The 71,257-nt window shown below is 38.4% G+C and overlaps 5 protein-coding genes, 1 long non-coding RNA gene and 1 pseudogene across 8 annotated transcripts in view; 6 read left to right on the forward strand and 1 right to left on the reverse strand.

Annotated features, from left to right (window-relative positions):
• The window catches only part of znf292a (zinc finger protein 292a), a 19,242-nt gene extending 10,312 nt beyond the window's left edge, over positions 1-8,930 (forward strand). The window contains exons 6-9 of one of the 2 annotated variants that reach the window (XM_043263156.1): positions 1,200-1,336; positions 2,026-2,164; positions 2,252-3,943; positions 4,166-8,930. In XM_043263156.1, the coding sequence (XP_043119091.1) occupies positions 1,200-1,336; positions 2,026-2,164; positions 2,252-3,943; positions 4,166-8,281 (6,084 nt within the window). In that variant the 3' untranslated portion in view covers positions 8,282-8,930. Of the gene's footprint in view, positions 1-1,199; positions 1,337-2,025; positions 2,165-2,251 lie in introns of both variants that reach the window. The other variant, XM_043263155.1, reaches the window with a different exon arrangement.
• A 4,772-nt stretch (positions 8,931-13,702) lies between these two features.
• Positions 13,703-26,756, forward strand: mthfd1b (methylenetetrahydrofolate dehydrogenase (NADP+ dependent) 1b). The gene is given in 33 exon segments (XM_043263609.1): positions 13,703-13,897; positions 15,564-15,648; positions 15,855-15,914; positions 16,039-16,092; positions 16,193-16,256; positions 16,259-16,328; positions 16,451-16,474; positions 16,476-16,549; positions 17,429-17,565; positions 17,802-17,913; positions 18,680-18,774; positions 18,776-18,808; positions 20,406-20,503; positions 20,824-20,997; positions 21,102-21,238; positions 21,403-21,421; positions 21,423-21,447; positions 21,527-21,601; positions 21,604-21,636; positions 22,294-22,368; positions 22,483-22,585; positions 22,764-22,840; positions 23,256-23,396; positions 23,481-23,549; positions 23,690-23,801; positions 24,175-24,314; positions 24,423-24,464; positions 24,638-24,738; positions 25,090-25,267; positions 25,370-25,477; positions 25,753-25,908; positions 26,081-26,181; positions 26,274-26,756. Coding segments are annotated over 32 exon segments (2,799 nt in total). The 5' UTR covers positions 13,703-13,859; the 3' UTR covers positions 26,171-26,181; positions 26,274-26,756.
• A 515-nt stretch (positions 26,757-27,271) lies between these two features.
• On the forward strand, positions 27,272-28,302 carry gpx2 (glutathione peroxidase 2). The gene is given in 3 exon segments (XM_043263306.1): positions 27,272-27,699; positions 27,702-27,793; positions 27,949-28,302. Coding segments are annotated over 3 exon segments (573 nt in total). The 5' UTR covers positions 27,272-27,572.
• Positions 28,303-30,152: 1,850 nt separating this feature from the next.
• Positions 30,153-39,053, forward strand: orc3 (origin recognition complex, subunit 3). Its single transcript, XM_043262225.1, has 20 exons — positions 30,153-30,287; positions 30,364-30,418; positions 30,499-30,590; positions 30,672-30,804; positions 31,376-31,480; positions 31,697-31,839; positions 32,103-32,242; positions 32,634-32,793; positions 32,881-32,994; positions 33,972-34,105; positions 34,187-34,250; positions 35,101-35,217; positions 35,508-35,587; positions 35,670-35,803; positions 36,453-36,538; positions 37,383-37,477; positions 37,585-37,726; positions 38,534-38,650; positions 38,731-38,810; positions 38,996-39,053. The coding sequence occupies exons 1-20, from the start codon at positions 30,252-30,254 to the stop codon at positions 39,051-39,053; spliced, it is 2,085 nt and encodes a 694-aa protein (XP_043118160.1). The 5' UTR covers positions 30,153-30,251.
• Positions 39,054-40,116: 1,063 nt separating this feature from the next.
• LOC122362260 (mitochondrial dimethyladenosine transferase 1-like) lies at positions 40,117-42,971 on the forward strand. Its single transcript, XM_043263639.1, has 4 exons — positions 40,117-40,170; positions 40,936-41,090; positions 41,194-41,345; positions 42,831-42,971. Exons 2-4 carry the CDS (start codon positions 40,958-40,960, stop codon positions 42,954-42,956), a joined length of 411 nt encoding a protein of 136 aa, XP_043119574.1. The 5' UTR covers positions 40,117-40,170; positions 40,936-40,957; the 3' UTR covers positions 42,957-42,971.
• Positions 42,972-43,479: 508 nt separating this feature from the next.
• Positions 43,480-47,505, forward strand: LOC122362261. 2 transcript variants are annotated; one of them, XR_006253081.1, is made up of 3 exons: positions 43,480-43,523; positions 44,538-44,657; positions 45,961-47,505. It is a non-coding gene; the product is annotated as an uncharacterized LOC122362261 (long non-coding RNA). The 2 variants fall into 2 exon arrangements; XR_006253082.1 differs by having other exon boundaries at positions 45,977-47,505.
• Positions 47,506-55,894: 8,389 nt separating this feature from the next.
• Positions 55,895-56,629, reverse strand: LOC122362259 (annotated as a pseudogene).
• Positions 56,630-71,257: the final 14,628 nt, after the last annotated feature.

A 71,257-nucleotide genomic window follows, 5' to 3' on the forward strand; every position in this document is an offset into this window, starting at 1 on the left:
ATTTTCTTAGTCATTAATCACAAGGATTAAAACCAAAGAATATTCTGATGTGCAGCAAAAGATTGTTGAACTTCACAATTTAGAAAGTGGCTGTAAGAAAAGAGCTAAAGCATTAAAATCCCAATTTCCACAATCAGGGCAATAATTAAGAAGTTCTAATCAACAAAAGATTTTGCAAAGGAAGAGCATGTGTGTCTGTACTGTCTGAATGCATGGTAGAGTTTAAGTGGTCAAAGACCACAGATGCAGGTTAGAGATTTGTTGAGCCTTGGGATCCGAAAGCTTAAAAAAACATCTCCTGCATCACCACATGTTGTTCTGGAGGGTTTGAAGAAACATCCAAACACAAACTCCAGCATATTGAGTTGTCAGGTACGGCTGGAAATGCATTGTCACTGGCTTATATGGTCAGATGGATTAAAAAAAAAAATAAACTTTTTAGTAGCAAACTCAAGATGTGTTTGGTGAACATAGAGATAAAAAGTACCCCATGTGTACACTGAAATGTACTGCTGTATCTTTAATTTTGTGGGCCTTTTTTTCCCTGTTGGAGGTCATGGACATCTTGTCTACTGATACTCACACACACACACACACACACATACACATACATATACATACATGGATTCAATTAAATACCAACATACAAGAACAATTAAAATGCCGACTGTTCATGTTAGAAATCTTATAGGCCATGGTTGGATCTTCTAAAAGGACGATGATCTACAAATAAACAGAAGTGGGTAACTGGGCACAAAACCAAGCTCTTGCTATGTGGAGCTGGGAATCTGAAGGGTCTGGAGAGATGTGGAGCGATCTGGGTGAAGGAATGTTCTCAAACTTCTTCAGGCGTTATAGGTCAGAGCAGAGAAGTTATCTTGGCAAAAGAAGGTTGCAAAAAGTATTGAACAAAAGGGTATAATAAAATAATAACATTGTGGCCAATGTGTGTTAGAGAAATTTTGGAGTCTTTTTCTGCAATGAAAAGGTTAGATTTTTGAATATTTTATTTGTAAAGTAAAAGAGCAAAAGATTAATGAAACAGAATCATTTTTTACCGCTGCCTTGCCTTTGATCATATTTACCAAGGGTATGAATAATTTTGAGCTGTATGTGTGCATTATTTGTTTATTTTTTAATGTGTGTATATATTAAATAAACTGAATTCTAACCTAAATTCTCTCCACTATGTTTGGCAGATAAAGGAGGTAGACTGCAAAGAGGCTCTGGACATGATTTGTAATTTAGAGTCTGAGGAAGAGGAAAAGGGAGCTCTCAGTCTTTGTACGGCATTCTTCAAGCGCCAGCTTCTCAGTGGTGAAGCTTATTGTGCCTGGTAAGCCCCTTTTTTTAGTCACTAAGTTAGCACTGCACTGACAATGCAAAAGTAATTGTAAGATTGTGATCTCTCCGCCAACGATTACCATACCTTTTCTTAATGATCCCTAATATAATTGATAGTAAGGTGGCAAAATCTAAATGTATTAAACATATTCTTAGAAATAAAAGCCATTAATATCAGTACAGGAGTAATTTAGCCTATTTTGTTTAAATGAAGGATTGCAGAAAATGAGTTCACCCTGGATTTAATTCAAGAAAGTATAATATTCTAGTACTCCATAAATACACTGCTCCCTTCTTGGCACTGAGTGTGCAAGTTCATGACAAATTATCGTGTCTGTCCACTTTAACTCCTGGAGAACAACCACTTTAAATTCCCATAATTGCAAAACATTTTGTCTTACCACCAAGAGTTCTCCTAAATAGTTTTTAAATAATAAAGAGTTTTCTCTTAAAACCTACTCTCAAAACTGGTGTAGTGTGCAGACCAGAGATGTCTGTGATGAGAAGTCATAGTGTGTGTGACCCATAATGCAATGTGCAAAATATGCATATACATATGCGTTTGCAAAATGCTGCCACTTAACTGTTGCTAAATAAAGCTAGAATAACAGTGTGCAGATATTTTATGTATCATTAAACCATTTTGAATGAATTATGATTATCATTTTATACATCTTACAGGGAGCTGACGCTGTTTTGGAGTAAACTTCTTATACGGCTCGAATCAAAACAGGCCTTTTTGGAGCAATGCAGACTGTTAGCACGCCTCTCTGGGAGTGTGTACCATATTCTGCTCCTCATCAAAGTCATTCAGGCTGAGGTTAGAAAAGTTTTTGTTTTAATGTCAATGTGATTTTGAAATCAAGGCAAAGGCAATCAGGTGACGGTGACATTTATGTTTCCTCAGGTTGAGAAAGGTGGACTTTCAGTGTGCATCGAAATGTGCATTCAAGCACTAAAAATGGGAGACAATGATAATGAGGGCTGCAATATCTCTATCTGCAAAACAATCTCTTGTTTGCTGCCTTTAGACTTGGAAGTAAAACAGGCTTGTCAACTCACCGAGTTCCTGATAAAGCCATCTTTGGATTCTTATTACGCTGTTGAGACTCTCTTCAATGAGCCTGACCAAAAGCTTGAGCAGGATGATCCACCGATTCTAAATTCACTACGCTGTGACCTGTTGTTGGCCTTAAAGACTAAGTGGCCTTTCGATCCAGAGTTCTGGGACTGGAAAACCCTAAAACGTCAATGCCTTGCTTTGATGGGTCAGGAGGCAGCAGCTATATTGTCCACTGACAAATTTACTGACAGTGAAGACAATGAAGTCCATGACCTTGACGAGAAATATTTCAGACATCTGCATTTTACCCATAGTCCTACATATGAACTTGGTGAGGTTGAAGAAGAACGAAAAAAGAAAAAGGAAACGAAGAAGATAAAGGAGAGGGGATTTGTTTCTGCTCGATTCCGCAATTGGCAAGCCTATATGCAGTATTGTGTTTTGTGTGATAAAGAGTTCCTTGGACACAGGATTGTGAAGCATGCATTGAAGCATGTCCAAGATGGAATTTTCCGTTGTCCGATATGTGCTGAGACTTTTGAAACTAGAGCAATTCTAGAGCCTCATGTGGCATCACATGTGAAACAGTCATGTAAGGAGCGCCTTGCTGCTATGGGTGTGAGCAAGAAGCGTCCTATTTCTGACACCAAGTTAACACCAACTAGCAGTACTTCGAGCAGAGCAGATGAGCACTACAGCAAAGAAGAGCACTACGGCAAAATGATGGTGAAAGTTAGCCAAGGGACAGTTTGCAATAATTTGTATGCTTCGGACGGTAGTCCCATCACAAATGTGAAAAGTAAAATTAAGTCGTCCTCCGCAAAACAGGGCAACCCTATTCGTGATGTTAACAACACTGAACTTTGTTCGTGCCCTGTTACAAGTTGTCAGAAAGTTTTTAAGTACTTTAGGAATTTGGTTGCACATGTTAAGGCCCACAAAAATGAGCAGGAAGCAACAAATTTCCTGGAAATACAGAGCCAGAAGGCTTTGTGCCAATATTGTCACCGCCAGTTTGTTAATGTGACCCATCTTAATGATCACTTGCAGATGCATTGTGGTGAGAAGCCATATTTTTGCATTCAGCTTGGATGTAACTGCAGCTTTTCCTCTCATGCTGAGCTTCTGGTACACAGAAAAGAACATGCTGAATTTAAGGCACAGTGTGCATATCCGAACTGTGAGAGAATATTCAACGAGACGTACTTGCTGTATGATCATGAAGCGCAGCACTACATGTCGTTCGCCTGCAAAAGTCGGAATTGTGACAAGGTTTTCTACACCCTGTCTGAGCTACATTTGCATCAGAAAGGACACATAAAGCAGGACCGCTCTGCTGTTGATGTGGGCTCACCTTCTCAACTGGAATTACCAGCTTCGACTTGTCCTGCCTTAGAGTTGCCTCCAAGCCAAATTCAAGAGGTTTCTCAAGAGTCTACCCCAGCAGAAATAAAAAACATAGTTGAAAACTTAAACAACGCTCATGACTCCACAGAACAGCCTAAGCACCTTGTACCAGGAACAGCTCAGTTGACAGTAAGTACAAATGATTCCCAAATGAATTCTACTCAGCCTGATGGAGCGAAGACATCTCCTTGTCTTGGGATAACAAAGCAATCGCATCTTGAATCATGCTTTGTAAAACTGCAGCCTATTCCCATCAAATGTAATGATCCAATGTATTTAACTGCTCTAAAGGAAGCTGACAGTGAAACTCAAACACTCTTGAAAGACAAAAAATTGTTTTCTTACCCACAGAGTCGGCTTGAGCCTTCAACACTGAAGTCATCTCCCTCTGTGAAAAAAGCCAACAGAGAAGAAGATTTGACTCATGTGTGTCCATTCGAAACCTGCACACGGAAATACAGCACCTCAAAAAGTTTATCGAGACATGTCAAAAATGTTCATTCGGAGGCCTTCGAGGAGTGGAAGCTGTCGAAGAAGTATAAACGGATTGCAGAAATTGCTGCAAAAAAATCTTCTGAGCATACCACTGCTAGTTCTCTGATACCAAAATGGACAAGCCGATCCAAACAAACAGAACATACTGCATTGATGGACTCAGTGATTCAAAGTCCTTCTTCTGCTTTTTCCAGTCACGATAGTATGCAGTCTTCAAGTGCCAAGTTTTGTTCTCAGCTTGAAAACACTCAAAGTGCAACATCGCCAAACCAGGCAGGTCTGATGCAGTTACCAATAACTCAGACATGGGAAGCACCCTCAATGGAAAATTTGGATTCAGGTTTTTCTGCTCATGATCCTTACCGCAGTGCGATTTTATCTGACAACCAACACACAAACCCATCATACCATTCTGACACAGTCTTAAATTACGCATCTCCTTCAACTTACAATGACATCGTCCCGCTTTCTGTGAATTCCCACACACCCTCCAGTGTAATGAACGAAGCCTCAAAATACGTGTCCAGCTCTCTTAGAGTACTGCATGCACTTAACAGCGATCAGACTTGTGACTTGTCACAGGTTGAGCCTAGCGTTAATCCTGGATTCAGTCAAATGGAACAAAACCATCTCAATGATATTTCCATCAGCACTGGTTTGGTGCAAACAGAATCTTTGTCAGAACACAATGTCAGCCTATTTTTTTCAACTTTGCCTTCCGAGGAAAGTCCTGTTTCAGTGCAGCCACTGGCAAATTCAAGCAAAGACATCAGCACTGATAGTACCGACGCATTATTCTCATCAGATATCAAATGTATGTCAAATCTTTTAAACCCTCAATTTAAAGAATCGGGAGAAGATTTCTTTGGTGCTGACCCCCTGACTGATGAGAAAAGTCCAGAAGACTTTTGTAATCATGAACTGTCACAGGAAGGAACAGAAGGAATCACTTCAGATGACCAGAGCATTTCAGGTTTAGGAGAAACTGGGAAATCCAAAAAAATTAAATCATCTAAGAGAACAAAATGGCCTGCTATAATACAGGATGGGAAGGTCATTTGCTGCAGGTGCTATAGAGAGTTTTCAAGCACAAAGTCACTAGGAGGTCATTTATCGAAACGTTCTCAGTGCAAACCTGTAGATGAAATTGATCTCACTGCTGATTTACCGGTGTCATTTCTTGATTTTCTGAATGATCCTGACATTTCGACAGTGCAAATGCCTCTCCCTACGAATGACATACATGAGCACAATCACAAATCCTGCATCTATGCACCCTCAGAAGCAAATATCTTTAATGGGGACACTTTAACAGGCGTGCACAGCACTGACAGCCCCCAGAACACTAATATGCCCTCTCAAGAACCCTCTGAAATGACTAACCTAGACTACAGTTTCTTCCATCCACCTGTAACAAACACAACCACACAAATCAAAACTGAAGCTGAAATCGCCCCTGCAAATACTGGTGAAGATGGCAAAATCACAGAAATTGAAAGGGCACTACAGCGTCTTGATTTAGTCGACATGCTTAGTCAGGACAAAAGTGCATCTGCAAGCACTAACCTGCATGATCTGAGCTCCGAAGCCGTCACCAGAAATGATAAGTGTCCCACAATTAAAGATCCTGCACAAAACGAGCAGAAATTTGTTTTAAAGCCCTTTAGGTGTAAAGAAGGCTGTGTTTATGGAGCAATGACAAAAGAAGCTTTATTTAAACACCTTAGCCGTGTACATGATTACAGTGAGGAAAGGATAAATGAAATGAAGAAAAACCCTGACAAATTTGCACCTTACAACTGTCATCTGTGTTCTAAAACATTTACCAGAACCACAGGCCTTAAAATTCACTACAAAAATGTCCACCATTTTTCAAAAGAGGAAATGTCTGGCTTGAAAATCGGCCTTGGTTTTAGGAAGATCAGAAAATCTACAGAAAATCTGTCAGAAACTGCACACACCAGTCTCGTCAGCAGCCAGGGAAAAGACTCAGAACTGCCTCAGTCTCAAATTACTACAAATCTGACAGTTACCTCTGTTGATTCCAATGTTAAACGAAAAGCCAGCGTCAATGCCAAAAGAAAAAGTAAATGCCCCACTAAAAGCTCTGTTTCTGTTGCCAGCACTGACACCTCCAGGACTGTGGAAGAACCACAAAAAAGTGTAGTAAATCTTGAAGTGGTTTCAGCTACAAATATAAAACGAGAAGGCCCCTCCCTGAGTGAAGAGAGTCGTTTTAATGAATTAAATGTGCCAGGTGTATTTGCAGCGCAAGAGCTTAGTGGTGCAAGTCCGTATCTCTTTGATGCACTTAATGCTCCAGACAAAACAGAATATGCAACTCCACAATCTAACAGAGAAATTGAGACAAATATTGAGACAAATTCAAATGTGATGGTTGATCTTAAAGAGAAAGCTAAAATTCCAGTAGACAATATGAATTTTGGTGATTCAAGTGATGCTCAAATTATGTACCGTCCATACCGATGTGTGCATGAAGGATGTGTGGCTGCCTTTTCAATCCAACAAAATCTTATTCTCCATTATAGGGCTATGCATCAATCAGAATGTGATGACAAAACCCGTGCTAAAGAAACTGACGGAGTTGTCCAAGTGCAGGAATACAGATGCCAAGTCAAACAATGCTCGAAAGTAGTGCCGAAAGTTACCAGTTTGTTGAAACACTATCTTTTACTCCACAGATGCACGTTGGAAAAGGCAAGTGCGTTGTTATCCGGTGTTGAGGTGGGCACGTTTCAATGTGACCAGTCAAAATGTTCTGCTCACTTCACGTGTCATTTGAAGTACATTGATCATATCAAAAATGATCACAAAGCAATAAAGGTTTCAGCAGATGGGGACTTCGAGAGCGTGGACCTCACGTTCAGATGTCAGTTTGAAGGTTGTGACCGGGTATATACAACCAAGTCAAACCTACTTCGACACCTCATGAAGAAACATGATGCCACTTTTGAAACCATGAAAGAGAAACAAGAAAATGGGATTAGGGATGATGTTCAGGCAAAAAAGTTAAGTGCGGGTTCCAACAATGGGAAAGAGAATATTGCAAATAACAACATAAAAATGAAGAAGAAGATTTTGAAAAAGAAAGAGGACAAGGCCCAGAACCATTGGGTGACGGTAGAAAAGCCTGCTCTTAAATCCACCGATGAAGCATCTGCTCTGTGCAATGAAAGGCTTCCTTTACAGTACCCGTGCATGATTGAGAGTTGTGATTCAGTGATGAGTGCTGAGCACAGTATAATAAAACATTACACCACTCATGGTTTCACAGAACGGTACATTGAGGATCGGAGAAGCCAGTTCATATTTTGCAAGAAAAGCAATGAGATGCCCAGAGCAGATAATACATCAAAACATGTTGAGGTTGTGGAAACGGTCTTGGATGGGGATCAAACAGAGAATTCAAAGGTCAGTTTTCAAGATGTAGGCCCAGAGCCCGCAACGGAGGTTACAGTTAATGAAGGTTTCGCTTCCACAACCATGCCAGTAATCAAACGGAAAAGGGGTCGTCCACGAAAGTCCGAATGTAGAAACAAAATCAGTGTCGAGAGAAAACAAAGTCTTCGGAACTGCTCTGCTGAGCACGTCAAATGTTTGCTGAAAGTCTCAGGATCCATATTGAACTCGTCAAACTCTCAAGGGAACCATGTAGAAAATGAAGTTGCACTAAAACTTTATAGCCCTTCAGAGTTTGAGACATCCGTCCTGAAGTTCAGCGAAGACTCTCTATCCAATCCATCAAAACGTCAGCGAACACTTCAACCAATCATGCCAGAGAGAGATCAAGTCCAGTGCATTGTTAATTTCAGAAATCCACTAAAGATCGAGACTGTGAAGAATGTTAAAATTGTTATGTATGAAAACCTATCCACTTCTTCTGAACTTCTGCTAAGGCAACTTCAAGATATGCAGCCTATGGTTATCCTGACAAAGGGGCTGCACAGTTGATGGTTATATATATATTAATCAAGGCCTTGTTCTCAGGACCACATACTGTGTCACATGCTGCTGACAGGTACATCCAGTTACACTCTTGCATTTATAGTAGTTCCAACACCTTGTTTGTTAATGGATTTTGTTTAGTGCTTTAAAAAAAAGAAGAGAAGAAAAAACAAATTTTGTACAATATTTAACATTTTGATGTACCATTATTATGGTTGTGTTAAAATACCATTTTGTATTTCTCTGATAAAAAAAAAATTAGATGAAAACATTTTTAAAAATGTACAATTTTATGTAGGATGAAAAAGTTATGATATATCCCTGTGGGATTGTATTCTTTTTTTTTTTTTCTTTTTTTCTTTTTGCTGTTGTTGTTGTTTTTGAAAGTATTTATTTTTTAACTTAACGTTAGCGTGTCAATGTACTCGTCTTCCACCTAACATTCAATTTAAGTAAACTGAATGCTCAGTGTAAATTGTGGCATCCACATGACTGCTTGGTGTCGGATTGTGGTGTTTGCAATTCTGAGGTTCCTTTCACCAGAATTAACAAATGAGGTGAAATATTTCAGTGTGAACATTCAATATAGCACAGAAATGAAGGACAAAGTACAGACTAAGAAGGGGGGAAATAAAAATGTTAAAAGAATTTACAAGTGCGCAGGTTTTTTGTGTATCATTTTACGATGTATGTGCCCTAAAGGTGAACTTGAAGCATCAAACAAGACCCGAATAAACTTTTACTGGCAAACCACCTGAGAACAAAATGATATATATATATATATATATATATATATATATATATATATATATATATATATATATATATATATATATATATTCAGTTGCTTTGAAGTGAACTTTGTTACTTCAGCATAAGCTAACCCAATTCTTTCCAAAAAAATTATGGCGAAAATCGACTCTTCTTTTTCGCTACTCACTTGAAAGCTAAAAGATCTTGTCAATGCCTTTGTTTTCGTTAAAGATGTTTATTTTAAATCATTTAATGTATGAAACTCGATTTTGGTTTTAAGTTCTTGTAATTCTCAAATTAATTACCTGACCCTTTTAAAAAAAAAAAAAAATTTTTAATAGGCCCATTCTTAAAATAAAATAAAAATTCTGCCCTATAGCCTTTACATCAATACTTGCCAATGCAAGGAAAAGGTTGTATGGGCTAGTGAATGGTCCTATGACAGTATTCAGCAGTGTGACTGCAATATTCCAAAACTATATTCAAGTAAAAATACAAATACTTATAAAGTGCTTCTAATTTTACTGTTGTTTGTTGTAGACCCATTTACAACAGACTGGGCTATCTGACCAATCAGAGCAGAGTATGCTTGAATGAATCGTTTGAGAATCACTGTTAAATTGGGTGATATTATGCAATGGATGTAAACTTCACAAAACAATGGGTCTCATTCACTAAGAGTACGTTTTTCATAATTATACTAAATACTCTTAATTCACAACACATGTGTACGCACATGACCTTGATCTTAAACGCATTGTTAATGAATCTGGGGTCTTCTAACGGAGCACTTGCATGCACAATGTTAGTAATTTGCATATTACATGCCCAAACCAGCTTCATTAAGGTCTTTGGCCCTTGTCCAAGAGAAAGACAATTGTGGCATCGAAACAAAAGACAAAGCAAAAAAACTTAAATGATAATGAACTAATATACGACTTCTAATTATATAATATTGTTAGTAATGTAATATTATATATTATTTTGTATATTTAAATAAGTGGAGCTCTAATTTTACTGCATTATAAATTTTTTCACCCACCCTGGGTTCTTTATACATGCTTTTAAGGCCCTGGCCTTGCATGATTATTACGCATATATGGTATACGCTTTTCTTGAATTTATTTTTGTACATTTAGAATAAATTTTATTACGAAAGTCTTTGATGAATCGAAAATTTCACACAAAAATGTGTACGTGTTTACTGAATGAGACCCAATATTAGGAGCCTTAAAATAGCGTATTAGGGGCACTTAAAAATAACCATCAAAGGGCATTGTCCGAGTAGCTATAAGCCTTTGCAAGCAGTACTGATATAGTAGTGGTCCTCAGCTGTCATGTCTGCTTCACCTGAGGTCCCTCCATCCCTCCTCCTTACCCGTCTCTGCTCAACCTCCCTCCTGGAAGCTTGGATGTGTTGCACTGTTCCTGCGTTCCATCGGCTCATCCCTATGCTATGGTGAGAACCTCAAAGGGTTGAGGGGTGTAGGAGACCAAACAAGCGTTTCTCTGCACCATCATGTAAAGACTCTACACAAAGGATCGTGGGGGGGCCTGAAGTGGCCGTCAGTTGTAACCTTCGAAATCCTTCATTCCAAAGGAAGTGGGTCGTTTGAGCACTTCTGTTTTGTACAACTACTTTGTGGTTCCAAAAGAGGACACAACTAGAAATTGGTGGTTAAGACTATTCCAGAACAGTTCTATCCAAATATTCAGATGTGTTCAGCACATTTTATAGAGAACATTGAAGCCTGTCAATGCTGGCTGCTAGTGCACATAGCTATGAAAGTGGGGCAATTCCAACTTTGTAAGGACCGTCTGGTGCTTCTGATTCGTAAGTTAGTTGTCTAGTGGTGCGGTGCTAGTTGTTTGTCGTTTCTCTGGTCACAAATGCAGACATGGTGTTATGCAACGCATAAAAACAAGTCATTATATTCAATAATTGTCCCCATTGGATGCAATTACTCATTTGTAATGGCTTTATTGTTTTTGTGTCATAGTGCTGGGACACGGCATCACATTGGTAATAGTAAGGAATGTATTTCTGTCACATGTTTGAAGTATTTGGCCACTCGCAATGCACTGGATTGCTGGCCAATCAGAGCTCACTTTGCTTCTCAGTACCCTGAGCTTTGTACAAATCCATGCTTTTCAGGAAGGCAGGGCTTAAAGGAACAGGAAAATGATGTGTTTTTGGAAGCTTAAGCCTCATAGATTACATTACACCAAATACACAGAATAATGCTCTTAGCAAATTCAAATGGCCCCTTGACCAATAAATTGTGCTACCAATAAATACATGATCGCAAAATTACCTACATCTAAAAAATGACTGTTATACTTTGTTTTAAAATTGTTAATGTTAACAATATCAACATTCCTATAATCAACCCTTTGTTGTCTTGTGTATTTATACTCCTGTGTTTCCTTTGTTCAGCTGTCAATCAGTACCTACTATAAATGCTTCAGTGTTTCCTGGTTTATGGTTATGTTTTTTTGTTCGTCTACTTACCTACTATGTAGCAGGGGAAAAGCAGTAGGCAATCAAATAATTATGTCTGAAACCTCAGTATTCATAAAACGGTATTCGAGAAATTCCCGGATGTCCTGCTGATTCTGCCCAGATTCTTGAGCGCTCATCCGATGGACATTTTCTATCCCAGGAGACCATCGAACGTGACGAGGATGTTTACAAATGTGAGTATTATAAATAAAAAAATAATGGTTACATGTGTTAAAATTGCATTTGTTGAGCTACTGTATAGTTAACTGTTGATTTTGCTGTAAAACATGTTTTGTTGTGGACGGTGTCGTCTCAAGCCTTTATGGACCTTTAAGCAGAATTTCAGTTGAGGGCCCCTCGGTGCCGCTAATATGACTGGTTATTGTAAAAGCTTATGTATGGTCATGTGTCATGTCATATTAAGTTGTATACTTACTGTGATGTAGACTGAAAAGTAGGCAAATAAACCAAAAGACAATGCATTTGCAGAAGATAAATATTAATGTTGTAATTTTATTACAAATAAGCAGCTAGAGAGCATCTGCTAATTGAGGCATAATGATATTGGAATATAATAGCACAGAAAAAGTGCGTTTCCCAAAAGCAACTATTGTCGCAACTATATCAACTATTGTTCTGTTGCCACCAATAGAGTGCAATGAAAATAACGAGAACCCCCACAGTTAGCTACTTCAACCTGGAAGTGTAGTGTTGATCAGATGAATCACAGGTGACTGAATCTTCTCTGGATGCTACAGGACAAAGCTTTTTTTGTGTGAAGGAGGTGATGTTTGTGGATAAAAGAAAACCTAAAACTAAAAATCTTAATAATAAAATTATTTTGGTACTTCTAATCCAGAAATCAAATGACAGTGTGCTGTTGACGTTACACTTTTATTTTGTGTTTGTTCATCTGAAATGTCCTCAGACTGCTGTGAGCGGTGAGGATGGAGAAGTCAACAACATCATCCTGGAAATGGTCCAGCGTCATGAATGAGACGCCCCATCACTGCCTCATCTGGACCAGATGCTGCTGTGGTCTCTTCATCCTCAGAGCCCAGAGTCAGCAAAAACATCCAGAGTCTGCTCATAAAACATCAGTCAGTGAAACCAAACTTTCAGAAGCTTTGCGAATTTCATGAAGTCAGACTCTGTGTGAAGGTGGACACCGTGGTCAGCTGCTTCATCAGAATTGACTCAGCTGTGTGGAGATGCAGTAGATGTGTGTTCACCGCCTGCAAATACATGATTATCAGAACAAATCATGCATGCGAATAAAGCTTTGTTTCATGTATTGTCGATGTGCGTTAATTTAGAACGGCAGGGTTACTTTTATTTACAGTTTACTCATGTTTTTAGTTTCATTAACATATGCATTAACCCATTCATGAAAATTGAGATGTGCTCAACTTGTTTGCATTTTGCTTGTTTTGCTAAAAATATAGAATTAATTATTGTTCGTAAGCGTTAGGCTACCAATACTTTCTGAGGTAATCTTAATTTCTAAGTAGTAATATTTACATTTTTCAAGCCGAACTCTTTTTTTTCGGCAGCTGATCGACGTATTATTACAAAAATTTCAAACATGGAGGAAAACATACTTTTGGATTTATTAATGCTATGAGGTGTTTGTGTTTTAGATTTTATTTATTTATTTTGAAAGAAGAATAGGCATGTATAGAACATGATAAACAGGGTTTTTTTTTTTTTTTTCTCCCAAGTCAGTATTTCTGTTTTGACCTCCTCTACAAAATATTGGATTATTAAGTAAATATACATTCATGCCATTTCATATTTTGGTTTTCTTGTTCATGTATGTTTTTATTTAAATAAAGAATGTGTTTCGGGATGAATGATATAGGCACATTTCTGCATTTATGGGGATTTATTACATTCCAAAGTTTGTAATTTCATATTTAACAGACAGATAGATAGATAGATAGATAGATAGATAGATAGATAGATAGATAGATAGATAGATAGATAGATAGATAGATAGATAGATAGATAGATAGATAGATAGATAACTCTTATAGAGTGAAAGTTGTATTTCTAACATTTCTCGCTTTACTATAGCCTTCTGTTGTATTCCTCGTCTTAAGGCGCCTCGGATGTTGATTGGTGCAGCCAGAAACACGTCATTGACGTATTACGCACTTGACGGTGTTCAGAAACGCGGGGGCGGATTCAGTTCGTAACGTCAGACGGACACAGGGCTCGAGAAAGAAGTGGAAGAAGACTTCAACACGTGCTCTCTGTTAACCGTGCAAACTGCAGAACACAAAACCTCACCTCACTTTAAATCCGCAGCGCTTTTCAAATCTCACGATGCCAGCCCAAGTCATCTGCGGGAAAACGATCTCAGCGTAAGCTACTTTCTAAGTTTGTTTTATTTTTATTCATGTCGCGGTGATGAAGCTTTGCATTTTTTTTATTTACGTGTTTCACGTTCGCTTGTATCTGTTTAAAGCTGAGTGCGTTTTTATGCCCCAGCATTAGTGATTGTTACAAGGGTTTTTGGGCGCATTGAACTCTGAACTTTGAGACATTAACTGGGGATTTTCATTGATCTCGTTTATCGATGTTAAAGTTTAAAAGACTATTATGCAACCCGTGCATTTTTTTGCATAGACTTATTCAAGGAGACCAAACATCACATGATCTCCAACTGACCCTTATTACAAGACCCTTAGTGCAAAAGCCATTTAGTTAGCCTTTCAGTGCACTGATGAATGCTTTTATACAGTATCTAACATGTTTCTTATTTATCCTGTGACTATTTTTGTTTATTCCAACTCTTATTTTTGTGCATTTCCAATTAAAGTTAGCTAGTGTAAAAGCAAAAAAAAAACATGAAATGGCTTTGTCTGTGGTTTGAAATCCTATTCAAATGACATTTCTGAAACTCTGTTTTAGGTTGACCGCTCTGAAATGATTTTCTCATGGCATTTAAAATGCGAACGTTTTTAAAACGTGCTTAAATGTCTTGTGCATTATGTTGTGCATTTGTCAAGTGCATATCTACAGTGTATTGAGGTCCTAGGCCATTGAGTAAAAGTAGTACTTTAAAATGTAGCTGGAAGCCCGTGTAAGGACCTGAGGACTAGTGTGATATGCTGAGATTTTTTGGTTCTAGTCAGAATCCTGGCAGCTAATGATCTTCTTGAGAAGGCCGGTGAGGAGACCATTACAATAATTCACCTTGCTGGTGATAGAGGCATGAACAAGTCTGGACTACAAACAAAACATTGCATCTTGCAATGTTTTTCAGGTGATAGTGTGCTGATTTAGTTACTGCTTTGACATGACTACTAAAACTAAGGTCCGTCTCCAGAATCGCACCAAGATTCTTGACTTTTTAGTTGTTTGACCTCTAGAGTCAAAGTACGCATTCACCTTGAGAACTTCATCTTTGTTTCCAAATCCAAATTTCTGGCACATCCAACGGGTAATGTCTCCGCGTTAGCATTGGCAGAGGGAGTCAATGGGGCTGTAGTCATGTGGAGATAAGGCTAGGTGGAGATAATGCTCCTGCTGTTCCTCCTTGCACAAAGGAGTGGATGCGGGTCTTGCTTTTGGGATGTTTCTATTCTACTTCCCAGCTCTCCTAGTTTCACAGCTCTTCTCCCAATATCTCACCATGCTCTCGAGACACACTGAACCTCCTCGTGAAACATAGATGTGCCATCCTGGAGGAACTGGGCTACCTGTGCCTGATTGGGTTGTGGGTACTACCTCATGGGCAAAAAGGAAAGAAAGACCTGATCAAAACACTAATGTCAATAAAAGCGCAGGAAGGATAACCAATTCCAACTTGCGCTTCCTAACAGGAAAGATTGGTATCCCTGAAATTCAACACCAGTTATCAGCAGCTGTACTATGTAGTTGTCTGTTCTGACACACATCTATTATTTATTAATCTAAAATGTGTGATGTAGATTTGAGAGAAAGCTGTATTAGTAGATGTAGAAAGTAGATGTGTTTTCTTACACCATGACTTGCACAGCTTATTCCGAATCCTTGTTTCTCCAGTCAGGTAAGAGGGAGACTGAAGGAAGAGGTGGAAGGCATGAGAGCGACTCTTCCCAATTTCAGACCGGGCCTTGTGGTGTTACAGGTCAGTGGTCACTTGTCTGTGAATGACAGTTAATCATTTGTGAAGTACTGATGAATATTGATGGTAATCGTTTGTGCATCGCTTTATTGCGTTTAAGAACGTGTTCAAAAGCATAAACTGGAATAGAGGAAAGACATTTTCATACATTTTTTTTTTCCAATGAAATTTTTTTTAAACGTTGCTTGAATGTTTGTGTTTTGTTGTAGGTGGGAGATAGAGAGGACTCAAACTTGTACATCAGCATGAAGCTGAAGGCAGCTGCTGAGGTAAAACCACGTTCAGCACAGTGATTCAGACATTTTAAATGCAATTTGTCTTAAAGGAACATAGCGAAATAAAAAAATTCTCCGTGTGAGCCTTTTAATGACTATCACCGTCTTGTTTTTTTAGATCGGGATCAGTGCTGTGCATATGAAGCTTCCAAGGACTGCAACTGAAAATGATGTAGGATAGCTGGAGCCATTAACTGTTAATCCACGATTTATGTCTGCTGTTAACGGCTGTTTTAGATTTAGCTATTTGTAATCAACTTCGTGTTCTGAAGGTTATGAGCAGCGTCATGAAAGTCAACGAGGACTCCAAGATTCACGGGCTCATAGTCCAGCTGCCCTCGACTCCGCCCACGCTATTAATACAGAAAGGATCGTCAACAGTGTGGCTCCAGAGAAAGATGTGGATGGGTACAGGAAAAATAACTCTCTCTTGAACAACACGATTGAACGTAGACTTAACGCTTTTTCAACAGATTAATAACGCAAACTGTTTAAATTGTTAAAGAAAGTCTTTTCTTCGCTTGCTTCAGATTGACGAGTATAAATGCGGGAAACTGGCACGCGCGATCTTGGAGACTGTTTTATCCCTTGTACTCCCAACGGATGTATGGAGCTCATCAAACAAACAGGTGAGACAAACACCAAGACTTCAGACGGGTAGGGTTGTCAACTGATTTAAAAAAAAAGCTAATTTATTATGTATGCTAAATAATTAATTTGCTGAGACGTGTGATATGTGCATAAAGAGAGAAGTTACTATACGGTTTTCGCTTTAAGTTTGCTACTTATTAATAGTTAGTAAATGGCTGGGGTATGGGGTAGAATCAAGGGATCAAAAATATGCTTATGCAGAAAAGTAGTAATAGACGATATGCTTGTAATGTGCATGGTAATAAGCAACTAGTTAACAGTGAGAATTACTCTCTAATGTAAAGTCCTTTGTTCTATTATCATTCCAAACTCGTTTTTTTTTTTTTCCTTCTGCACAAAAGGACTGTTACTTTCGCACACACTATCAAACTCGTTCTCATACACTGGAACACTCTAACTGTGCTTCTCGTCTGGTTTGTGACCGCATTAAGACTGGATTAAGAATGTTCAAAGTTAACTTTTAGAAGACACCGTAAACTACACTGGTGGTTTGTTTGTTTTTTACTCCTTACGAGGGTTCAAGAGTATCCCTACTGACATACAGCTCCCTGTCCTTTGAAGAGATACTATCACTTTGAATGATCATCTCTATTACAAAGTCTAAATGTAACAACCAGTCAAATAGATCAAACGTTAGCCATCATTACTACTTTATGATAGGCCATGCAAGACCTACTTTGATAAGACTGACTGTTCCCGTTGCTTTGGGTTTGCATGAGATATGAGGTGATCAATGACTTTAGTTAGTTAAAGAGTCCCTTATTGTGTTTTTGGAGCTTAAAACCGTTTATATTTCAAAAGATTCCATTTCAGATGGCGATTTATTCATAATTTCATTTCTACAATGTCTTGTTTAGGTGTATCGCTGGCAGGAAAAAGGGCCGTGGTGATTGGCCGCAGTAAGATTGTTGGCGCACCAATGCACGACCTTCTGCTTTGGAATCATGCGACTGTGCTCACCTGTCATTCAAAGACGGCGGACTTAGCTTCTGAGGTACAGAGATTACAAGAATTGTTAATACATTTTTTTTTTTTTTTTTTAAACTTGAAGTGAAAGTTCTATTAATTAGTCAAAAATCAAGCAAATCCATTGATCGCATAAATGGGCAGATTTCAATATGTAAACACATTGTTTACATTTTAGAAGACTAGATACAAAAATGATTAAAACGAATTGTCAGATAGTTGTTGTTTGTGACATTATTATTTGTACTGTACTTTGTGTTGTAGGTGGGACAGGCAGACATATTGGTGACTGGGATTGGTAAACCAGAGATGGTTCGTGGAGAGTGGCTGAAGGACGGTGCCGTTGTCATTGACTGTGGTATTAACCCCATCACAGGTATGTAGATTGTAACGCATGCACTTTTTAAATGCAGTTTTTCAGTAGGAGTATACCATGTTTTAACTTGATTTACAAATATATGATTTTTTTCAGTTAAATGTTTCCTGCTTTTCCTTTTAATTGGTATCAGTCGAATTAGTGATACCAGATTTCAGGAAAATTAAGGAAGGAATGTTAACATTCATTTTCTTAAAAATATGATAATGCATCGTTTTATTAGTACTGAATAATGCATGTGGAGAATGAATACAGGCTTTCTGCATGATATACACAATGATATGAAAGATTAAATTAATGCACGTGTGCTACATTGCTTTCTATTTTAATTTTGTTATAAATGAACATATGATTGTGCGATTACATGCAGTTCACATTTGTACAATACCTTTCACATAAAGGGCCTGAAAGTTGATTTCAGTACTTAAGAGGGAATTGCTCAAAAACAGAGATCCTTTAAATATCTTGATATGTTGTCATTAACTCTCTGGATGATCAACAACTGCTTTATCATTTTGTGATAAGTTTGAGTAATTCATCAGTCCCGAGCGGTTAATCTGGTCACTGTTATTTAGAGAAATCCTTTAGGTTTTTTTGTGGTTTCCCAACATGGTGTTCATATTTTGAAACCTTAAAAACAGATGTTTTATGGATGTGAAGTATTATAAGTCATAAAGATTTCAGAATTGGAACAGTAACTCGGGTGAACCTGTAAAATCCATGGTTCGGAAACATGGTCATTCAGTCACTTAAATTTTTATCTCAGACAGCAGCAGGCCAAGTGGGAAGAGGATCGTTGGAGACGTTCACTTTGACTCTGCTAAAGATAAGGCTGCTTTTATTACACCTGTACCTGGAGTGAGTCGGTCCAATGACTGTAGCCATGCTCATGCAGGTACATTATTCCTGTTTCTAATGGACACTGTTTTTTTGGTTTACTTTTTATACTTGACTAACTTTTTCACTTGAATTAATATTTTACTCTGTATCTGGTATGTCTTGGCCAGAGCACATTTTTATATTTAGTAACTAAATTCTGATGAAGGTTTCTCAACATCTGCATTAGGAAAAATGCCTTGATTGACGTACATTTATTATGAAAATATATAATTTATAGATTGTGTAGAACATCTGTGAATGGTGCCATTGCAATGTTCACATCCCTTCAGTACTAATACATTCCCATATGGATACAGCATGGTTTCCTGTCATGATGGGCCTTGGCAAAGGAAAACAGTTCCTTGAATCCAGTATGGACAGTAACAAAAATTGTATTTGCCCAGAGTTATTTATGATTATGCTTAATTTTGCCTCTATAAACCACTACAAAATATTTGAAAGTGAAAGTGCAGATTTATGACATTTAACATTTAGGAGTTACAGCCATTTTATGCAAAGCATCTCCATTTTCAAGGGCACAATAGTATTTGGACAGTTGATTAAGAGGTTAATTGACCAGGCGCTGTCTATTTCCTCAGTATTTCAAAACAAATTAAGCAGATAAAAGAATTGGAGTTATGAGAGAGCTGCATTTGAAACCATTTTGATTGTTGCTACCACTATGAAGTCCAAGGAGAAGTGAAGGAGGACCTCATTAAGCTTGAAAAAACAACATAAATCTATAAGAGAGATAGCAAAAACCTTAGTCGTGGCCAGGTCAATGGTTGGCTCAATTTTTCAACAGCATCAAGGGCCTGGAAGACGACTAAAGTGGATGATCACACAATCCTTTCCTTGGTAAAGAAAAACCCCTTTCATAATATCAACAGAAATCAAGAATACTCTAGAGGAGGTAGGCGCATCGTCAAAAATCTACAATCAAGAAATGCTTTGAATGTAAGTACAGAGGGTTTACAACAAGGTGCAAAGAACTGGTAACATTGAAGAAAAGGAACATTTTACCAGAAAACATAAAAAAAAAGCTTTCCATGTTTTGGAATCCAAAGCCCATTTAAGCACAAGACTGACGGCAGAAAGACCCACAAACAAGAAGCAGCTCAAAGTGAAGACCTCAGCCGCACTGAAGACCTGGCAAAGCATCTCCGTGGAGGGAACTCAAAATTTGATGTGCAACTGTGCTTATATTTACAAGTTGGTAGCAGTCATTGCCTCACGGATGAAGATTCAGACCTCTAACCTGAAGGTCTCTAACCACAAGTCACTTAACTTTCTGAACTGTAGCTTTGTCAAAATACTTTGGAGCCCCTGAAAAAGGAGGCAGATTGCTTAACTCCTAAATGGTCAATGGTCAAAATAAATCTCAATCCCATTGTGGTGTATAAAGGCAAAAGCACAAAAACCCAGTGTACAGAATACTCCCAGGGAATTTATTTGTCTATCTTTGTTGCCACAGTTTTGGAAGTGCCTTTTTCTGTTCTACAGAAGGGGGTTTCCCAATACTTCTGTCCATATAGTGAATGTACAAGTCAAGAGTTTTTGGCTCAAGAACTGCTTTTAAACTCACTCTTTATACTTTTCTTTTAATTTCTCAGAACACAGTTCTGAGTGCCAAGCATTTCCTCCAAGCACAAGAACCTGGGAAGTGGAACATAAATTACACCGCACTCGACCTGCAACAGCCTGTTCCAAGGTTTGATGCATTTTTAGCTATGCAAAAGAAAAACAAACCGTATTTGTAGTAAATGTGATGACATCTAATGATAGTTTACAGTCACAATGCACTGTCAAGCTAAAAAAAAAAAGTGTTCTAAAACAATATAATAGCTCCTCAAACAAATCATTTGGATGTCCTCAGCAGTGTTAATCACATTAACGGTATTCACCACCTTTCAAGATTTATTTTTTTTGGCATGGATCATTTTCAGTTATGAACAATTCCTTGAATTAAACGGCTGTTTGAATAATCAAATTTTTGTTCTTGCCATTGTTTGTTCATTTTTCATTATGCAGTGATGTCACCATCTCTCGCTCCTGTGTACCTAAACCCATTGAATGCCTTGCTAAGGAAATCGGTCTTTTCTCGGATGAGGTTGAGCTCTACGGCAGGACCAAAGCCAAAGTCCAACTGAAAACAATTGATCGACTGCAGACTCAACCTGACGGCAAATATGTGGTCGTTACCGGGTATCTTTTTTAAACTTCATTGAGAGAGAAAAAAATGATACGTTTAATTTAAATCGAAATTGAAATGAGCGCCTTGTAAGCTATTGATACTTTGTTTAATGTAGAATCACTCCGACTCCTCTGGGTGAAGGAAAGAGTACAACTACAATAGGCTTGGTTCAAGCACTTGGGGCTCATCTGAAGCTTAATGCGTTTGCATGTGTGCGCCAACCATCACAAGGTCCAACATTTGGCATCAAAGGTAAGTAATGATGATAAGACGATAGTAATACCATATTTTACCAAACAATATTACGTAACAGGTTTGTTTACTAAACTTGCACAAAGGAAGTAAAAAATCTTATCAGTTTTCATAGGAGTGAGAGCAACTCACGGAAAATGTAACCTTAAGTTTTCTATCTATAGGTGGTGCTGCTGGTGGGGCTACTGCAAGTTATTCCCATGGAAGAGGTATTCCTTTGCATCAGATTCTTGTGATTTGATAAAGCTGTATAAAAGCATGCATTTAGCGATCGTCTTCTCTTTTAAGTTCAATCTTCATCTTACTGGTGACATTCATGCCATCACAGCAGCCAATAACCTGGTGGCTGCTGCAATTGATGTCGTCGTATGTTCCACGAAGCCACCCAGTCTGATAAGGTATTGTCTTGTCTTCATTCATTTATTGGATCCCCGATATCACATTCTGATGCGATCATGGATGAATTTTTGGTCAAACGTGATTAAGGCTGTCAGCTAATTCGCTATATGTAACACGTAATAGCATTAGACAAAACATTAATCATTAATAAAAGAGTTTGTTTGCAAAAAAACTTAATTTTTATATATTATATATATATATATATATATATATATATATATATATATATATATATTTTTTTTTTTTTTTATTATTATTATTATTATTATTATTATTATTTATTTTATTTTTGTATTTTTTTTTTTTTTTTTTTTTTCTACAAATCACTTTTTTGGTGCCTTCCAAGTAATATCAATCAAACTACAAGTAGGGTTGCTTTAAGTATAATAACTTAAATACAGGTAATTTACAACATTAAGTTTTATTCCCGTTTTAAGTGTTATCATCTAACACAGTTTTGCAAAACACTAACACTGGCAAAATTCATTGTTTCTTTGACCTTTACGCTGCAACCCGAGTGTTATCATAGCTTAATACTGAGAAAATGAGCAATTTAAATGTGCCTCTGCACCAGTTTAAATTATATTATCTGCATCACAATTTAAGAATTGCTTAGTCCCTATCAACAACTAAATGTCATTCTATCACTGCATTAGGCTCTATTTAATCGGTTGGTACCCTTGACTGGAGGTCAGAGGAAGTTTTGCCCAGTTCAGATCAACAGACTTGAAGTAAGAATAATGTTTATTTGCTTCTTTTTGTAATTTTATAGCCTCCTCTCTAAGATTTGCATTAGTTTAGCTCTTTCATTGTCATGCTTTCTATACTTTTTATTGTATTGATAGAAACTAGGTATAAAGAAAACTGACCCCAGCACGTTAACAGAAGAGGAAATCACACGCTTCGCCAGGCTGGACATTGACCCGGAGTCCATAACTTGGCAGCGAGGTATGATAGAATGCATTTGTTCTTATGCTATAGAGACAATTGATCTGAAATCAAAAATCTTTAACACTTGAACATTTGTTTAGATTGCTATTCGTTTTAATGTTGGTGAAAATGATACATTTTTATAGCATATGCACATCTGGATGAAATGTAAATCGTAAAATTTAATTTTTTTAAGTGCTGGACACAAATGATCGCTTTCTGAGAAAAATCACCGTTGGCCAATCTCCAACTGAGAAGGGCTTCACCAGAACTGTGAGCATCGCACACATTACCACATATTACCAAATGCTTTAGATTCAAGACTTGCTTTATTTTATAAAGCCTGTAAAACTGAGTAACACTTATAATTGTAGTAGCTTCTAATAATTCACGTAATAAGTCTTGTGGCTTGTCCACCAGCAGAAGAAATGTTTTGTGATCTTGTTCAAAGAACATTAACTTTTTAATAGCTCAGGAGTTACCTTTTATTTCTATCCCATGTGGGCCATGGATAATGTCTTGTCTTTCTGCAGTATTAGTCTGTTATGACTGAATAAAAAACAGAACTTGAGAGTCGAAACAGACAAAACATGCATGTTTAATCAGTTGTAATGACAAGGGAACCAAAGCATTTGATCTCATTCTGTTGGCAGGCAATACCCAGTAATTTTTTTTTTTTTTTCCCCAGGCCCAGTTTGACATCACTGTAGCCAGTGAGATTATGGCAGTTTTAGCTCTCACCACCAGCCTGGCTGACATGAACGAGAGGCTTGCAAAAATGGTGGTGGCCACCAGTCGCAGCGGTCAGCCTGTCACCACCGAGGATTTGGTGTGCTGCTGTCATGCGTCTCATTTTTATCTCGAAGTGTGTAGAAGTTCGTCCCGTGTTGATTCTGTAATGTCTGTGTCTTAGGGAGTGTGTGGAGCTCTGACGGTACTCATGCGAGATGCCATCAAGCCAAACCTCATGCAGACGCTAGAGGTGAGAAGAATTGTGTTGGGTTGCGTACCCCGTATTCGTTCCCAACTGCTCTAGTTGCTTAAATCGGTTCCCCTGCTGTTTTCTTGTCGCGTCTTTCTCTGGTGCTTCAGATGAGTGTCGTAAGTTTTTGTATGTTTTAGGGAAACCCTGTGTTTGTTCATGCTGGACCTTTTGCAAACATTGCGCATGGAAACTCTTCAATCTTGGCAGATAAAATTGCACTGAAACTGGTTGGACCTCACGGATTTGTGGGTAAGTACAAAGCCACCTTTTTTGTTATTTGCTTAAGCCCCAGTATGATTCGCAAATTTTGGGGCTTACAAAAAAAGATGCATATGAATACACACGTGACTTTAAAATTAGTATACTGTATACAGCAGTATACACATGCTTGAGTCTTTTCGGATGCACCAAAGCAAATCTTTCAAATCCATTAGTCCTGATGTTGGAACTCAGAAATTGACTGAGGTATCTCACAGCGCAGTGCTGCTCACTTTTGTTAGAGACGGGATGGTAAATTGCTTATTGGCTGATATTATTTCCAAAATTGTGCAAGAATTGTATTGTTTGGTTGTCTTGGATCTTATCAGTGTCAATTCCTAAAGGGTTTGTTGTTTTCTGCCAGTCACTGAAGCTGGTTTTGGAGCAGATATTGGAATGGAGAAGTTTTTCGATATCAAGTGTCGGTACTCTGGTCTCAAGCCTCATGTTGTGGTCTTGGTTGCCACCGTTCGGGCACTCAAGATGCATGGAGGCGGCCCAACGGTGAGTCTGAGAATACAGCATCTACATTGTCATGTAGATTTTCTCCCATTTAAACTTATATAAATTTGTTCATGGACTTAATAAATATGCGTTGCATCTTTTCTGTAGGTCACGGCAGGCACGCCTCTGCCAAAAGAATATATCGAAGAGGTACTGTTATATATCATTTATATGTCTTTTGTTTAACCGAAAAAAAAACCTGTTCTCATTTCTGCTTACTTCATATCAAATAGAAAAACTATTGAAACGTACATGCACCTTCGCTCTGGAAACATTCCCAAAACTTAATGTGGTACTGATAAAGTTGGTTTGACCTCCTGCAGAATCTGGCACTGCTGGAAGCTGGCTGTAGTAACATGAGGAAGCAAGTGGAGAACGCTCAGCTTTTTGGGGTTCCGGTAGTTGTGGCTGTCAATGCTTTCAAGTAAGACCGCACCTGCTGATTGCATCTGCATCCGTTAAGTTAACACTTAAGTTGTTGTTTTTATGTGTTTTGTTCAAACTCTTATAAATGCTTCAAGGAGAGCTGAAAAGAGCAAATTCCCCATTCTACATCGGGACAGACCGACTAATGAAATAATAACAAAATAATGTAAATATTTCCTCAGCAAATATGTGATTGGAGGTCATACTCAGAATCTTACGATGGTAAAATTTGTACTCCAATTTGACTGTGTGACTAGATTCGTTTACGTGAGTAAAGTGCCTGGGAGAAGATATTGAGACCTTGTTGATCAAACTGCTGTATGACTCGAGTGCCATCTCTTGAATGCAGGACCGACACGAAGGCTGAGCTGGATCTGATCTGTAAACTAGCCAAAGAGGCGGGAGCGTACGATGCTGTGCATTGTTCTCACTGGGCTGACGGGGGCGCCGGCGCTGCAGATCTGGCTAGAGCAGTGCAGAAAGCAGCAGACCTACCCAACAGCTTCAAATTTCTCTATGACGTTGAGGTAAAAAAAAAATGTACATGTTACTTCCGATATTAGAGGGTTTGCTCTGCAGTCATATTTTACAGTTACCTGTTCTTCGGTTGTCCGTTACCTATATTGCAGTTACCTATTGTAGACAAGATCAGAATCATCGCTCAGAAGGTCTATGGTGCAGATGACGTTGAACTTCTTCCAGAGGCCCAACACAAGGTGGACCTGTACAGCAAACAGGTATGAATAGTGCATTGATCGTCACCTGTTTGGAAACCGTGCTGCTGTGACCGGGCCACTTTCACAGATTCATTTCCACAATTATGAACTTGATGTTTCTCCCCAGCAAATGTGAAAACGATCCATTATACTTGAAAACAAACAAGAAGTTGGCTAGCTGCACATTGGATCCAACACGGATTGAAAAAGTGTAGCAAAACATATCTGTGGATAATACATATCTTTAAACGTGAGGTTGCAATTGCATTTAGAAAGCTTTTATTGTCTCCCTCGAGGGTTTTGCGAGTCTGCCCATATGTATGGCGAAAACTCATCTGTCTCTGTCACATGATGCTGAAAAGAAAGGTGTGCCTGCTGGATTTGTTCTTCCAATTCGTGACATCCGCAAGTGCGAGTGTAGGGCAGGCTTTCTCTACCCACTGGTTGGCACAGTAAGTGGCGTAATATTCACATTTTTACATAGTAAAATTTTACATGATTGTTCAAATAAATCGTATTCATTAATTCCAGAACAAATTCACAATTATGTAGGAAGAGTAGTCATATATATATATATATATATATATATATATATATATAAGTTCATTTTATTTGTTTCTGCAGATGCCGACTATTCCTGGCCTTCCTACTCGGCCGTGTTTCTATGACATTTGTCTGGACACTGAGAGTGGAGAGGTTCATGGGCTTTTTTAAGCTTTTTGGGGGTATGCATTCATCTGTTATTTAAATGTAATGCATTGTGCTGTAAAATTGTTCACCTTTATTAATATAGCTGTAATTATTTTTCTTTTTTTAGTTTGTGGCAGTCTACGTAGGTTTCCTTCCACTGGATTAAAGAGCTCAGCATTCCTCTCAGACATTTCTGTGGTGTCATAACTTCTCATATATTCTGATATATCTATAACATTTGTCTGTTTTCCTAATAAAAAATCTAAAGGAATATTTGTATTAAACTACACTACAACACTGAGCCAAAAAAAATGTATTGTCTATTACACGATCTGGTCCAAATATTTTTGTAAGTAGTTAAGGGTTTTTTGTTTTTCTATTTCTTGTCATTTCTAAACTAATTTTGTAGATTTAATAACGGTGCTTTTTTCTATTAATAACTGTACGTTTTGGGGTTTTTTTTCTGTTTGTTTTTGCTTAAGTGCCAAACGGGAGTAAAAACTATTGACTGACAAATCTAACTAACATTTGTGAGATACATATTTTTGATTACGTATGAACTCGCTTACTTGATGAATACAAAATTCAAATAAACTGTAACAAAGCCTCATATACAGTCTCTCTAGTTTTTAATTGTTTGGTGTGGGTTTTTTTAACCTAGTAAATAATTTTTTTATTTTATTTTTATGATTTTTACCTTTTAAACAGACCAGTTTTTTTAAATAAAAATATAGCTTTTTTTGAAGTATCCAAATGCTTTTTGGTTGCAAAATAGGTGTTCTGTTTGGGTTTTGGCTTTGTCTTTAAAGTTTTGTTTCTCCAACAACAGTTGCTAGCCTGTTCGTATGCAGGCTATGAATGCATTTCTGCAATAAAATCATGAAATGGAAGCTGTGCATGTATGCATATTTGCACCACACTTGCACAAAGAAATGAATGGTACTAACAAAAAATAAGCATTTAAGGGACACAATACGTTGCATGAAAGATCTTCGACATGCTGTGCAATATAGTCACTCTAAAGATGATTAACCTGTGCAGCCATCCATTTTTTATAGCATTCAAGGTAATGGAGACAGACTTTATTAATAAAGCATGGCCCAGAAACTGATACACTTGGTAAAATTTCCACAGAACTTCATGGAGTGTTATTTAATCTGTAGCAGGCTGTGAATTGATTTCCATTTAAATATGAACGTATTGTTAACGTAGCTATGTTTGAGTAGTTCAAGAAAAATCTACATTGGTTCATTGCATTGTCTTTAATTCCAACTTCTGAGACGGGTGTCTTCTCAAAGGTTGATGTATCGCGTATCTAAGACACACGATATGCGTTATACACGTGATCACGTGACCTGTGCCGTCAACAATAAAGTAGGAAGAGACACTGCTGATGTCATTGTGAGGAGGAGAGCGATAGAGAAAGATGGCGTTTATAGCCAAGACTTTTTATGATCTGCGTGCGACTAAGCTGGAAGGGGAAACGGTAGATTTCAATATCTTCAGAGGAAGAGTGGTGTTAATTGAAAATGTGGCGTCACTTTGAGGGACGACCACCGGGACTATAACCAGCTTAATGAGCTCCAGAGCAGGTACCCTCACCGGCTTGTGGTCCTGGCCTTTCCCTGCAACCAGTTTGGATACCAGGTTTGTATGACCAGTGTGTTTCCATGACGTTTAGTTGCACTTTATTTAGTTTGGTGTCACGTAAATGCTAAATATATCTGTAAAGTTGCAATTTTGTACATCGTTTGGATTGACGTACTAACTATTGCATTTTTGTCCTCTTTCTCATTTTCCAGGAGAACTGTTCTGATGCTGAAATTCTTAATTCCTTGAAATATGTGCGTCCAGGTGAAGGGTACAAGCCTGCATTCACCATATTTCAGAAGTGCGTTGTTAATGGGAGTGATACGCATCCCGTCTTTTCTTACTTGAAAGACAAGCTTCCGTACCCAGACGATGACCCTATGTCATTCATGCAGGACCCCAAATATCTTGTCTGGAATCCCATCAGTCGGAATGATATTTCATGGAATTTTGAAAAATTTCTAATTGGACCGGAGGGTGAGCCCTTCAAGAGATACAGCAAAACGTTTCAGACTATCGATATCGAACCGGACATTCAACGACTCCTAAAGCTGACTAAGAACTAATCGAACTTAAGTGAATCGTGTTTCACGTTCGGGCACGCGTGTTGACTCATTGTGACGATACTGGCAGTGACGGTAACGTTCATGTTAGCACACGTTGTGGCATCATCTTAGTTTCTTTTATATTACTTAATGAGAGTGAGGCGCCAAAATGTGACAGGGTTTCACTTGAGATTGTAAATATGAAAGGATTACAGACGGTGCCATTAACAAAACCTCTACAATGGAATGACCTTAATAAAATATTGATTAACACGTTGATTCTGGCTTAGTCTTTGCACTGGGGCATTGTGAAATCCCATGCTTCACTTCTTTTACTAAATGCCTACTCTGTTTTATTAATATGACGTTGCAGTAGAGGTATACTGTAGATTATCTTTAACAAGGTGACAGTTTTCGTGCAATCCACCATACTGCTTGATATTGACGTATCAGTGTTTAGAGTATGCTGGCTCAACATTGAAATTTTGATTAAAGTTCACGGCACTCATGAGTGAAGAAAAGGACACTGAGCTAACATCAGCTTGTCGTCGTCGATGACTACAAGTTCATGGAAGTATATCTATGCGGAATGGGTTTTTTTGTTGTAATATGTTGGGGATTGGTTTAGGGATACTTTAAAATACTAATAGGAAGCAATGAGAGGAACGAATATGTGCAAAAGTACTGAAGTGTTTATGAAATGTTCATTACGATCGAATAGCTTCATTGTAGAATAAAGTATTAATAACAAATAAATAAGAAAATGCCAAATGATAATGGTTAGCTAGCAGTAACCCACATGGTAATGACATCCCTGGTAATGACTCATCATTGACTTATTTAAATAAAGCAACGCGCAACATAACATCGGCGTTTTCCAGTCCACCCTGGAGCGAAGAGGCAAAAGAAAGCCTTTAAATCCCGACAAAACATCAAACACACAAGCACGGGATGATTAAACGACAGCATTACATATTACTACAATACATACAAAATGAACCGAGGTTTAGATATTGAGGTTTTGTTGAAAATAATAAAGTAAGAGGTCAGAGTTTGCTTTGGTTGGGCTCTTGACCCTTGGCTTTCCTGCATTAGTTTTTCTCTTGTGGCATTATCTGAGTCTTGGGTGATATTACTTATTACTTATTGGTGATCGATTGTGATTAACTGACTCCACCCAGAGTTCAAACCAGGCTGTTTGGGGTCACAACCGACTTCAGAACTAGAAGAACAAAGAAATTCATACGGGTTTGAAACTACTCGAGGGTAAATGATGACAGAATTGGGCGAACCATTCCTTTAAGGCTTTATTTAAATTAAGATTTTACTTTAATTTGATAGTTTTTTTTTTAGTGTTTGTTGGTGTTTTTTAAATGTATTTATTAATTTATTTCTTACTTTTTATTTATTTTTACAACTTTCCATTTGTTTGCTAGCTTGTGTGCTCTTGTTTGTACTTTTGTCATTTTTCATACACTTTTATGTAGCTTGAGAAAAATGTATATTCTATAAATAGTACTGTAATGTGTATTTAATGCTGTACTACTCAATATAAATTTTCTAATTAATTTATCGAAAGTATCATCTGCATGCAGGACATTCGGTTGAAACTATTACATAACTTTATAATAACCGGCTATGATAGTATCCTATACAGACAACGGTCTTGGAGGACTATATCAATGTATTATTAAACCATAATTATATGATGCATTTCATGGATTTCAAACCAAATATATTTAATTTTTTAACACTTTATTTCGATAGCCATTAGACATTCTGCTAAGTAACTAAACAATAATTAAGGAGAGAATATGAACAATGCGCGGGCTTTCACTCACACTTCCGCCCGGCAGGTGGCGCTAAAGCGCCTGAAAGTTGTGCCACAAAATATTGCGAAGAAGGAAATAGCGGCAGAATAAACGCGTGGAAGTTTGTTCGCTGTTGATGTTTGTTTTTGAAGGACAGAAATGAGCGACGTTCCTCTAACTTCATCCGTGTCCAAGGTAACGTTGAGCAGACGTTCGTTAATCCTTACGTGGTTGATGATATATATACACATATATCCGTGCTGTTTTTCAGGGATGTTTTGTTTTTAAGTCAACCTCTAAAAAAAGAAAGCGACATGTAGGAGTCGGTGAGTATTTATAGTCATTATTACTTTACGAATCCTCATCTCCATTGTCGAGCGTCTTCGTGTTGTTTCTTGGCGTGTAGGTGGATATTTGTCGGATGGTGGTGACGACGACGGCAGCGATCGCTTTAAGGTCTGTCAGAAATTATGGGAAACCGTTCAAACGAACACTGAGGTACGTCCGCTCTGCCGCCGCTGTATCCATTTCATTGTTACCAATACGTCTTTGTCCCTTGTTAAATATATTTATTCGCAGGTAATACAAGACCAGTTGAATAAAAAGGTACTTGACAGTCTCGCGGAGTTCATTAAAAAGCATGGCCTCGGCCGTTCGCCTGATGACTGGAGACAGAGATCCAGTGAAATCCCCACAGCTGCTCTGATGCTAGGTATTTCTTGACTCTTTGCTCTGTTTTAATTTACTGATTTATTTCCTATAATGCAGCACATAGCTCGGAGAGTTGAACGTTTAGAAAAATCACTACCGTGTTGGCTGTTTGAAAGTCAACAGTTAGAGTTAATACGCACACAGCATTATGATGAAAATGAAAAAAAAAAAAAGTGTTATTGTACTATGACAGGTATAATAACTGTCCAATTTAAAAAAATGAAACTATGTTTTTGTGCATTTCCTTTTAAGTATTTTACGTAAACAGATGAAACGGATTAAAGTGCAAAAGAACGATCAAGAACAATGTGGTAACACTTTATGACGGGCTACATTTGTTACGTTAGTTGTGTTAACATTAGTTAAATACAACTGAGCTTTGTTAGATCCGTTGGATAATACAGTTTCATGATGCATTATATTTTATTGGCCCGTTCTTAATGAAATGCTAGGTGTTATCTCGAATCAGCCTCTCTAGTGGTAGGCACACGTCGGTATTGTTACAAACGGCACAGCCCCGATATTAGCTCAATTTATTATTGACCTCTGTAAAACCTTTTATCGTCATCTAGGAGTAAATGTGCCTGATCATGCCATGACGTTTCGAAGTCTGTGTAATCTCCTTCAGGATTCTGTCACGCCGTTTGTGGTGTCCGTTCATGCCAAAGAATGTGCAGGTGCGTATTTCTGTGCATTTAAATCTTTCGGATTATATGCATATGTATCTGTGCAGAGTTTGCTCTTGTATAAAGCTCAATGGATGATTTAACGGTTTTATCCTCTGTCCGTCTCTGCAAAACCTTACTATGACTTACGTGTAGCCTCTTCTGCATTCGCATGTTTTCATCAAAATGTGACGTAATCGTATTTTACGGTATAATGCTTTTTGACAGCTGTGAAGCTCTTGATTCAGAAGGTTCTAGAGCAGCTGACGGGAAGAGGAGTGTCAGTGGATGATGAACAGGAAGATGATACGGTTTTGATTCAGAAGACACAGTGTACAATTAGCGCTCTGTGTCAGTGGTACAAGACCAAGGTAGGAAAACCTAAACTGCGCCTACCTACGATAGAAAGACGTGTTTATAGTTTGCTCCGTAGTAATGGGATCTCCAAATGATGCTCTTTGATCGTTTCTTTTGCACGTCGTGTAATTGACGTTGACGTAGAATAAAATGCTCATTTCAGATTTATAAGCTAAGAATGTTTGATTAGTTCTAGCAGAAATCTGAAAGAGATCCTAGGCTGTTATTTACTTTGCGTCAAGCTACTTTAATAATCCGAATAACTGGTCTTTTGCAGAAATGCATCCAGGCTTCTCCACAAAGGAAAGAAAACTCGACTAACGGTGACTTTCCTCAGAGTTTGCCTGTCGTTGTGATCTTCAAAGACTTTGAGGCTTTAAACTCACAAGTTTTACAGGATTTTATCCTTATTTGCAGGTGGGATTTGTGTAGTAAATTTGCGCAATGGTAGCATGAAAAGTGTGTTTCCAATAAGAGCCCTGTGAAGCCGTTTTAGCTGATGGATGACCCAAGTCTTTCCTTTTCTTTAGACTATTACATTTAAGCCAGTGTAGACCTATACAGCACGGCACGTCACGTCAATGTTGGTTGAAATGTTGATTGTCAAGGCGACGGCAAATACCTGAAGCATCATTTGAACAGAATCCATTGACTGAGATTACCTCAATTTTAAGATAACTTTCTTTTGCATGCCTTGAAAGCAATGGTATTTCCTGTTTTGCTTTTGCTAGTAATGTTGCATGCCTGAAATTCATCGGATATAATCATGATGTGAAAATCTTTTTTTTTTGTTTCGTCTTACTAACAGTCGATACACTCAGGAGCTTCCATTCGTCTTTATTTTCGGCATTGCCACTTCTCCCAGCGCTATCCAGCACAGGCTTCCCCACTCGGTGTCGTCACTGCTCTGCATTGAGGTCTTTCATTCTCTTTCATGTACTCAGCATTTAGCCTCTGTTTTCGACAAGGTAAGTAAGTATTGTGTTTAGCAATGCACGCTAATGTCAACAGTTTTATTCTGCGTGTTCTTCTGACGTCATCGTTCTTTTTTCTAGCTCGTTCTGAACTCTCAGTTCCCATTCAAGCTCAGCAGCAGGGTGATACAGGTTCTGGTCGGCATCTTCCTCTACCATGACTTCTCTGTTCAGAATTTTGTTAAGGGCTTACAGGTGAGCTGACAGTCTTGTTTAGTTCTTTTCATCATGGCATATGCAATGTTTCTTTGTTGCTTTGGAATTATGTCTGCAGCTGACGATTATTTTGATCATTGATTAGTTGGCTGTATATAGATATAGCAATATATCACACAACATAATCGTGCATCTGATCAATAAAGCCGTTTTTTTGATTAGCGATACATCTCCATTAGCTGTAGAACACTGACAAGCTAGGCTGGCTTTACTAACCAGATGCACACCAATATATCATGTGATATTGCCCAGCAGTTTTTTTTTTCTTCCGTGTTTTATTTGAAGGACATTGGGCAAATGTCAATTGCATGCTATGAAAACGGTTTAAAAAAATGGCTTAAAGTGTTTAACGCCCCCTGTGACAATAAAAAGAAAACAAATACTTTAGGATTGAAATCTATACAATTTATTTTATTGTTATTTACTAGGCAAATAAACCTAAAATAGGCTAGTATTTATTTGGGTAACAAAACTGGCCTCCTGTGATTTTCGTAACCGCTTGCGTTCTTGCTGGCATTGTTTAGGTAATTTTTCACTGGTGTCTGATTTGGTATCTGGGGGAAAAAAAAACCCCACTGTGCTTGACTCTTTTTGTTCCAGATCAGCAAAAATCATAGCTTTAGAAATAACTTACTGTTACTAAAGAGCTTACGCGTAATGGAGGACTAACCACTAAGCTGAAAAATTAGTTTGGTGTGTTCTGTTAGTTTAGTCTCAAAGCCATACATTTGTTTTAATAAATGTGTTAAGCACTGTATATAGTGAAACATAGTTGAAATATATTAAATATATTTACTAACAGGATGGAACTTTCTGCAACGGTTGAAATGCTTGCGTGAATTTGTGACACTTACAGATGAAGTTCTACAACTTTTTCCGCTGATTTTCATGATATGGCACCTCTTTAAAGAATGCATATTTTGCCAGCGCTCTAATGGAACCCTTTTTTCTACCAGTTCTCCATGTTGGAGCACTTTAATAGCCAGCCTCTCAGTGCGCTTTGCTGCCAAAAACAAGAGGCCTTGCTTTCTGCCAAGACATTGAGCGAACGAAACGTTGAGCGAATCCGCCATCTACCATCATTCATGAGGTATGCACATCAATGCTGGCTCCAGTAAAGGGATAATAGCAGTTCTGTAACCGCAAACCTAAGTAAGCGATGTCTTTGTAGGTATGTGGAGACTCAGGAGCCCCAGGAACAAGTGCGGCTCCTTACCAACGATGAACATGTCAAGGTATTATTATTATTATTATTATTATTATTATTATTATTATTATATTTCATAGTAGTCAATGTGATTGACTGAAATCACTAATCTATTTATTGATTTTACAGAGTCTTTAGACATACCCCTATCCTATTCTATTGTAAGTCAGTTTATCTTATTGATGCGATTTTTAATGTAACGATATTGAACCACAAGCTAGGCGTATGTTTTAAAATAAGGTGAAAAGATGTATAGATCTTTAATTTGTTAGTGTTGCACACCGGTATATACTGAGAGAGAGACTCGCATTGCATGCAGGAAAATGTATATTGTTGATATTAATTTTACATTCTCTTGTTTGAATTTAATTGTGGCCATAAATTAGGAATTTGTTCGTTCATATAGGAGTAACTGTACTGTTTAAAAGCATTACTAATCTTGTTTTTTTTTGTTTTTTTATGTATCCCATTTTCAGTGTGCACATTTATGACTCCATATATAACAAATGATATGAAGTGAACCCAGTGATAAATCAATAGAGTAGGTCACACATGGCAAAATTTTTTTTTTTTTTTTTTTTTTTTATACATGTTCTGTGCAATGCCATTTACATTCGTTTTTAAAAAGGTTTCTGAAATAATTTTCAATTTTTTTTTTGTAGAAGTGTTGAAGTCTGTATAAGTGTTTATTGCTGTTGTTATTTAGTTTGTATTTATATTGTTTGTTTGGGTTTTTTTTTTGTTGACAAAATTGTTAATTATTGGAAATTATATTGAAATTATATTAATCAAATAGTTTGAATGATGCAATTGAATGAATATAGCCGTTGCTGTTAACGTGGCATCACATTTTTTTTGTGATTTTTCTCTCTTTTCAGGAAGTATGTCAAACATTACTGAAAAAGCTCCATAAATACCACAAGAATTACTATCCCATTCTACAGTGTCTGCACTCTTTGACCTCGTCACTGCCTAAGTTTCCTCTAGGAAAGCATGTTAGTACACCTTTTAATAACCCTTTTTTACGCTGTCCTTGTCACATGCATTTATAAAACTAATAACTGTAAATTATATGCAACTTACCATAAACTTAAGAAAGCTGACAAACGTTTAACTTTATACAAAGATGCATATTCATTTAAAATGAGTTGGATTACGCCTCTTTGCCTTTGTGTGAACACGTGTTGGTTTTAATCACTGATACAGAATAGTTTTTACTGTATTTAGTTAAATAATAGTCAGTGTTTAATGCTCAGCACTTATGAAACGGTTACTGCGTTTACAGATACGAGAACTGCATGTTTCTTGCATTGAAAAGAATTTGTGGGAGACCGAGGAATATGAGTCAGCCTTGCAGCTTCTGAGGTAAGTTGGGCTACTGTCCGGTCCGAAAACAAGAAATAGATTTGAGTGTCACTCTTCACTCTTAGCTTGTATTTCTTTCCAGGATTCTAGCAAAAGATGAGCTTGTTGCAGCTCTACGGAAGTGTGCTGAAATTCTCAAATCTGCAAGTTCCAAGAAAATGCTAAATGTTCTGCGACAACTGGAAGGTTTCATTGGCAGATTGGAAACACGGGAGGGTAAGACAGACTCAGTGTGTAGTTTTTTTGTTTTTTAGATGGGATATATTAGATCACTGTGTTTAATGGCGCTTTTCCATTGCACGGTATGGCACGGCACAGTTTCCATTGCAGTTTAGTGTTTGTCTTTGTGAAATATTTACATGGTTTAAAGTCATATCATTGATTCAAAAAACATGTTTTGTTCAGGCAACTGTATTTTTGTGCATCGTGGTGTTTCCATCCAACGGTTTATTGCTAGAATGCTGTTTAAGAAACCAAAGTAGATTTTTTTTCGTTTGTGCACTGTATTATTAGCATGTACTCAACTATAGTATATATGTGGCAATGTTAATCAGCTCAGCTTTTTCTTTCCGTTTGATGAACATTAAAAATGTAACATGAATTCTGATTAACTCTCTGTTTTAAGCAGTGAAAAAACTATGTGCAGTGCATGCTTATAATAATCAGGAAGCATTAATTGACTTTTTTATCACTATACTATTGAGATATAAATCTTTCATAAAATGATAGTGTTATAATAAATTAGTTTTTGCCTCAAGGTTGGTGGGCATGGTCGTGTATTTGCTAATGTTTTATATTTTCTCAATCTGTATTTAATAATTCAAAAAGTCACGACTAGATGTAATGCATTGCTTTGTCTTATCAGATGTCTCTTCAGAAGATTCCTCCGGAAATGGCATCATCTCAGGAAAAATGGAATATCAGAGAACGGATCTCTTTCAGCTTCAAAAGGCATATTATTTATTGTACTTATTTCTTTTTTCTATTTTGAGAGTGTAGGGAGGCCGAGTCGGTGAAATCGTTTGTGGTGGAGCTAAAGAGCTTTCGGTGTGTTTTGGAATTGATGGTCTTTTAAGCAGCACCGCGAACGGTGTAGTTTTTCACCACAAATTCCTTAAAGATGAAATTCAGTGACGTGTCTTGTTTTATAATAATCCGTTTTCAGAAGTAGTGTTAGTGTATTGCTGTCTTTTACAATCCAAAGATGCTGTTATTTCTTTTATTTTGTCATTGCCTAGTTCAGAAGTTTAATATTTAATAATCATTAATACAATTGCTTTTTGCAGTGTAATTTAGCATGTTAGCAGTCCAACTGCGCACAATGAGCAACAAAAATGAACGCCGCTGATTGGCCACTGCAGTCATAAGCTCAACGGAATCTCGTGTGATTGGTTTGAACACTAAATAAAATATGAAGGAACACGTAAGCCTTAGTATTAATTGGTTGGCATTACCAAACCAAAAATAATCTTAATCGTCTTGCTGCTGTAAGTGGCACCAGCCTCTCTGACTCTGGACGATGCGTAATACTTTTGTCAATCAACACAACTCTAATGCTAATTAAACTGGATGTGGCACAAAGCATCACTGACAGTAAATAGATGTCTCGTTACTTCTGATCTACTTTATATGATTGCATTACGTTCAGTAACGGGACAACAGGATTTTCAATTACCTCAACAATTCAGTGCTATATGTATGGACTACAGAACGTTTTTTGGTGTTGTGAATACCAGTACCATACTATAGGGCTATAAATGATGGAAAAATAACATTGCTGGATTTCTGTGTGCAGACTCTGCTTGAAAAAGAGTCCCGAAGAACAAAGAGAATGAATCCGTTCGAAGTGCTTCGAAGTGAGGTGATAGACTTCATTGACAGCCTTGTGAGGTGAGTTAATAATGCATTTTATTTGTAATGCGTAACAGTTTTAAAAAGGTTGGTTTTCATTATGAGCAAGTTGAGCTTAAGTACTTGCTTCTTCTTGATCTCTCCAGAGAATACTTGACTCCAGCAGAACTCCAGCCGCTCAATGAAGTGTGCTACTACAGTTCCTCTGGGGTCCTGAGACAGCGACTCAATGTCACCCCTCGAACATCCATTCAGGCTGCTCTCAGTCATCCTTTTTATTACTTACAGGTAACTGACCACTCATTTTGACTAATCTGGGATTTGGTTGAGGTATTTATATAAAATTGAAAGATGCACAGTATATACAATTCTTCGCTTTTTAATGAGCCGATATGTGACATTGCAGAGCTTCCCAAACTCAAGCAATAAAGCTGTTTTTGTGAACGGCTCCTTTTATGGATTTGATTTTTAGCCGAGTAGACATTAGTGAAATGATTCGGACCGATTCGGTCTAAAGGGTTTCTCTTTGTAGAAATCGGTTGTGACCGTTTGCCAGCTACGGTTGCCCCAATGGAAAGCATATTTGCTGTCGGAATATTTACTGCTTCCCATTAGCTATGTAATGGACGAAAATAGCCCATGTGTGAACAAGCTGTAGTTTATTTTGTAACTGAAGGGTTCGAGACACCACAGATACTAGAGAGCATTCGACTTGGAAGAATAATTCATGAGAAGTGCAGAATGCTGTCATCAAGTTTCTGATCGGTACTTAATGTAGAGAGAGACAAAGATTTAAACGCATATCTTCTAAATATGAATTATGTCATTGTTTAGGGGCACATTGACTTATAGATAACCTTAAGCCATACATACAGTTTTTAACCTACATCATTTACAGTATGGGAAAGTTTACCCAAAAATAATAATCATTTACTCACCCTTGTTTTTTTCAAACTTGCATGATTGACTTTCTACTGTGGAACATGAAAGATCTTTTGAGGAAAACTTCCTTCTTTTTTTTTTTTTAGTGTCCATCATTCCTCATACACAGTATAGCAGTCTCTTAGTTTTATTACTGTTCTGTTTTTGCCGCAGAATGAAAACCTGAAAACGGACGCCGGCGCGATCTCCAGTGCTGCACCAGACCTCTGCATTGTATACAAGCTTCATCTGGAGTGCGGAAGACTCATAAATCTGTATGACTGGCTTGAGGTATAAACACGCTAACACAAAATCACATATAAAGGTGGATTCTCTTTCCCAACAGTGTGTATCGAACCTGTCATTTCCAGGCATTTGTAACCGTGATGTCATCCGCTGAGGACCAAGATACTAATTCTGAGGAGGGAGGCCAATTTGACAGCCTTAAGCAGTATCCTTTTTGCTTATTCTGTTTTAGTTATGAAAAATAGTTTATTTAATTAACATTTAAAATATGGTTCGTGCATTTATAGAATCATTATAGTGACTGCGGTTTGTTAATTGTATACAGTAACCAGGCTTTACAGATGTTAGAATTATGGTTTTCTAGACATGTGTTGTTCTTAACGTTGACAGCGCTCGTTTCATTCAGGCTGTGTCGGAGATGGAATTTCTTGGTTTCGTTAAATCGTGAAACAGAAGACCGACCATGTGTCAAGACTGACTTGGGGAGGTTGTTAAAGAAATGCAAAGCAAAACGCTGAAGTAATGTATAATGTATTTTGCATCAATTATGTATCAACTGTATTGTATGTACGTGTTACTATTAACTTTTTTAACATTTAATGCCATTTTGGTTATGTGGAATAAAAATGATGAGCTGTTTTAATGTCTCCGTCTCATAATTCACATACGTCTTTTAATTTACTAGATCTGGGTAATTTTTAATCAAACCTCAACTGTATGAGTTAAAATATTTGAAAGCAATAGATAAGACATATATTCTTTGACAATTCAGAGAAATAAATCCACACACGGTTGGTAGAAATGGCACTTTTAAGTTTTGTCAAACACTGCAGAAATGCAGGGAGTGTTAATAGGCTCCCGGACTTTAGTGCAATTTATTTGTTTTTATTCTCCAATATTATATTTTAATACTAAAATAAAAGCTCCAGCACTTAACAGGTGCAATTAAACCCTAGGACCCCAGAAAGCCGTATTTTTAATGGATACAATGCAATTTTGATTTGTATAAGATCGATATGTTCTCTGTTTGGAATAATCAAGTCACCTTTAAAATTGTGCTGAAAGTAATTATAATTTTCTGTTAATCATTTAAGTCAATAATAAAAAAGGGAATTTCTTAAGGTTATGTCATGGCCTGCCAAGAGCTTACAAATGTCTCAAAAATACATAACTAATAATAAGCAGACAGAAAAAAATTGTTCAATCAGAGTCCAGATTTGTGGACTGATTTCTGACTGATGATGGGATAATATGAAGGACATGCTGTTAGATGACCAGATATTGGAAATATACACCAGGGACATTTAGCTAAGTATTAAAAATAGAATTGAAACCTCGCCTGATCTGTGAATCAAATCAAATAATAATAATTTTATTGTTTCTATACTATTGTAATTCCAAATTATTATAATGTGTGTGGTTCAAGCGACGCATTTTCAAGGGCACCAAACGTCCCCGCCCCTTATGAACGCGATTGGTTAGTTTGTTCATTGCCAGCACTGCATTGGAGGAAATAATCACAGCGTCGGTGTAACCGCCTCCGCCGTAGGAAGGCATCTGCGCTGGTGAGGAAAACGTGTTTCCTGTTTGTGTCGTCCTTTAGCCTAAAACAGTTTTGTTCTTATTGAACATAGCTGTCGTTTAAATTTGCGCTCGAGTAAGAAGTTAAGTCATAAAAACTCATTTCTAGGCGAATTAAATATGTTAACAAGACAGAAGAAAGCATTCTCGTTTGCTAGCATGTCGCTGTCTGCACTGCTCACGGAATTATTTGAACATGTACAGACTTTGTTATAAATCTCTCCACCGAGGGAAGTTTGTCTTAACTTAAACACAATTATATTGTTATTAACTGCTTTATCTAAGTGCTCAAGGGCGGTTGTTGTTACAACTTATATACATTTACGTTGCTCAATTATATACTGTATCTTACAATTAAATCACAATCATTTTATGAATGGGAAAAGTCCTTCACACGCCATACGTTTTACCTTTAACGCTTAAATGTCAGTTATTCTAGGAAAATAACAGTTTGTTTCTGCAGTTCAGAAGGTTAACCACAAGGTGTTACCCTAATATCAATATGTGGTGGTGTTTGACTAATATAATATAACATAATAATAATAATAATAATAATGTGAATGGCATGTGTTATTGCACTCTCTCTGCTCAAATCTTTTATAACTGGGAATATTTTTTTTCTCATGCACTAAAAGTGTATCTTTGCAGCGAGGCGTTCGGGGTTGTTCTGAAAATCTGAGCTCTATTTTAATTCATTTAAAGATTTAAAAAGACAAGTCGTGCAATTGAAGCATATTTTTGTTTTTCAGTTGTGATTTTAGCTGAAGGGAGATGGCAGCCACGCAGAAACTGGCCTGTTTTCGGTTACCTCCTCTGCCTACCTTAAGGGAGATCATCAAACTGTTTAATCTGAAAGCAGAGAAACAGCTTTCTCAGAACTTCCTCCTAGACATGAGACTCACAGGTCGGTCCAGCTGTCGTTTACATGGGTTTCAACGAAGTAGCGCCCTGTGTGTGTTTGTGTAATGTGCGTGCAAAAATGTGAACAAAATCATTGTGGATTGCAGATAAGATTGTCCGGCAGGCGGGAAACCTGAAGAATGCGCACGTGTGTGAGGTGGGACCCGGACCTGGGGGCCTCACCAGGTCTATTCTGAAAGCTGGAGCAGCAGACTTATTAGTGGTGGAGAAGGACACGCGCTTTATTCCAGGATTACAGGTTCACAAATAAATCAGTCTGTTCTATAGAGCAATACGTTTTTTTTAAATATTTGACTATTCTGAGAGGTGTTCATTCCACTTACTGTACTATCATTTTTAAATATTTAAATATTTTAAAATATTGGCATTGGCAGTGGCAAAGGGGAAACGCTGTATAAAAGAAGTTTCACTTATATTCCATTCCCAGTTACTTTAAAATGACACCCAGGATGCATCATGGGTGAAAAACATGACAAAGACACACTTTGTATAAGTGTTTTTAAACAATATTTAAAAGCCTTGTTATTTTTAACTGTACAGTTGTGCAAAAATTCACATTTCATTCATAGAAATGACAAAAAAAAGAAAAAAAAAAACCCTTTGAGATAGCATTATTACATTAAATTAGCATTGTATCCAGTAGATGGCAACAGAGTATCACTTAATAGCTCAGTTGCATTTCTAGTCCCTAGTTTTAAGCTAATGATTTTGAATTTATTATAAAATAATGATTATAACACATTTTAGCACTGTGCTCTAGAATAGTAATATAGAAAGCTCCTGATAAATCAATAAAATACCTTGATAAATCAATAACTAACTGCACAATCTCTTATTTACGTCATGTTTTTTTCTCTCTAGAAACTTATGGAAAAACTATTAAGGTAGTTCAGAGAGGATTCTTCCGATTAACCTACAGAAAACGCCTCTGACTGACCATTGAAAAAGTGGTCTAAAAGCCATAGAAATACTTTCTCATTGGATCTAAATCTCGTAGATGACCTATTTTGATCTGTAAATGTTTAGGTTTTTTTTTACCAAAAAGTGAGGAGTTTGCATCTGTGGACACCTGTTTGTGTGGATACAGCTGCTTTACCTAAAAGCATACATTTTTAGCTACTAGTGCCTGATATCCAAGAAACACTATAGGACACGTTTGAAATAATTAAGTTTTTTTTTATGGTTTAAAAAAAAAGATTTTATGTTCACCAAAGCTGCGTTTGTTCATTAAAGATGCAGTAATATTGTGAAATATTGCTGTGAAATATAACCAAAAGTTGTTTAAATATATTTTAACATTTTAAAATATTTTAAGTTATTTTAAAATAACTTTTAAAATTCCATTACCTCAAAATCAAGCTGCTTTTTCAGCATCTCATCCTAATGGACTGAGAAAGATTTGCCAGTTCTTGCTGTGAGAGGTTACTTCACTCCGTCACCAAGGCACTTGCAAGTTATATTGTTGTAAGTTTGCGCAAACACACAAGGAATTTATGTTTTTAAGGAGCTCTTAGTACATGTATGCGTAGAGTACATATAACCATGAGAACAAAAATAACATCTAAATAAGGAAAAAACAATAAATTATGATCATTTGGTATGAATCTGGAACAGAACAATTATGTATGTGTACGTGTGCGTTTCTGTTTCTAATTTTATATTGTATAATTAGGCTGAGTAAGCATGTATATGGAAGTATGTGGGTCTTCTTCTGTTTGTTCAGCTCTTGTCTGAGGCTGCTCCTGGAAGAATGAGGATAGCACATGGAGATATTCTCACATACGGACTGGAAAGTGGGTTCCCAGCCCACCTATCAAAGACATGGGAAGATGGTAAACATTATAAGTGATCTCAAACACAGTTCGATAAATAACTAGCACTTTGCTATGGAGCGATATGTTTTATTTCACCCTGCGATCAAATACGAGCAAAACACAAATGGCAAATGCCTTTGCTGCTTATCCTTTTTGTCTTTGTAAAGTAAAGACTTATTTTTCTGACACGACCTGGCCTGGCCAAGCATTGCACAACCCCCCAGACCTCTGTTTAAAACCTATTACAGCCACTGTCATATTTACACACAAACAAGCTAAAGACACCTTGCCTTAATATCTGCCATCCAGTATTCAGCCTTTTCTGGGTGATCTAAGGCCACCTTAGGAAAGGTCAGCTGCCTGCTGGTGCATCATTTGCGCATACTCTATTGTTACGTGAGCGGTTGAAGAACGCGAAAGGTTCTTTATGAATGTTGTGTTTGTGTTTCAGTACCCCCAACCTGCACATCATTGGGAATCTGCCCTTTAGTGTGTCGACTCTCTCTCATTATAAAGTGGCTGGAGCAGATATCGAACAGAACTGGGTGCTTTACGTTTGACGGACAAGGCTTACGCTGACCTTCCAAAAAGAGGTGGCTGAAGTAAGTTGAACAATATCCCTGGTATATTTCATTTGCAATAATTTGTTTTAAAGTTGTTATGGGCAGTGAAAGGTTCGTAGTTTGGTTGCAAGGTCAAAAAAACTTTTACCTTAAAACACTTACAGATCATTAAGCGTTCTTTGCATGTGGTATGAATGCATGTAGAATAAATATAATATGCATGTACTGCATTCATCATGTTGTAATTGACATGTGACCTAACAGTGACAGATTCATTGCCATTTCCGTGGCCTGATAAGATAATAAAGTGTTAAATGGATGTGCACTTTAGATTATTGCCAGAAGTAGCCTAGTAGGTCATCCAGTTACTTTTTTCTCTTTTCATGAATACTGCTCTTTGGGCTTTTGGGCTGTTTTGTTTGTTTGCTTGTTTGTTTTTGCCTTTTATAGTTAGGAAGTATGTATATTTTGATAAAACAACAGGCTGGAACATGTTAGCAACAAGCTATAACCTTATACACTTGTGGTAATGTAATAAAAATGCTAGCATTGTCTAGACAATCCCTAGCTGAGTGAATACCACAACAAAGCCTATTCATTGTTTAGAAGTTTCTTTTGGTCCTTTATAAAGGCCTGCAAACCAGAGTTAACAGACGTCAATTTCAAATATGAATTTCGTCAAATATTTGATGTTGCACACTATGCAAGAAAATATGTTTTATATGAACAGCAACTGTAATAAGATCTTACAATTAAATTTACAGGAAATATGTTATTAGATTAAGTGAGTGAGTATAGGTTTTCAGATTTCATTGTGCTTTTTCAGTTGTTATTTGTCTTTCAGCCTTAACTGTAGATAAACAAGCTATGTTCGGTTTATTTTTAGCATTTTTAGACGTTTTGGCACAATGTAGCAAATACAAAATATTGTGTGATGGTAGGTAACAAGTTAGAACTTTTCACGTTCCTTTTACATCTAGAACAACATTAAACGTAAGTATTTGAGTGCATTATTTTAAAATTTAAAGAGATTGTCCTCTCTTTAATTGCTAGAGGTTAACAGCCAGCACAGGAAGCCGTCAACGCAGCCGCCTGTCTGTCATGGCTCAGTATCTCTGCACTGTCAAAAACTGTTTCACCATCCCAGGATGTGCCTTTGTTCCAAAACCTAAAGTAAGTCCCTTCTGCTGCCATTTATGTTTCTGTGTCTCTCTGTGTTTGACTGCTCATGTGGAAGGATGTGGGTGTTAGCTCATTAGAAGAGCACAGAGTCAATGTTGTCTTAGATATGGAATCAGAGATGGCGACGCTTACTGTGTAATGATGCCCACAGGGCATTTGGTGCGCCATTCTTTTGTACAGTAAAGGAAATAAGAGCCTTAGTCTCGCTGTTTTACTCCACTGGATTTTTGAGTTTTGGGGAATGCCAAGGGTTTGTAGATAAGAGGTCCTATAAAAGAAAGTACCTTGCGCACAAAGTTCCCTTGTCTGTAAATATTTTATCCAGCCAGAGTGCTTTGGAATGAAGAAGAGAAGAAAGGAAAGTGGGACGAATTGCTCATTCTCTTGGATTAAATGGCACGGATGATTATTTCATTGCATACCAAGGCTTTTACACAACTGATGAAAGAAGTATGCTGCTTCATGAGGTTTCTCACAAGAACTTACTGAAACATCTCGAGATATAAATTGTACAAGAGTGATGATGCACTGTAGACACACTCCTGAGAAAAAGCTTAATTGTACTCTTTGAAAAACATAGGCTAACACTTCTAAGATATCTGAGGGCTGAGTGCTGATAGGATGTTTCTCCATCCACCGAATTCCTTCCATTTTTAAGAAAATCTTTTTCTTTTTTTTTTCAAACACTGTGGTATTGGAGGACAAATCAATTTTCTTTGGTTGACTGAAATTCAATGAGGGAATTCACCTTTAGACCTATTTGTATGCTATTTAGTTATCGCTCGTGTTTGTCTTCAGGTGTCTGATGTCAGGAAGACGTTAATCTTGTGGAAAGGCAAAATAATAATCAGTGTTAAATGAAAAATAACCGCTTATCTTTGAGTAGGACTTAACATGCAGTTAGCGTTTTAGTGACTAATGAAGTGGCTCGCGGCTCTTCTTTGTGTTGCTCTGCTCTCGGTTTGTGCTGTGGTGGTTTTGAATGACATCAAATTGTGTGACTTGTTCAGATCTAAAAAGGTCTTAATTTTTATATATAATAATAACAAATAATAATAAAATTGAATTGGCCAAACAGACTGAAGAAAAAGTCACATGCCGTATCTTTTGCCATTGGGCCAGTGATCAACCACCATGTGCACGACTATCTCGTAAATTAAAAAAATGTCGAAATCTAGTTTACACTGGCCATAGGGACAGATAAATGTATGTGTTCTCCTCATGCTTGCATTAAAGAAGTGATTCTTTTTGATTTTAGTTAAAGCATTTATTACTGCAAATTTGCCTTTGCCAGTTTATTTGCTTCACAGATCTGTGGTGGTGTGGATGCCATCTGTGTTGAAGAGGCTTACCCTAGAGAGGACTGCTCACGTCTTTTGAAATCAGCATTAGTTTGTGTGTGTGTGTGTGTGTGTATTGGCTGTGGAGTCTGCATACTACCTTAAATGTCAACCTGGTATCAAAAGGATGTAGTTTTTCCGGGATTAACAATAAGAATGGTCTAGGTTTTAGGCAAGTTCATGGATCAGCATCTTGCCCTTTTGCATTTGATTCAGCAGTGTCTCAGCAAATCTTAAATTTGTTCATGTACAGCCATATTTATGCCTTGCAAATTCTACTGATTTGTCAGATTGATAACGATCAGTAAGCGGCTAACTTACAAAATGTTCATTGTAAATATGGTCGTTTTATATAACGTTTTATATATAAAAATTGACTGTTTGTAATTCCAGTTAGAGGTGTCTGTAGCATAAAGCCAGTTCATCTGGCTAGGCGGGAAAGTTAGATTAGTTTGCACCAATCAAATTAGGGACTGATGAAATCACTCTTGGTCACACTAGGTTCTCTTGATGCACATGAAATATCATTTAAACTAAAATAATTGGAATAAAAATAATCAACACTAAAAGCATTTTTAGTGTCTTTTTGTCTGTCTATCTATTTGTTTAATTATACCTTAGTTTATTATATTTTAGCAATTAATATTATGCTCAGTTTAATTTTAAGTATAGAGTCATGTGGAAAAGTTAGGACTGAATTCCATGGTTTCCATATCAGGACATAATAAAAACATTTTCGCAGTTCTAAAAATTTTGAAAAATAAAACTTCACATGAACAACAACATATCACACGTTGCACCATTTCATTATTTATTTAACAAAAAAAGGCCAAAATGGAAAAGCCATGTGTGACAAAGTTCACCCAGTGGTAACATAGGACTTAAGAGTAAACAGCAGTTAAGCTATTATTAATCTAACAGCTTTGATTAATCATCAGCAAGTAAGTTTTAGCAGTTTGCTGGTCTGGACCGTTCAGGTGTGTGTTAACACAATGACAAGGAGGTAAGACACCAGCAATGACCTTAGAGAAGCAATTGTTGCTGCTATTAATCTGAGAAGACTAATATGGCCAGTCCATCATTTTACAGTGAGGTAGATTATCCACAAGTGGAAGACATTCAAAACACCAGCCTTGCCAGGAGTGTACATCCCAGCAGATTCACCTCAAGATCAGACTGTAACGCTCAGAGAAATGGCAGACAACCCAAGAACTTCATCCCAACAGGCCTCAGTTAACATTGATAAAGTTCAAGACAAGTACACTGCAGCGTGGTTTAGGTTTGCAAAGTTGCATTTGACATGTTACAAAGAAGAGTGGGTTCAAGTTATTGCTGCTAAAAGTGGAACTACAGGTAATTAATCCATAGGGTGTTCTAACTTTGTCATTTATAGCTTTTCCATTTTTTATTTATTTTGTTAAATAAATGATGACACGGTGTGATATGTCATCTGATGTAGTTTACCTGAGGTTCTATTTTTCAAATTTTAAGAACTGACAAGAACCAGATAATTTTTTATTATATCCTGATAATATTATCCTGACAAAACCATGGAATTCAATAGGGTGTCCTAACTATGTACATGGGTCAAAGACGAAAAAAGGGTTTAAGCAAAAATACAATAAGTATAATACTGTTAAGTTAAATTTCAGTTGTTTTTCCCCAACAAAAGAAAAAGTTTTCTGTTTAATTGCAAAGAATAAATGATACATTTTCCTGATTTACAAAAAGCATCCGCCAAAATGTCATTCAGTGTTTTCACAGTTCACAGTTTTGTCAGACATATTTACAACAAAAATCAATTTATGACATATTAAAAGGCTAATTACTTTCACCTCGAATACTAATTGTAATTTTACATTCTCAGAATTTGCCACTATCATACACATTAGGTACACCTTACGAGTACCAGGTTGGACCCCTTTTACCTTCAGAACTGCCTTAATCCTTTTGAACAAGGCACTGGAAACATTCCTCAGAACATTTTGGTCCATATCGACATGATAACATCACGCAGTTGCTGCAGATTTGTCGGCTGCACATCCATGATGCGAATCTCCCCTTCCACCACATCCCAAAGATCTACTGGATTGAGATCTGGTGACTGTGGAGGCCATTTGAGTACAGTGAACTCATTGTCATGTTCAAGAAACAAGTCTGAGATGATTTGCGCTTTATGACATGGCGCGTTGATGGGTACACTGTGGTCATAAATGGATGGCGTTAACACGATGCTCAGTTGGTACTATTGGGCCCAAAGTGTGCCAAGAACATCATTGCTCTTGGCACACCACACCATTACACCACCACCAGCCTGAACCGTTGATACAAGGCAACGTTTTTCCAATCTTCTGTTGTCTAATTTTGGTGAGCCTGTGCGAATTGTACCCTCAGTTTCCTGTTCTTAGCTGACAGGAGTGGCACCCGGTCTTCTGCTGAGGTGGTAGCCAATCCGCCTCAAGGTTTGGCGTGTTGTGCATTCAGAGATGCTCTTCTGCATACCTCGGTTGTAACGAGTGGTTATTTGAGTTACTGTTGCCTTTCTGTCAGCTTGAACCAGCCTGGCCATTCTCCTCTGACCTCTGGCATCAACAAGACATTTGCGCCCACAGAACTGCCGCTCACTGGATATTTTCTCTTTTCGGACCGTTCTCTGTAAACCCTAGAGATGGTGCGTGAAAATCCCAGTAAATCAGCAGTTTCTGAAATACTCAGACCAGCACGTCTGGCACCAACAACCATGCCACGTTCAAAGTCACTTAAATCACCTTTCTTTCCCATTCTGATTTACGGTTTGAACTGCAGAAGATCGTCTTGACCATGTTTACATGCCTGAATGTATTGAGTTGCTGCCATGTGATTGGCTGATTATAAATTTGTGTTAACGAGCAGTTGGACAGGTGTACCTAATAATAAAGTGCAGGTAAAGGTGACCATTTGTCAGCAAGAATGTTTTACTAATTAAAACATAAAATATAATATCGCTCCCTCATTCTTCTATATATTTTAATATGTACAAGACAGAATAAGCTTATTGTTTGAATTTTTACATAAATACTGTTACACTGAATGACAATGTTGGTTTCAAACCAATTCCAACATTTTATTCTTCAAAAACGTATCTAAAACCTTAACCTAGTAGAGACTTTACTTACATTTAATGTGCTTTATGGACATAAAATTATTTAAATTAAATAAAAAAAGGAGTGTATTTATTTATATATATATATATATATATATATATATATATATATATATATATATATATATATATATATATATATATATATATATATATGAAAATAAAGCTTATTTTGCATGTGATTTACCATATGACAGCATTTGTTTTAAAGTTAATTTGTAACCATGTGAGTCTAATTGGGTTGGTCTGGTTTTGTAACCAATCATGTAACTCTAAGTTTGTTTCATCTAACTTCATGGTACAGGACCTGTAGTCATACTTAAATTTTTTAAATAAAATGCTTTTTTTTTTTTTTTGAGTGTAGTTTTACCTGTATCTACGTCATCCAAAACACAGTACCAGTAAAACTATATGAAATAAGTCTGTGTGAATTGGTCCAGAGATCACAGCACACGAACACTGTGCAAAGTTAATAGGATTTATCGAAGGTTTAGAGAGAAGATGCGTCTGGGAGTAAGTTGCCACACATGCTGTATAATACACAGCCTCCTGTTATGCTCTTGTCAAATTAACTGGATTAGAGAACTGAATATTGTGCAGCTGGTAATTAGCAGTAGCTCATTCACTGTATTTAGAGAAGAGTCCTGAATTGCTCTGCACTACATTCACACTATGGCTTGAATTATTAGATTTGCCACGTTTCATTTCCCTGCAGAACCCCTCTGTAAGGTCAGAGAGAATTAGCCGCAGCATTTCAGAACAGGATGGAGTTGTTCTATTTATAATCAGAGCATTAGCTGATATTGGCATGCCACTAGGGCTGTTTTTTTTTTTTTTTTTTTTTTTAATGTGGCTTTTTTATGTCTGGCAGTCTTGTGTGGACGCTGCGAGGCACCTTGTTCTGTCACATTGAGTGACTATGGTTGTCCTTGAAGGCTTGTGTCCACGGTGATTGGTTGTGCATTGCATGTCCTCAGGCCCTCGCTGCACTCGCTGGTCTCCTCTGTCACGGATCTCACTTGACACCCCCACCAGGTGCATCACAAGGCTTTAACCCCAGCACTTGCCCACGCAGTGACTGCTACAGTAAATGTTAAATTATGACACGTTTAAACTAAAGTTCTGATTTCTAGCATGCATGTCTTATTCAGCTGCAATACTTGAGTCATCGCCCACACCGTGTCTGCTGTTAGACAGGACAATTGCATTCCTTGGAATGACTGAATGAATAATTATAATGTCTTGATCATCAGATGCAAAAGTGGTTCAGTAGCGAAGCCCCCCCCCCCACGCGTTTCACGAGCTGCCGTCCCTTGAGCTGATGCGTGTACGGAGGCAGACATGGAGCCAGCTGCTACTGCAGTGTCCTTCCCACACACAGAGGATAGAAAGTGTGAGTATGAGGGAGACAGCTTGAGGATGAGCTCACGACAGAGATTGATCTGTAGAGAGAGTGAAGCGTACCTCAAGCAGATGTTTGTCTGGATATTAAGAGTAATGGAGGCAATGGCACCTCCGTCCCTCTGCGATCTCTGAGGAGACGATCCTACACAGCTACACATGTGGGTGGATGACATCCGAGCAAGAAAACGTGGAAAAGGCATAAAGAAATAGTTTTGAATCCTTTGAGGATTTGTAGTATATGATAACTGCAGTTGTGTTTTTAACTACATTTTTTTTTTTTTTTTTTTTTTTTGTAATTCAGTTAATTGGTCGAAAGGTGTAGGAGCTTTGCTAAAACCATTATCCCATTTCAGTTCTTTTATAACAAGTTTATCCTATCAAATATTCCCATTACTTAAATTTGATCACAGATATATTTCAGCTATCATTTTTGAATGTTTCAGCAAATGGTTGTGGGTCACACACAATGTTATTAAAAATATCCAGATATATTCCAGTAGAGACTTGCTGTTCTGCAACAGCAGTATTCTGGCATTATTTTCTCATTTCTTAAAATAAAGAGAAAAAAAACCTGAAAAGCTATTTTGAAATGATATCCTGGACATAAAAAGGTGTAATTTCAACTACATAGCAAGGCCAGTCGCTTTTTTTATGTCCATTTTAAGGATCATTAAACTCTTTTTCTCCATTGACTGTAGCACCATGGGACCATCACCGAAAAATGAAACCTCATAGAGTGAATAATGGGGTCAAATTTGGTATAAGTAGTGCTCCATTTTAATAAATGGGGTCAAATGAGGTATCAGGAGTAAAAGAAGGTTATTTCAATGTCGCAGAAAGCCCACAGCCAATATATTTGGATTACATATCTAAAAATATCCCATTTTAATATGAATGCTTTGTATTTTGACCAAAGCTGTTCAGTTTTCAATGAAGATATTTAAGAGATCTGGCAAATGTTTTTTAAATCAACTGTAAGATTTGATTATTAACTGCTGTTATGCAGTCTATTACAACAGCATTATTTTATGTTGGGCTCCTCCCACATATTTACTTATAATAATTATTCTCCTCTGTGTGTGATGCTTAAATGCACAAAGTATTTAAATTTAATGACAAAATACAGTAAAACCGTCACGAAAAGAAGCGTAGTATTTACTTTTAAACACAAAATTTCGCTCTGAAATCGCTAGTAAATTTCACAAATTCCGAGTAACACAAGTTAATTGACTGAAATAGTATTTTTCTAAAACATACTCCAGTAATCTTTTATTTACACATTTAAAAGCAAAAGAAAAATAGTTTTCGTGCAGGCTGTTTTATCTTGGCATTCTATACTGCCTGTCTCAGCAGTTCACAATGCACCAAACAAGAGCAGTATCATCATTTCATTGTGCTCACGGTACTGAGTGTGTGTACAGACCCAGAAGTGTTTCCAGAAGGGCAAGGTCAACTACAGTGTCTGACAATCATCTTCCATGCTGCTCATATTACAAAAATAACACACTGCCTCTAAAAGCAAATCATAATAATAATAATAGTAATGCTTGCAGTGAGGGGTGCTAGTACTAACTGATCGATGGTCGCTGGTGTTACTGAAATGCTTTACCTTGCATGAAGACATGTAATGCGTTATTTTGCCTTTGTGTGATGTAATGCAGTAGCTGGGGGTTCTTCTCATCACTATGTACAACATGTATTAAACCATATTAAGATGACCTAAAAAATTCACCTACAGGACCAAGCCTGCAGTGTTTAATGGTCTGTGGCACTATGATCAGTGCATACATCAAATCATAATGGATAGTAAATCATTTAAGCATTTTATATAAAACAGCCACATCTGCTACTAGTAGTAATAGTGTAATTCATATGTACTACTATGGTGTATGCAAATGTGCTTTGTCATTTAAATGCATCATCCTTGAATGAAGAAATTGGGTAAACACCTCTTATAATGACCTCTTTCAGTGGTCTTCTAGGACACGAATGAATGAAAGATTTTATTTTTCCATTTTTAATGTTAACTAAAAATACAGTAAATGGAACTGTAGCTGTGTTTTCAATTCAGATTTTTGCCATTTGTTCCTCAAATGAACAATACAGCACAAATGAATTAAAATAAGACTTAAGTTGTTTTTAAGAACATACTGCTTACACCAATTTTTATTAATAAAAATATAACTACTTGCACAAGCACACTGAGAGAACAGTACAGAAATATTTGAACATTATCCTCTGCAAAATTAAGAAGGTGCAGAAGCATCCACCAAAATATCAGCTGCATTTATCCAGTGAGAAATAATTAAATTGGCCACTGAACAAAAATGAGGGCCTGTTTGTTTCGTCTGGGTCATATGAAACTTTTTTTTCTTTCTATAGCGTGCTAATAAACAAGCTGCACCATAACAATATATCAATAGTTTGCTTTTATAATTACAAAACCTCTTCTGGCAATACTATCTACAGGTAATCATCTTCGTATCAGTGCATCTTTTACCACGTTGAGCTAACAAAAAAAATAAATTGCTTTCAATTGAGGTTACACAATTAAAGGTGTAAATGTTTGTCTTCTTATAAAGAAGATTCGCTGTGAACATGCTTGGGTGTCGAACAGTGATCTCTGTAAATTAATAACGATATATATGCAATCTTTGCAGAGCTTTGATGAATATGAAATCCCAAAGCGCAATTTAGAGTCATCTCTGCCCTTTCAAGCCTACCCTAGAACTGCCTGTGATCCTAGAATCATTGTGCTTTGGAATTCAAGAATAGTTTACGTTTTAGTTGACAATGTTCGATTTATAACATTTATAAATCATCTCTCAGTACAGATGACAGTCTTTCGAAAACTTTAAATCATCTTGCATTTGGCAAACAGAACAGTACACCTGTACATACATTTGCAAAGTAGTCATGAGTTTGGCACATTCACAATTGTAACATTTCAGTGCATCGTTACTTTTGGAGGGTAGGAGGAGTGCTTATTGCATTCGGTAATGGTGCACGGGCAGTCGTTAATGTCCAGAGTTGGCATGGTCTGCTGAGGAGTGCGTAATCTGCCCTAGAGGGGCAGCGCAAAACCCGGCTGTGCCCACGCAGCATGCCCGCCGCCGCCTGCAGGGGGCGAGCTGGGCCCAGCCATCTGCTCGCTTGTGGGAATCTGCTTGAGAGGAAGAATGCGCTGTGCTATCCATCACTGCCAAAGCTCTTTTTTGCCAGAGCAGAACAACACTGAAATTGCATTCCTCCCTTCAGCAGCACAGAAACGCATGGCTGCATCCAAGCACAACACACACTTAGTCGACTCTTGGCACAAGTTATATATGCAGGGGAGGGGGCATGCTTATGAGGGGGTGTTTGTGTGTACATGCATTGGCAAATTTGCACATGACATGCAGCTGTTCTGGCTGTCAGAGGCAACATCAATAAGCGCTCCGGGATGAAGAGTACTGAGGGAGGTAGAAAATGAAGTTTCTTCTACTTTAATAAATAGTAAAACCTTTATGGCCAGTATTTGTGACATGTTGTCTGTTTAACAGAAACAGAAAGTCCATGTTTCCTAAGACATTTAGGAAACATGTTACGTAACATGCTGTAGCCAGTAATTCTACTCTGAAATGTGCGTTTTGGGCCGATTCCCGGACGAAATTGCAGTACCCCATTACATACTGCACCTTTAATTCATTTAAAATTGCATCATTGCAATGCATTTAAAGGGACTTGAAAAAAAAGTATCCATTTTGCCATCATTTATTGGTTTGAAACTTGTGTGAACTCAAAAGAAAATGTTTTAAAGAATGTTGGTAACCAAGTTCAAACGCATACCATCTTGGAACAACTTGAGGGTGAGTAAATGATGACAAAGTGTTAACCATCCTGTGGGTGAAGCACCATAAATAACACTTTAAATGTTTAACTTTCCCTTTTTCTCACAATCGACAGAGTGCCACAGATGGATGGCCATGAATAACCTGAAATATTCCTTTAAGATGACATAAGAAGCCCACTGTAGGTGACAATCTGTCAGCAGACACACTGCTTGATGCATTTCTAGATGAATGTGGCTGCTTATTCAAATTGGGAAAAAAGGAAAGTCATTTGGCAAAGAACTACTTCCTGTGAGAGTGGACCCAAACAGATTGCAGCCTTATCAGGTGCCACATGCCTCCATAAAAACGCTGCCAGTTACTGAAACTCAATCTCGTCTTTGTTGATGTTATGTCTGTTTAACACGTACATTGTCTGCTGATCGTATTCTCAAGCTCGGAGGTGGTCAGCAGGGTATGGACCCTCCCATCTGAGAGCAGAGGCTGGGTCTCTAGACACCGATCCTCTGCTGTTAGCTGGAGTGATTTATGACAGTCTCCAGCTTGTCGCAGACAGGACCACCCTCCTCTGAGTGTGCAGAGAGACACGACCCTAGACAATACACGTATTTGGGTGTAGAATCCCGTTTCCATGGCAGTGAGTGTAGCAGCACGAGTAAAAAGCACACATGCAGCATGATGAGTGTGTGCACGAAAGAGCAAAATGTTTGGGGCAAGATGCGAAAAGTGTTGAACAGCAGAACGTTACACCATCCATTTGACGTAAGAAGGGGCAGTGTCCTCTCAGCCTCGATATGGATTTCCCATACATGCCTGACCCAGCGACCCCTGTACACTCTCTCCTCCTACTTCTCCAAACAGTTTCAGCGGTTTATGTACTACAGCTCTTTAGGCACAGGCTATATGGCTACAATTCAGTCTACATCAGGCATTCCACTGCATTATGCACAGGCTCCAGAAAGCATGCTTAGGCAGAATATCAATCATCCTATCAGCTACCAAAATAAGACAAGAGATTTCATTAACACAACCATTACTCAAACAGAAAGCAAAGCAAAGAATCTCCCAAACAAGGGCTCTCCCATACTGTTGCCTCTTAGAGACATATTGCCATCTTACTTAAACAGAGGTTACCAAACGATTGTTAGCAGCTAAACGATTGCTTCTGAGTTCAGATCTTTGGGAAGGGGGGTAGGATTTAAAGTAGCAGAAACATTCCCTCGTTGCTAATCCGGTCCCAGAGGAACACTTTAATACGATTTACTAGGATGCTGGATATGTGCATTTATATATCGCCTTGCTCAGTCTTGCTGCCACTCGCTCCTCAGTATTCACGATCCATCTGTTCAGACGCCGCTTTAGGGAATACTTCCACCGCTTTGTGCTTGCTGATCTTAAAAGAGAAGAGACGACAAACGATAAGGGAAATGCTTCAAAGTTGCAGTCCCTCTCGCCCTTTCGTGTTGTAATCACGAGAGCCTAGAGGTCGAGTGGCAGTGCATTGCACTGTCTCGGTCCCCTATACATAGTCCTGCAGGCTGTAGCCAGTCTTGTTGTCCAGCGGGGAGAGAGAGCAGTACTGGTGCTGGAGCTGGTCCTGTTGCTGTTGCTGCTGGAGCAATTGCTGCTGCTGCTGCAAGAGGAGTTTGTCCGGAGGCAGAAGTATCAAATCCTGGGGGCCGTGTCTCTTCCCCGAGCAGGACAGACAGAAAATGGATCCGCCCACGAAAAGGAAACCAGACGAGACGAAGGCTACGTAGACGGCGCCGCCCGGCTCGAACTTGTTGCTTTCTGGCACATTTGCGTCCAGGAAACTGACAATAACCTCGTTTGTGTACCAGGAGGCAGGAACAAGGCAGAGAAAGCCAGAGGCCAGAAAGCAAGTGCCGGCGGCCATGGCAGCGTGACGCTAGCGCGCCGTCCCGCCCCAGCGAGTGCACTTTAAACCCAGAGAGGCCAAACACAATCCCAGCGCTGCCAGCACGCAGGAGAGCACCATAGTGGTGCGTGCCGTCTGGAGGTACGCGGGCAGAGCCAGCACGGAGTACTTCAGCGTACAGCTGAACATGCCAGTGCTGTACCAGGTGCAGTCCATCCACAGCCCCTGCATCTGCGAGATGGCAGTGATGATGTTAGAGCCAACGTCCGCGCTAACCTTCCAGTTGGGCAGCAACGTGGCCACCGTGGCACCTAGGATGCCTAGCAATGCCAGCACGGCGCGAAGATCTGCGTGCCCGCGGACGCCATCCTGCCGCGTTCCTGAACTCGCCAACATTCACACGAGCTTGCCTCGTCCCCTCTCCTTCGGCTGCAACTGCGACGGCAGAGACTCTCAGCACCGCCGCCTGCCTGAGGAAATAAGTGAGAGAATTAAACGAGTGTCCTCCTCCTCCCAGCGCGCTGGGAACAAAGAGAAGTGTGCACACAGGATGATGAGGAAGCAGGTTCCTAACTGTGCTTTTACTGCTGCCTTGCCTCCTACCCACAGCTCTGCTGGAGAACTGAGTTCTTAGCGCACGCATTGTTGCCATGTCTGATATCTGGAGTCAGATTCCGTTTTCCGTACGGCCAGGTAAAGGAAATAAAGTATCGTTTCAGACGCACGAGCGCACAACTTGTCAGCACGTTTTCTTCCCCTAGTTTTTACCAGTGACAGAAATCTTTAGGTTATGACTCATAGTGGAGGCTGAACGGTTTGTTTGTAATACGGAGCGGAATGCAGAAATCCTGTCCTTACCTCGGCTGGTGCAGAGCGAGCTATGACGCGTCAGGTTTCCGAGCACACACACACACACACACACGTACGTACACACGCTGCTAAATACATAAACGCAGTATAAACGCCCGTAGTTGTGTCGTTGGCGATCCGTTCATGTTATCCGTGTCTTCAGCTGCAGCAGCGGTATATTAGAGGACATCGGTGATGGAGCGACGATGCTGTTTTCAAAGCTGCACGAATGATGCTCTACGTCACGCAGCAGCGATCTCTCAACTTCACGCGCATGAAAGTCTGTGTTGTTTGCTCCGTATGCTTTCACAGCGATTCAAGACCCGTCTATGATCTAATGTCCTTGCTTAGTTATTTGATTCGATTTAACGTCGATTTAGAATGATTTCATTTAATCCTTTATTTAATTCGTTTTGAAAGGTTTTTAATGCAGTTTTATCTGATTTAAGCTGCATTATATGACATGTTTTGATTTGAAGTATGTTAATGTAACGAATAAATCATATTCTTATTGAACATCTTTGTTTGCCAGTCAAAAAGAAAGAAGAAATTATCCCTAAAAAGATTTGAAATATTATGAAATGGTTGCATTTATTAGAGGAGCAATACTTCTGTCATTTTGTTTATCAAATGTATTATATTAAAAATAATAATAATAATAAAAATAAATTATATATATATATATATATATATATATATATATATATATATATATATATATATATATATATATATAGTATATATATATATATATATATATATATATATATATATATATAAAATTTAAGCAAAGAAAAATTGGACTGTCCTATGGTGTGAAAAAAAAACTTAACACAGAAATAACATGAAAAAAAAAATCATACTTAGTTTATCTTCATTGTTGTTGTTTTTTTTGATAGGGTATTATTATTCATACATCAACTACCCATATGTGTGTTTGTGTGTGTGTGTGTGTGTGTATGTTTGTGTTAAGGCACATGCTATGTGAGTAGTGGCCTCATCGGGGGGTCTAAGGCATGGCCCTTTCACCTGCTATTGAGGAGTTTCACTAAAGTGGCAATGCACCACTATCGCCCTAATCATAATATGACTAGCCACTGAGCAGGAACATTCACTCTGCAGGAGGATGAACTCACAGCTGCTGCCCCTATAAACCCCTACACCCCCCACCCCTGCCGTCCTCCATCCGTCCTCTCCTCGCTGCAGGGTGGGAGTGGCTATATGGCATTGGTTTAGAAATGACAAAGAGGGCAAAGAAGGACGAAACTGAATCTATCTGTATGTCAGTCTGTCTGTAAAAAACGAAAAAATATCAAAATCAGAGCTGTAAGTCAAAATCAATACTTTTACGCAGGCGGAGCTACGTGTAGCCTTGTACTCTTATATCTCATAGTGAGATCTTAATTTGAATGCATTTGGGACTTTAGTGGGGTTTAAACATGTTGTCCTCACCTTATGCATTTTAAGTGCTGCTGCTGGGATTGCGCTTTAGCAAAAATGTATAAACAATGTGTAAGGGTTTGCCTATAGGGGATGTGTGTGTGTGAAGACTCAGAAAGCAATTATATGCATGGTGTCTTGATTTTATCACCTCTAGCTATCATGTGCAAAGGCTTGAGATGGACATCGAAATTGTCATTTCTTGAGAAACGGGATGGGGGTGTGTTTTTTCCTGTTCCTGTTTTTTTTTATTGTTTAGGATGAGATCCATTTGTTATTCACAGTTGCTGATGGAGACATTTCATTACCCTGCTGTAGCTGTTTGCCTGTAATGCAGATGTCAAAATGGTCTTACTGCAACTGCTACAGAAATGGCTGTTTAAATTCATGATAATAAATGGAAATTACTCTCTGCTGTGCAAGAGGGAAGTGCATGGGTTTCCACACTACCTTGATTTATTGCCTCTGTGCTTTTTCTTGTGACTTTACTGTTCAATAAAATAGGAATACCTTGCATCTGTCAAGTTTCTAAACATAGGGCCAATGTTCATTTGGCCCTCTTATTTTCATCTCGCCTTGCGTCTTCAGGGAAGACTGTTTAGTAAAATAGGAATACCTTGCATTTGCCAGACATTGGGAGTCTGTATTGTCCCATATAGTAGGCTGGAGAGAGTCTCAATGAGAATCAATTCATATCAAAGCACATCAGTAGTTCCTTTGGTTCCCATCAATGCCTTGGGCTGTTCATAAAGCGTAGGACGAGCCATTCCTACAGTAAAAACAAGCCTCACTGGCTAAAGCCCTGTCAGCCCGGGCTGGTTAGATTCTCTTTTTCAGCTTCCTCATCTGAGGTGAAGTAAGAGCGGTTGTCTTTTGAAAGTGCTGTCATGATTAATGTATCCATACTCATTGTGGGACTATTTTCTCCTTTCCTTCACTGTATGCATTTCCAGCCGTGTACTCCGTTCTTTCACTGGCAGTTATGTAAAGGAAATAATGGTTACTCAGATAGCCCCGAGGGACTGCCACCTCGATTTGATCATTCTCCATTAGAAACGACAAATTAAAATTCACACCCTTTGTATTAAGGGAGCACTTGCACTCAGGTGTAAATGAGAAAGGGACCATATACAGTACAGCAGGGAACGAATGTAGTGTGTGTAGTGGTGCTGTATAGAGTTTTACTTGTAACGTGTGGAGGTTATTAATGACGGTTTTTGCAATATATGTATGTGTGTATATAGACCATTTGTGTACTGCCTTATTACCTTATTATTGAAATAACTTAAGGAAAGTGAGGGTATAATGTGTATATAACTCTATGCAGTTGCTTCTAAATCCTGAGCTGTAAAAATTGCTTAGTGTTTCTTTGTGACGAATCTACCTGGTCAAGATTTCAGACACCTTCGCAGAGGGAAAGGATGAGTGTCTCATTCTGAAAGCTGGGTAAATGACAGGTGGCCAAATTGATTTCTTGAATGTTGGTTCTCCTTCTGCATAGCTGAGGCGGATGAGTTGATGCTTTCTGAAAGCTCGCCACATCTTTCCTTCTCTGTCATCTCCAGTGTAGTGCTGTTTTGTAGCCCTAAACACCAGAAGGGCTCTTCAAAGCCTTGTATCCTGCTCGTAATTTATTTAAAATGAGTGGAAGAATCTAGACAAAGTCTAGAAAGCCAAGAGTCTCTGCATGACTGCGACACAACCAGCTGGGTTTACATCGCAGTAAGGCATGCTGCTGAAATGCAGGACAAACCATTGGGCATTTTTCTTCATCACCTCCAGATCGGGTTATCTTTATCACACGACTCCATTCCGGGGCATACCACCATCACATTTCTAGAATTTAATGCTGCGTATTACTACTATATTTCCCTAGATGTTTAGCTTTTACTTAATCGATTAAGTCCAGAATCCACAATCTGGATTAATACAGATAAACAATTAGTTCTGCTGCAGGTCGGTAACTGGTTCTGGAGCTAGAAAATAACGCCTCTCTCTACAATTACACGAGAGAAACGTTTTTTTGGTGAGCACAGCAGACGCCTGTGTCGATTTTGCATAATGAAAAGAAACACCGTCCTTTACTGCTTATCGGCAGACCAGGAAGCATCCCCACGCCATCACCAGACTCAGGTTAGAAGAACATTTAGGAAGCAACAGTGTAACAAGCGACTTACTATTCACATTTGAAGAGGCTTGTTTTGATGCTCCTTCAAACAGGTGTTACTGTAGCAACCGGAACTGGCTTGTCATCATGCAGCGTCACCCACCGCCTCCTCACAACCCTCTGCTTTTCTTCACTCGCATCCTCTCTCGTGCTAGTTTCCATTCCGTTTCTCCCCCTCATTCGAGTGGGAGTAGCTTGTGAAAATGGTATCCAGGTCTGACTGTAACACTGTTGTCTGTGTGTGTGTGTGTGTGTGTGTTTTCATCTCAACACCCCGCGGTGTGAGGTGGATGTGGGGTGGTGCACTTCACTCCGCTGGCTCAGCCCCAGATCCAGCAGCCCTTCAAGCTGGTCGAGAGGATTGTCAGGAACGCCTTCCAGTTCCGGAGGAAGTACTGCCACAGAGGGCTCGAGTAAGCATTCTGCATTCTGCACACTACTTTTCCTCTCTGTTTACCTCTGTTCTCCTGGATTTTAGTCAGGGTGGATACAGAGATACGAAGTACAGTACGCACAACTGGTGTTGAGCGTTCTCCAGCAAAACATTAAATACACACATTCAAATTATTGCACTCCCGCTCCTGAAAGGCCACCGTCCTTCATCATAATTAAACAGAACTGAAGCTGAAGCGAAAGCGTTCGGGGTTACTGGAAGCTTCCAGCCAGATGTGTTGGGGCTAGTTGAAGCGCAGTGCTACAGGAAGTTGCCCTTCAGGAGCTGGAATTTGGGAAGGAGCTTGACAATTAGTGTCACTGAAGTGAGGGAGAACATCTGTAATTTCACCAGCAACATGAACTGCACGTGTCGCTGCGTTTCTAGCTTGACAAGCGCTAAGCTTAACATCCGCACAGACCATATAACGTCACTTCCATGCCTCTTCTCTAGTGTGGTACGTTAACTCATCGTGTCAGCGTGTGATGACTGTTTTTTTTCTTTGCTGCAGGATGCTGTTCCCAGAGTCTCAGCGTCAAGAACTGACGGAAGAGTTGCTGCGCAGTGCTGATGTGGATCCCACACTGCGGCCCACAGAGATCTCTATTTCTGAATTCAGGGCTTTAGCAGACGCCTACAGTAAGCTTTTGCGAGAGAACCAAGGCCTCATCGACTATGATTTCAGAGAAGAACTCAAACTCAAGCATCAGGCAAAGAGACAATTTGGCAACAAACGTAAAGTTCGGAATCTTCACAACTCGATAGAGGAAAATATTAAAGACAACCACTAATGCAGCAGTCTCCCTTTTCACGGTGACCGTTTAACCAGCAGGCATGTATTATTTTTTGCTCTTGAATGGATGTATGTAGAAGACTAGCCAGCAGTGAGGTAAATGAAGCATCAGCTGAAAAAAAAAAAACGCATTGAGTGTGACATTTAAGCATTCTGCGAGGGCGAAGAAAAGCTTTTAGAAAACGCAAGGATCAAAATAAAGTTATGGGAGATATGGTTTGAGAACACTGAATTATCACCATAAAGCTATTTTGTAGGTAGGAAGGAAGGAAAATTACGTTAATTAATATCAGTTCCTAGCCACCATCGCTGTATTGAACTGAGGAAGACAGGGTTTCCCAGAAAACCTGTCATATCATGAAACAGCTTTGGGGATGCTTTAATCATTTTACAGCTAGAGGCTGACAACCATCTGTCAGAGAAAAAAAAAAGTTTGACATTGTTACCTAAATATAATTTGACTTTTGATGAATAAATAATTTTTCCTAGACTTTTTAATGTGTGGTAATAGGATTTGAGTTCTTTGTGTCCCGAGACATGTCTGTTATCTTCATATTGTTCAAATCCAGTGTTGAAAGCATGATTCAGTTGTCTGTCACTTAATGTGTGCATTTTATTTCCGTTTTTATTCAAAAAGGTTTTTGTTTGTCGTTGCAGAAAACAGGAAATCATTAGGACGAATATAATCCAGCAATATAATCAGACACCTTTTTATTACAGTTTTGGCTGTGAAGTGTCAAAAGTATATAAACTCTTAAAATTAAGTTACAGTAATCCATGAAAAAATACTATTTACACATTTGAACATACTAAAAAGGACAACTGCAGGCTTTTAATTTAGAGATACATTTCCAGCATAGCACATTTAATCCTGATTTATTGTTTACAACCGACCATGTTTTTGTAACAAAAGTATAAGTTTGGATTCCTGTTAAAAAGAATATATAAAAACTTGCTAATAAATAAAAGTTTATACAAAGCAAACCCATGACAAAAAAGAAGCAATGCTTAGAAGCAGCAAGAAGCATATGTAGTGTCCAAAACACAAGGCAAAATTAAAAACCTGACAATTCAGTTCTCGTAGCCGGAGAGATCCTAGTATGTGTGTGTGGGAGAGCAGTCTGGTCTTAGTTTTGCATCAGGATGCCACAATGAAAAAGAGTGAAGGCAGGTAATTTTGTTCTCTGGAGCAAAACGGTTGCAATGTGGCCAGTTCAGCGAATTAGTGCTGTGGATCATGGAGAATCACGAAACACTTAACACCATTTCAAATGAATGTCTGTCAAACTGTGGTTCCACAAAAGGTGCGAATGAATTGTCTGGCCTCAGTTGCTTCCCTGAATTGGCTAATAACTTTAGAAAGCTGTATGGGATTAAGTCAAGCATGTAGGCTCTGAAACCATGTTCTGCTTTTTTTCTGTGATTGCTGGATGACTTTCACTATGAACTGGTCATGTTTTTGGCCTCCACTGAGTGTTGTTCATAGAAGAAGTCCTCATTGACAACAGAGGTCAGGCTCTGCACGCTGAACTCCTTCTCCAGTAGTGAGTTAAGGTCCACGTTGTCGCCATCGCCTCAGTCTGGCTGTCCAAAGAGTGGCTATGTCGACGCATGTTCAGTAGGGCTCTGGCCGCAGCTCTGAGACTGCTAGTGCCTCGCCAGGTTTGGCGCTTTATCGCGCTGAAGTGAGCTCGCTTTTATAGAAGACTGTCTCTCCGGAGTGTCCACTTCCCGCCTCTGAAGCACATGGGGAGGCGGGTGCCTGGGAGGCCTCTCGGTCAGCCGGAGCCTGCAGAACTGGGCCTCGGCGGCACTGGGACAGTCTTTGAACCTCGTTGGGCTCGTTGTCACCGTCACTGATGATGTTGGACTTCTCTGAGCCGCTCCGCCGCGGCGAGACGGAGGATCCAGGTGAGCGCTGGCACTGCTGGTGGTTCCGCTGCTCACGCTGGCTGTGTCCGAGTCTGGTAGAGACAGCCTCAGAGGATCGTTGTTGGGGCTGGAACTTTCATTTGAAGGCTGCTTGGAGAGCAAAAAGGGTCGAGAAGAACCTGTGGGGCACAACAACGCAAACATGATCATGAATGTTGAGATTTTGTTTAGCCCAGTTTCACGGACAGGGCTTACACCAACCAACGATCAGTTAGAACATTTAATTGATTTTATTAAAAAAAACAAACTCGCATTGACTTAAAATACATCAGTGCCTCTATTTCGGTTGAAACAGCTAAAACGTTGTTCAGGACTAGGCTTAAGCCTTGTCTGTGAAACCGGGGGAAAGAATTGATAACTCCACATTTCATGTTAATAAGAGTTAAAAAGAAGATATCACAGTTTCATCAAGTTTTTTTTAAATGATCCATCCTCGAAACTCCTCTCAGCTTGCATGATCTTTTCAAAGTGAAAGTAGCCTTGTCACCTGACCTGGAATATAGCACTCTGATTCAAGCGAAAGACTTATGGGCGCTTAAGGGGATTAGGATTTATGGGCGCTAAGGAGTGCTTGCTGGCTTTTGATACTTTTAAAGTTCATAATATCTGCTATTTTGACAAACACGTTTAGATTGGAGCAACATGTGCAGAGAATAATGCACTGCAATCAGCTTTTTTTAAAGTGACATTTATAGGTTTTTGCAAATAAACTTCATATATCGTTGATGTCCAGTATCTCTGATGTAACACTGCATTGCGACATGACAGACACGATTTCTATTCTTAACTTGCTGCACAGCTACTCAAATCTCTCTGTCCTGGCACTTTTGAGGGAATTGATTGCCATGACCTTTGTTATATATTCTCTTGAAAGGTTCTGACATTCAAAGCCTGATGTAGTTTTTTTTTTTACCAATAAATTTGCCTTGAAACTGCATCAACACATCCATGCTTCACAATGTTGGCCAGTTCAGACATAAGTAAATGGGAGGTCACACTGACTCCAGCCTAGCAGAAGTTGGCAGAGTTTTTCTAAGAGGAGTTAGGCGCTTTTTGCAGGTTCTCTCAGGCTGTTGCTCAAGTCTTTGCATGTTACTTAATGCAAGTTCTCTCAGAGGATGGAAAGCGTAATCACCTTTGATGATATTGCACTTTGCATTCTGGGTGCCATGCTAATGAGAAAATGTAAAATGTTAAGCTCCCTTATGGAATAAAATGAGATACTAAGTTGAAATGAACCAATTCCAACCTGCTACACAACTGGAACACCGCCTCAGGCCTGCCTCTTTTGTGATTTGGTGTGGATCAGCTCCCAGATGCAGTCTGTGTGTCTTCAGACAAAAGGTGGATTATTTGGGGAAATTACAAATCTATGATCTTCTAAACAAACCAGATGTGTCTCTTACCTGCTGCATTGCCCAGTCTAACTCTGTAGCGCTGATAGGGGAAAGCCAGCCAGCTTAAACTTAGCAATGGATCCTGCTCTCATGAGCTGATTTTGAAGTTGGCTGGGGAACAAAAAGCATGAAATAAGGATGTTAATGGATGAATATGTAACACAACGAGTCACTGAATTTGTCAAAATATAATGTGTAGGAAAATGTTTTTTTAAAGTGACCCCATTAAGGAACTATAAAGTAAATAGACTGGATGTGAAAACAGTACTTACCCATCTTCTTTCTCACTTTGTTATTCTCCTGTACAGCAGTATCACAGCTCTCTTTAAAAACTAATAAGACAAATCAGAGACTCTGAGTCAAGCAGATATGTTAAATTTAGAAAACGACAGAATTTCTTTGTTTCTGAAACAGCAGAACTGCTGCCAATATATCTGAAACAAGCCCAACATACTTTCACAGGATCTATAAAAAGCTTCTTCTGCAAAGTGCCATGTGACAAAATAAACTTTAATATTCGCATTATTTATTTAATATATTAAGATAGAAAAAACATTTATGTTGGCACGTGAAAAGATGAAAATACGGTTTCATGGGAAATGTGCTTTGACAGAAATATGGTTTCATGGGAAAGAGCAGAGCCTCACCAAAAACATTCAACTCTGGATCCTTTTCTCATACGGCCCAGCTGGCGTGGAATGGGTTGAGCCAGATCACTGAGGAATGCAGGAGAACTGTCCCATAGAAATCTCTGTGACCTGAGACAGAAGAGACAGATGATGATTGAATATCCTGTTGGATTACCCCCGATGCGTTCCAGACTCTGTGTGCAGCTGTACTTCCTTCTCGGTGCCACTTTGCTCTGCTACCAGCTGGTCAACATACGCACCATAGTCTTCTAACTAGATCTTCTGCATTTCATTTATGTGGGCTTATGACTTTTCCATTTCCTTTCAGTGCCTCTGTAATAAGAAAAAGACTGTCTTAAAATAACTAATTCTTTGGCTTTGATTTCTAAAAATAGGCTGTCAAATTGACTGTGTGAAATCAAACTGAGATTTAAAAAAAAAAAAAAATCAGACCTTAGTAGCATTACTGGGAATATTTCTGTAATACATCTGTTTAGCTCACATAAAAAAATTTCTCATTCAATTCAAACCTTTCAGCAATGAATGTTGTTAAAATGATCTGGGCCCTGGTCACAACTTCTTTCAGAATATGTAAAATGGATAGATTTGTGAAAAATATATGTGTCTTTTTAGTCCGATTTTATGTTGTGGCCCTAATACCTGCTCACTTAGTAACTAGATGCGTATTAACAGTATGTAACCACAGTGTAAGTATCTAAAGCTCTCTAATATTTCTGTAACTATACGTGTAACAACCCTCAGAATGGTTTGTGTAAGTACAAATGTGTATGTAAACAGGACATGCATTACATTTTATAACAATAGTATGTATGAGAGCAATTGAAACAATTTGGGTGGAGATGGGTAGGCTGTTAGGGATCATGTGTAAAGTGGGAGGAGTTGGATCTGGAGTTGATGTAAAACAACTAAGTAAGTGAACTTGCATGGTAACTCCTCAGGAACTGTCCATTCAACGTGTGTGTAGTTACAAAGCTGTAGATACTATGTACCAGTGTGTATTTACACAGTGGTTACATACTACTTACACATGTACATCGGTGTTAAAGCTGCTTAATACAAAAGCGGGACAACATTTTTGAAATTCTCAATGACCAAACCCACAACCCGACATCCAGACAGCGAGCCCTGCTGTGTGCGTGTGTCTGTACCTGTGAAAGTGGTGGTGTTCCTCACTGTCTGTGTGTCTGTTAGGGAGGTTAGACCAGCTGGCAAAGCTTATAGCAGGGGTATTTCCCAGGACTCTTTGCACCGGTTTGATTAGGTAGGACTCTAGTGTGGTCGAGTGCTGCTTGCTGGATTCTCATGCGCGAGGAACTCCTTAAACGACTCGATCTGTTTTAGCTGCAGACGAAGGAAATGTATAAATGCCAGCACCACCCACCGAGCTAGAAATAACACGTTCTTAATGGCATACTGCAGGTAAATGGCTTTAGGCGTGCAAGACAGGGCACAAAAATCCATCCACAAGGAGGAGGCAGCACAGGCTCTCTGACACTCACAGTTAGAATCCACTGCAGTATAAACGCAACACTGCAGACGGCGAACAACACCAAGGTGAGTATCAATGGATCTAGATTGCACTGAACGGGTGTTTTGGCAGGAGTTTGTGAGGGGAGTTAACCACCACCACCATCTCTAAAACGTGCGAGAATGATAAATGTATTCTCGCATTGTCGCTCAAATCAAGAGGAGCCGGCTAGAGCAGTAATTGAGGCACTCCTAGCCCCCAAATGGATTGACACTTCAGGAGCAATTGGCAATTAACAAGTTTCGACACAAAAGTCGCTTTGCGCTTTGCAAACAGAAACCTTGGTACAACAGAAGCGGTGTGTGAGAATATAATTACAAGCTTACCGCTTGACAGACTGCGCACACACCCTGTTATTTGCATCTTGCAGTGCAAGAACCTACGCTTTTCATCTCCTTACCCCCTGCAGTGGTTACAGCAGAGCGTGCTGCTCTTACAGCCTCAAAGTGCAATTTCCTGAGGCTGCTCTGAATATCGCTTCCTCTTGTAATGAGGACGAATTAAAAAGGAAGCCGAGGTACAGTTCTCCACTTTAAATGTGGGCAGGGCAGCCTCCTCTGTCATTTCTAACTCGGGCAGTTTGCCCAAGAAGGCAAACCAGGCTAATGTTTCACACATAAATTATATTTAACATTTATAGTCGCTAATCACTAATACTCATGCAGAAAATAATGAAAAGATAAACCAACAAGGGCTACTGGTGTTGTGACAGTGCCAGCCTGAAACATTTCAGAAGCACCCATACAGAATGAGAGACATTAAATGGGTTCAGTTATTTGACATGTAACAAAACTATTATTCTATTGTTCAAAGATGATGTGATTGATGTAGAACGTACCTCGTTCCAGAACCTTCTGCACTTTAATGTGGTTGGCGCAAAGCCACTGTAAAGTTTGAAGTGCTCTATCGCGTAATACAAAACGAACTAATTTCAAATGAGAGAGAAGAGCAGCTTCTGGATAAGAAACAAAAGACAGCATTGATGCATCATGGGTAGAGAAGGAGCTTAGCACAAAAGAGTGATTCGAGATCGATGTTTTTCTCATTTGAGTCTGATTCTCTTCAACGAACCAATTCTTCAAGTGATTCCAAGTCTGTTTGATTTTCTACCATGGAGCATAAAGAGCTATATTTTACAGTGCTGATCTGCTCTTTACCATTAAAAAAACGTGATTATTATTTATTTATTTACTTATTTATTTTTATTCAATATCATTATAATTGTATTAAATAAAAATGACTTCATGTTATTTAATAAAATAATCATTACAAAATTTCAGGTTTTCGCTTTTTTGCATCTAGAATTTTGGTTTCGACCCAGACTTTATTTCGGTTAATCCCTATTATATACATTATTATATTAAAAATCATGGCCTATCTTATGGCCTTTTGTATTCCAAGTGGAATAAAACACATGCAAATATCAAATGATAAAATAATCCACATTTTTGGGGTGATCTATTCTTTGAGAAAACTTTTCTAGTTATTCTACTAAAATGTTGTGTGTATCTCTCTATATTACAGGTGAGAGTGTTAATGAAGAAATTAAATGCATTTGGCATGCCCCTTGGAACTGGTACAGGCGTCCTGAGCATATTCATGAGTTGGGAAGGAACTAATCTTCTCTTCCAGGGTCTGCAGGAAACTCTTCTGGAACTCCAGCATCTCTGGAAGGCTGCCAAAATAGACTTCCATCTGGGCAAAGAAAATCCACAAAAACATAAATAAATAAAATTATGGAAAACCAACAAAACAAAATCATGTGTCACAGTTTTCTTTCATTATGTGATAGGAAAATTACTTCAGAGGGTACTAGTACTTCGTTGGTGAAATGGATTTAAGTCTGCAGATTTCATTTTAGTTGTGCCTAGCTCCATCTATCGCAAGGCCTCTTTGCTAAAGTTTTATTGCCACTCAAATTGTCGCCAGTAACTTAAAGCCAAGCAGGTAAAGCCATTTTATGTTTAGTCCTTGTCTAATTTGTGCAAGGGCATCACTCTAGTGTCCATTAACGGGGCTTTAATATGGACCACTCTTCAGCACATATTGGACTGATCTTTCCCACAGGGATATCCTGAGTCATGTCAGGGCCATATCTAGTTACCTCTGAAAGCTGAAGTCTTTAGCATCAGTCACATTAGTGGGGACATGCAAGCTTGTGGCAATGACCCAAGATGTATCACTGCAATGAATGACTGTGCAGTGGTGACAACTCAATCCAACACGCATCCTCTGAAACTAGCCTCCAGCAGGGGTTTGCTTTTACCTGCGTCTTGTGTGAGAAAAGGTCCCTTTGCAGGGAGCTTCAAGTAAATTTCAATTAGGCAGTTGAGATCCTGTATAGAAGAAACGGATCACAAAAATTACATCATGAGCTCTAGGAGGCTTAGCATCGCCAGAATTGTTTTACTACACCACAGCCTCTTTTTGATAATACTAAGGTATCCTTTTTACAAGGTTTGAAAACAAAACACGTAAGGTGATTAAAAATGTAAACACTAAACTCAAAGCAAGGAGGAACAAGACTAAAGCTGTCCTCTGCACAGAGGTTGTACCTGCACTTAATTATTGATATATTTCTACAAGACAAAATAATACAAATTCAGTTTCATTAATAGCTTAAATGTAAGCGGTAAGGCAAAAATGTATGAACCCTCTTGTATTGTTTGGAATATATATATATATATATATATATATATATATATATATATATATATATATATATATATATATATATATACACACAAACATCTTGTTGACTTTAAAAATATGTGTAAACTAGAACTCAGTTGTATATACAATACAACTAGTAAAGTGATGCTTTTTCTGTTGCAGTACAAAGGCTGTGGGCAATGTTTTACAGGAATCTCAATTCCAAAACCCCTTCCTCTGACACACAACTCTCGCTGCCCCTGACCCCAAATTACAACTGAGTCCAATAATACAGTCTACACTCGTGCATATTAGAAGCTAATAAAATGGCAGTATAGCAGGCATAACTATAGATGTCGAGCAAAACAGAACTATGTCATTTTTTTTCAACAGTTCAGTTTCATATTAACTATTTATTTGAACTGTACTTTGACAGTGCTTCATTCTCCAACTTAAATGTAATTTTTACTGAGCTCCACACAATGCATCTTTTATTTCTTCCTCATAAAATTCATGCAATGCCGCCTTAGGAGCTGTTGGTGCATTTCTTAATGCTGTCCGCAGATGCAGTCCACAAGTTTTTGAAAGAAAGAGCTTGTGTATCACACATTTAAACATTGATGCATTCTTGTGTACAGTGACTGCATGGCACTCTGTAGACATCCTTTTAATCCAGCAGTGTAAAGATGCTCTAGCTTGCAAAATCATTCTTGCCAGAACTGGACCAATTATGTCTCTTCTTTTATACAGTATAGGAAAAAATGAAGCAAGGTCACTTCTTTACAATTTGCCAACCCTACTCCGCCTTTAAGTATTAAGTTTTGGTTATTGTGAAATCTTTGGAGGATTTTTTTACTCTAAACTACAAAAACAAGTTTTCATTTAGCCAAAAACGTAAACTGAAAATCTAATAATCAAATCGTGATCAATTTTTAAAAATCCCAAATACTTAGAAGTTAAATATAAACTCTTAAATTGCAGTCTTTGTAAACTTTTTAATTAAATAATGATTAAGTGATTATCTCAGATATAATACAAGCGTGTGTAATTTCCTTCTGATGTTCATTTGGTTTATTTCACACTTTAACTAAGCAAAAAGAGGAAGAGATGATCGGGGATCACATGCTGTTTCAACACACCCGACCTGTTCATCAA

This window comes from Puntigrus tetrazona, chromosome 17 (assembly GCF_018831695.1).
Source record: "Puntigrus tetrazona isolate hp1 chromosome 17, ASM1883169v1, whole genome shotgun sequence".
In the NCBI taxonomy this organism is placed as follows: Eukaryota; Metazoa; Chordata; class Actinopteri; order Cypriniformes; family Cyprinidae; genus Puntigrus; species Puntigrus tetrazona.

Bases quoted from the DNA above. Each gene is read 5' to 3' on its own strand.
- orc3 (XM_043262225.1), top strand. From the start codon at position 30,252: ATGAGCGACGTTCCTCTAACTTCATCCGTGTCCAAG. The intron at 37,727-38,533 runs GTAACTGACCAC...TTTTTGCCGCAG, and splicing joins ATCCTTTTTATTACTTACAG to AATGAAAACCTGAAAACGGA. The intron at 38,811-38,995 runs GTATCCTTTTTG...TAACGTTGACAG, and splicing joins CAATTTGACAGCCTTAAGCA to CGCTCGTTTCATTCAGGCTG.
- LOC122362260 (XM_043263639.1), top strand. From the start codon at position 40,958: ATGGCAGCCACGCAGAAACTGGCCTGTTTTCGGTTACCTCCTCTGCCT. The intron at 41,091-41,193 runs GTCGGTCCAGCT...TGTGGATTGCAG, and splicing joins CCTAGACATGAGACTCACAG to ATAAGATTGTCCGGCAGGCG. The intron at 41,346-42,830 runs GTTCACAAATAA...CTGTTTGTTCAG, and splicing joins GCTTTATTCCAGGATTACAG to CTCTTGTCTGAGGCTGCTCC.